The 72,089-nt window shown below is 45.6% G+C and overlaps 3 protein-coding genes across 5 annotated transcripts; all 3 read left to right on the top strand.

Moving 5' to 3' along the window:
• Positions 1–45,480: 45,480 nt before the first annotated feature.
• Positions 45,481–48,426, top strand: LOC123100123 (formin-like protein 18). The gene is made up of 5 exons (XM_044522101.1): positions 45,481–45,553; positions 45,651–45,866; positions 45,972–46,372; positions 46,475–46,696; positions 46,789–48,426. The coding sequence occupies exons 1-5, from the start codon at positions 45,481–45,483 to the stop codon at positions 48,424–48,426; spliced, it is 2,550 nt and encodes an 849-aa protein (XP_044378036.1).
• Positions 48,427–54,991: 6,565 nt separating this feature from the next.
• On the top strand, positions 54,992–58,713 carry LOC123098177 (heptahelical transmembrane protein ADIPOR3). Of its 3 annotated transcripts, none has more exons than XM_044520088.1 (3): positions 54,992–55,488; positions 56,597–56,918; positions 57,885–58,713. In XM_044520088.1, exons 2-3 carry the CDS (start codon positions 56,781–56,783, stop codon positions 58,536–58,538), a joined length of 792 nt encoding a protein of 263 aa, XP_044376023.1. In that variant the 5' UTR covers positions 54,992–55,488; positions 56,597–56,780; the 3' UTR covers positions 58,539–58,713. The 3 variants fall into 3 exon arrangements, with proteins under 3 accessions (XP_044376023.1, XP_044376024.1, XP_044376025.1); XM_044520089.1 differs by having other exon boundaries at positions 55,036–55,538; XM_044520090.1 differs by lacking the exon at positions 56,597–56,918 and having other exon boundaries at positions 55,259–55,538.
• Positions 58,714–58,932: 219 nt separating this feature from the next.
• On the top strand, positions 58,933–60,514 carry LOC123098178 (lecithin-cholesterol acyltransferase-like 1). The gene is made up of 2 exons (XM_044520091.1): positions 58,933–59,363; positions 59,459–60,514. The coding sequence occupies exons 1-2, from the start codon at positions 58,996–58,998 to the stop codon at positions 60,420–60,422; spliced, it is 1,332 nt and encodes a 443-aa protein (XP_044376026.1). The 5' UTR covers positions 58,933–58,995; the 3' UTR covers positions 60,423–60,514.
• Positions 60,515–72,089: the final 11,575 nt, after the last annotated feature.

Raw genomic sequence — 72,089 nt, 5'->3', positions numbered from 1 at the left:
GAAAATAAATGCAAAGGAAAAGTAGATCGCAACGGCAAATATATGAGAAAGAGACCCGGGGGCCGTAGGTTTCACTAGTGGCTTCTCTCGAGAAAAATAGAAAATGGTGGGTAAACAAATTACTGTTGGGCAATTGATAGAACTTCACATAATCATGATGATATCCAGGCAATGATCATTATATAGGCATCACGTCCAAGAATACTAGACCGACTCCTGCCTGCATCTATGCTACCTCTTGAGCACTGCGTTGGTTTTCCCTTGAAGAGGAAAGGGTGATGCAGTAAAGTAGCGTAAGTATTTCCCTCAGTTTTTGAGAACCAAGGTATCAATCCAGTAGGAGAACATGCATGAGTCCATCGTACCTACACAAAAAAATAAGAACCTTGCAACCAACGCGATAAAGGGGTTGTCAATCCCTCAACGGTCACTTACGAGAGTGAGATCTGATAGATATGATAAGATAATATTTTTGGTATTTTTATAATAAAGATGCAAAGTAAAATAAAAGGCAAAAGCAATGACTAAGTGTTGGAAGATTAATATGATGGAAAATAGACCCGGGGGCCATAGGTTTCACTAGTGGCTTCTCTCGAAAGCATAAGTATTACGGTGGTTGAACAAATTACTGTTGAGCAATTGGTAGAATTGAGCATAGTTATGAGAATATCTAGGTATGATCATGTATATAGGCATCACGTCCGCGACAAGTAGACCGACTCCTGCCTGCATCTACTACTATCACTCCACACATCGACCGCTATCCAGCATGCATCTAGAGTATTAAGTTCATAAGAACAGAGTAAAGCTTTAAGCAAGATGATGTAGAGGGATAAACTCATGCAATATGAAATAAACCCCATCTTGTTATCCTCGATGGCAACAATACAATACGTGCCTTGCTGCCCCTACTGTCACTGGGAAAGGACACGACAAGATTGAACCCAAAGCTAAGCACTTCTCCCATTGCAAGAAAGATCAATATAGTAGGCCAAACCAAACTGATAATTCGAAGAGACTTGCAAAGATAACCAATCATACATAAAAGAATTCAGAGAAGATTCAAATATTGTTCATAGATAAACTTGATCATAAACCCACAATTCATCGGTCTCAACAAACACACCGCAAAAGAAGATTACATCGAATAGATCTCCACAAGAATCATGGAGAACTTTGTATTGAGATCCAAAGAGAGAGAAGAAGCCATCTAGCTAATAACTATGGACCCGAAGGTCTGAAGTAAACTACTCACACATCATCGAATAGGCTATGGTGTTGATGTAGAAGCCCTCCGTGATCAATGCCCCCTCGGGCGAAGCGCCGGAAAAGGCCCCAAGATGGGATCTCACGGGTACAGAAGGTTGCGGCGGTGGAATTAGGTTTTTGGCTCCGTATCTGGTAGTTTGGGGGTACGTAGGTATATATAGGAGCAAGAAGTACGTCGGTGGAGCAACATGGGCCCCACGAGGGTGGAGGGCGCGCCCAGGGGGGTAGGCGTGCCCCCCTACCTCGTGCCCTCCTGGTTGCTTTCTTGACGTAGGGTCCAAGTCCTCTGGATCATGTTTGTTCCGAAAATCACGTTCCCGAAGGTTTCATTCCGTTTGGACTCCATTTGATACTCTTTTTCTGCGAAACACTAAAATAGGCAAAGAACAGCAATTCTGGGCTGGGCCTCCGGTTAATAAGTTAGTCCCAAAAATAATATAAAAGTGTATAATAAAGCCCATTAACATCCAAAACAGAATATAATATAGCATGGAACAATCAAAAATTATAGATACGTTGGAGACGTATCAAGCATCCCCAAGCTTAATTCCTGCTTGTCCTCGAGTAGGTAAATGATAAAAACAGAATTTTTCATGTGTTATGCTACTTAGCATAATTTTCAATGTAATTCTCTTAATTGTGGTATGAATATTCAGATCTGAAAGATTCAAGACAAAAGTTTCATATTGACATAAAAATAATAATACTTCAAGCATACTAACTAAGCAATCATGTCTTCTCAAAATAACATGGCCAAAGAAAGTTATCCCTACAAAATCATATAGTCTGGCTATGCTCTATCTTCACCACACAAAGTATTTAAATCATCCACAACCCCGATGACAAGCCAAGCAATTGTTTCATACTTTTGGTGTTCTCAAACTTTTTCAATCTTTACGCAATACATGAGCGTGAGCCATGGATATAGCACTATATGTGGAATAGAATGGTGGTTGTGGAGAAGACAAAAAAGGAGAAGATAGTCTCACATCAACTAGGCGTATCAACGGGCTATGGAGATGCCCATTAATAGATATCAATGTGAGTGAGTAGGGATTGCCATGCAACGGATGCACTAGAGCTATAAGTATATGAAAGCTCAACAAAAGAAACTAAGTGGGTGTGCATCCAACTCGCTTGCTCACGAAGACCTAGGGCATTTTGAGGAAGCCCATCATTGGAATATACAAGCCAAGTTCTATAATGAAAAATTCCCACTAGTATATGAAAGTGATATCATAGGAGACTCTCTATCATGAAGATCATGGTGCTACTTTGAAGCACAAGTGTGGTAAAAGGATAGTAACATTGTCCCTTCTCTCTTTTTCTCTCATTTTTTTATTTGGGCCTTTTCTCTTTTTTTATGGCCTCTTTTTTTTTATTTTTCGTCCGGAGTCTCATCCCGACTTGTGGGGGAATCATAGTCTCCATCATCCTTTCCTCACTTGGGACAATGCTCTAAAAATGATGATCATCACACTTTTATTTACTTACAACTCAACAATTACAACTTAGAACAAAATATGACTCTATGTGAATGCCTCCGGCGGTGTACCGGGATATGCAATGAATCAAGAGTGACATGTATGAAAGAATTATGAACGGTGGCTTTGCCACAAATACGATGTCAACTACATGATCATGCGAAGCAATATGACAATGATGGAGCGTGTCATAGTAACAGAACGGTGGTAAGTTGCATGGAAATATATCTCGGAATGGCTATGGAAATGCCATGATAGGTAGGTATGGTGGCTGTTTTGAGGAAGGTATATGGTGGGTGTATGATACCGGCGAAAAGTGCACGGTATTAGAGAGGCTAGCAATGGTGGAAGGAAGAGAGTGCGTATAATCCATGGACTCAACATTAGTCATAAAGAACTCATATATTTATTGCAAAAATCTACAAGTTATCAAAGCAAAGTATTACGCGCATGCTCCTAGGGGGATAGATTGGTAGGAAAAGACCATCGCTCGTCCCCGACCGCCACTCATAAGGAAGACAATAAATAAATAAATCATGCTCCGACTTCATCACATAACGGTTCACCATACGTGCATGCTACGGGAATCACAAACTTTAACACAAGTATTCCTCAAATCCACAACTACTCAACTAGCATGACTCTAATATAACCATCTTTATATCTCAAAACAATTATCAAGCATCAAACTTCTCATAGTATTTAACACACTCATAAGATAAATTTTACTAATCTTGGATGCCTATTACTTTAGGACTAATTTCTCAATTTAAGCAAATTACCATGCTGTTTTGTAGGACTCTCAAAATAATATAAGTGAAGCATGAGAGAACAATAGTTTCTATAAAACAAATCCACCACCGTGCTCTAAAAGATATAAGTGAAGCACTATAGCTCAAAAGATATAAGTGAAGCACATAGAGTATTCTAATAAATTCCGAATCATGTGTGTCTCTCTCAAAAGGTGTGTACAGAAAGGATGATTGTGGCAAACTAACAAATAAAGACTCAAATAATACAAGACGCTCCAAGCAAAACACATATCATGTGGTGAATAAAAATATAGCTCCAAGTAAAGTTACCGATGGAAGTAGACGAAAGAGGGGATGCCTTCCGGGGCATCCCCAAGCTTTGGATTTTTGGTGTCCTTAGATTATATTGGGGTGCCATGGGCATCCCCAAGCTTAGGCTCTTGCCACTCCTTCTCCATAATCCATCAAATCTTTTACCCAAAACTTGAAAACTTCACAACACAAAACTTGACGGAAAATCTCGTGAGCTCCGTTAGCGAAAGAAAAGAAAACACCACTTCAAGGTAATGTAATGAACTCATTCTTTATTTATATTGGTGTTAAACCTACTGTATTCCAACTTCTCTATGGTTTATAAACTATTTTACTAGCCATAGATTCATCAAAATAAGCAAACAACACACGAAAAACAGAATCTGTCAAAAATAGAACAGTCTGTAGTAATCTGTAACTAACGCAAACTTCTGGAACTCCAAAAATTCAGACAAAATAGGAAGACCTAGACAATGTGTTTATTGATCAGAAGCAATTGGAATCAATATTTTATCACGTTCTGGTGATTTTTAACAATTGTTTTCGTGACATAAAGTTTCTGGAAATTTCAGCAAGATCAAATAACTATCATCCAAGAAGATCCTATAGGTTTAACTTGGCACAAACACTAATTAAAACATAAAAACAAATCTAACCAGAGGCTAGATAAAATATTTATTCCTAAACATAAGCAAAAAGCAAAAAATTAAAAATAAAATTGGGTTGCCTCCCAACAAGCGCTATCGTTTAACGCCCCTAGCTAGGCATAAAAGCAAGGATAGATCTAGGTATTGCCATAATAATAGGATAGATCACGAAAACTCATTTCATATTCTCTATGTTCAGCAGCAAGTTTTCTTTGAGGCAAGCAAAAGTAATCAAAAGGGCTAAATTTAATGGGACAGAAGTCCCCAAGATCAACCTTTGTAGGTATAGGTTCCTCCTTCGGCCCTTCGTATTGCACAACCAATTCATCATTATAAGCATTCTTTTGACAGAATTTCATAAGCCTATACTCGAGAGAGTATCCTAGCTCATTGTTTCGAATAGCAAAATCATCATTAAGTTCAGAAATTCTATCAACTAGAACATTGGTAGGAACCCTTTTTCTAAGGTTTTCATTAAAAGCAACATAGTCTAGAGATTGAAAACGCATTATTTCCTCTTGATCAAAGAGGATAGCCTCTATGGGAAGACGGCCAGCGTCCACCCTATAGTGCGCAAAGATTTCTTTGGCCTCTTTTATTATATATCTAAATTCATGAGCCAAAAAGATAGTAGCGGCACGCTTAACAGAAGAATGCTCAATATTGGAAAATTCTAAGAAAATCCTTTGTATGCAAGGATGCATGTGCATAAATTGCCTTTCAAGTTCAACTACAAGCATGGTGATAGCGTCCGCAAGACTACTAGTTCTATGAAGAATAGAACTACCCATAGAAGGCAAAGCACCGGCACAAGTAAAGAAATCTTGGATAACTCCTTTTCCAATAATATTACCGCTACCAATTCGGAATTTTTTTTGTATGTAAGATAGGGGGTTCTTCAGCAAGAGCATCATAAATTTCCATGTTATTATTATTGTCTATATCGACAATAATTTCCCCAATTTCAGACATAATGGCAGAAAGTGCGAGGAGCAAAAAGAAAGAGGGAGGCGAACGGAAAAGAGAGGGCGAATAAAACGGCAAGGGTGAAGTGGGTGAGAGGAAAACGAGAGGCAAATGGCAAATAATGTAATGCGAGGGATAGGAGTTTGTGATGGGTACTTGGTATGTCTTGACTTGACTTGACTTGGCGCGAATCTCCCTGGCAACGGCGCCAGAAATCCTTCTTGCTACCTCTTGAGCACTGCGTTGGTTTTCCCTTGAAGAGGAAAGGGTGATGCAGTAAATTAGCGTAAGTATTTCCCTCAGTTTTTGAGAACCAAGGTATCAATCCAGTAGGAGATCATGCCCGAGTCCCTCGTACCTACACAAACAAATAAGAACCTCCCAACCAACGCGATAAAGGGGTTGTCAATCCCTCAACGGTCACTTACGAGAGTGAGATCTGATAGATATGATAAGATAATATTTTTGGTATTTTTATAATAAAGATACAAAGTAAAATAAAGGGCAAAAGCAATGACTAAGTGTTGGAAGATTAATATGAAGGAAAATAGACCCGGGGGCCATAGGTTTCACCAGTGGCTTCTCTCGAGAGCATAAGTATTACAACGGGTGAACAAATTACTGTTGAGCAATTGATAGAATTGAGCATAGTTATGAGAATATCTAGGTATGATCATGTATATAGGCATCACGTCCGCGACAAGTAGACCGACTCCTGCCTACATCTACTACTATTACTCCAGACATCAACCGCTATCCAGCATGCATCTAGAGTATTAAGTTCATAAGAACAGAGAAACGCTTTAAGCAAGATGACATGGTGTAGAGGGATAAACTCATGCAATATGAAATAAACCCCATCTTGTTATCCTCGATGGCAACAATACAATACGTGCCTTGCTGCCCCTACTGTCACTGGGAAAGGACACCGCAAGATTGAACCCAAAGCTAAGCACTTCTCCCATTGCAAGAAAGATCAATCTAGTAGGCCAAACCAAACTGATCATTCGAAGAGACTTGCAAAGATAACCAATCATACATAAAAGAATTCAGAGAAGATTCAAATATTTTTCATAGATAAACTTGATCATAAACCCACAATTCATCGGTCTCAACAAACACACCGCAAAAGAAGATTACATTGAATAGATCTCCACGAGAATCATGGAGAACTTTGTATTGAGATCCAAAGAGAGAGAAGAAGCCATCTAGCTAATAACTATGGACCCGAAGGTCTGAAGTAAACTACTCACACATCATCAGAGAGACTATGGTGTTGATGTAGAAGCCCTCCGTGATCAATGCCCCCTCCGGCGGAGCGCCGGAAAAGGCCCCAAGATGGGATCTCACGGGTACAGAAGGTTGCGACGGTGGAATTAGGTTTTTGGCTCCGTATTTGGTAGTTTGGGGGTACATAGGTATATATAGGAGCAAGAAGTATGTCGGTGGAGCAACGTGGGCCCCACGAGGGTGGAGGGCGCGCCCAGGGGGTAGGCGCACCCCCTACCTCGTGCCCTCCTGGTTGCTTTCTTGACGTAGGGTCCAAGTCCTCTGGATAACGTTTGTTCCGAAAATCACGTTCTCGAAAGTTTCATTCCGTTTGGACTCCGTTTGATCTTCTTTTTCTGCGAAACACTAAAATAGGCAAAAAAAACAGCAATTCTGGGCTGGGCCTCCGGTTAATAAGTTAGTCCCAAAAATAATATAAAAGTGTATAATAAAGCCCATTAACATCCAAAACAGAATATAATATAGCATGGAACAATCAAAAATTATAGATACGTTGGAGACGTATCAATCTACTACTATTACTCCACACCTCGACCGCTATCTAGCATGCATCTAGTGTATTAAGTTCATGGAAAAACGGAGTAATGCAATAAGAATGATGACATGATGTAGACAAGATCTATCTATGTAGAGATAGACCCCAGCGTTTTATCCTTAGTAGCAACGATACATACGTGTCGGTTCCCCTTCTGTCACTGGGATCAAGCACCGTAAGATTGAACCCACTACAAAGCACATCTTCCCATTGCAAGATAAATAGATCAAGTTGGCCAAACAAAACCCAAATATCGGAGAAGAAATACGAGGCTATAAGCAATCATGCATAAAAGAGATCAAAGAAACTCAAATACTTTCATGGATATAAAAATGTATAATTGATCATAAACTCAAAGTTCATCAGATCGCAACAAACACACCACAAAAGAGTTACATCATATGGATCTCCAAGAGACCATTGTATTGAGAATTCAGTGAGAGAGAGGATGTCATCTAGCTACTAACTACGGACCCGAAGGTCTACAAAGAACTACTCACGCATCATCGGAGAGGCACCAATGGAGGTGGTGAACCCCATCCGAGATGGTGTTTAGATTGGATCTGGTGGTTCTGGACTCTGCGGCAGCTGGATCAATATTTCGTCGACTCTCCTTGGGTTTCTGGAATATTGGGGTATTTATAGAGAAAAGAGGCAGTCCGGGGGGCACCCGAGGTGGACACAACCCACCAGGGCGCGCCTGGGCCTCCTGGCGCGCCCTGGTGGGTTGTGCTTGAAGGAAATATGCCCTAGAGGCCATAATAAAGTTGTTATTTATATTTCCTTATATCATGATAAATGTTTATTATTCATGCTAGAATTGTATTAACCGAAAACTTAGTACATGTGTGAATACATAGACAAACAAAGTGTCCCTAGTATGCCTCTACTTGACTAGCTCGTTAATCAAAGATGGTTAAGTTTCCTAACCATAGACATGTGTTGTCATTTGATGAACGGGATCACATCATTACTGAATGATGTGGTGGACAAGACCCATCCATTAGCTTAGCATAATGATCGTTTAGTTTTATTGCTATTGCTTTCTTCATGACTTATACATGTTCCTCTGACTATGAGATTATGCAACTCCCGAATACCGGAGGAACACCTTGTGTGCTATCAAACGTCACAACGTAACTGGGTGATTATAAAGATGCTCTACAGGTGTCTCCGAAGGTGTTTGTTGAGTTGGCATAGATCGAGATTAGGATTTGTCAGTCCGTGTATCGGAGAGGTGGGTATCTCTGGGCCCTCTCGGTAATGCACATCACTATAAGCCTTGCAAGCAATGTGACTAATGAGTTAGTTGCGGGATGATGCATTACAGAACGAGTAAAGAGACTTGCCGGTAACGAGATTGAACTAGGTGTGAGGATACCGACGATCGAATCTCGGGCAAGTAACATATCGATGACAAAGGGAACAACGTATGTTGTTATGCGGTTTGTCCGATAAAGATCTTCGTAGAATATGTAGGAGCCAATATGAGCATCTAGGTTCCGCTATTGGTTATTGACCGGAGATGTGTCTCGATCATGTCTACATAGTTCTCGAACCCGTAGGGTCCGCACGCTTAACGTTCGATGATGGTTTGTATTATGAGTTATGTGATTTGATGACCGAAGTTTGTTCGGAGTCCCGGATGAGATCATAGACATGATGAGGAGTCTCGAAATGGTCGAGAGGTAAAGATCGATATATTGGAAGTTTATATTCGGACACCGGAATGGTTCCGGAGTGATTCGAATATTTTTCGGAGTACCGGGAGGTTACCGGAACCCCCCGGGGAAGTATTGGGCCTTAATGGGCTTTAGTGGAAAGGAGAGAAGGGCCACAGGGGGAGGCCGCACGCCCCCCATGGCAAGTCCAAATTGGACTAGGGAGAGGGCGGCGCCCCCCTCTTTCCTTCTCCGTCTCTTCCTCCTTCCCTCTCTCCCCCTCTTGGAAAAGGAAGGGGACTGCAACTAGGATTGGGAATCCTAGTTGGACCCCCCCTATAGCGCGCGCCCCCCTTGGCCGGCCTCCTCCTCCCCCCTCCTTTATGTACGTGGGAGGGGGCACCCTAATGGCACAACAGACAATCTCTTAGCCGTGTGCGGTGCCCCCTCCACAGTTTAACACCTCGGTCATATCGTCATAGTGCTTAGGCAAAGCCCTGCGCCGGTAACTTCATCATCACCGTCGCCATGCCGTCGTGCTGAAGGAACTCTCCCTCGTCCTCAACTGTATCAAGAGCTCAAGGGACTTCATTGTGCTGAGCGTGTGCTGAACACGGAGGTGCCGTACGTTCGGTACTTGGATCGGTTGGATCGTGAATATGTTCGACTACATCAACCGCGTTACTAAACGCTTCCGCTTTCGGTTTATGAGGGTACGTGGACACACTCTCCCCGCTCGTAGCTATGCTTCTCCTAGATAGATCTTGCGTGATCGTAGGAATTTTTTTGAAATACTACGTTCCCCAACAGTGGCATCTGGGCCAGGTCTATGCGTAGATGTTATATGCACGAGTAGAACAGAATGAGTTGTGGGCGATAATATTCATACTGCTTACCACCAACGTCTTACTTTGATTCGGCGGTATTGTTGGATGAAGCGGCCTGGACCGACATTACATGACCGCGTTCATGAAACTGGTTCTACAGACGTGCTTCGCACGCAGGTGGCTAGCGGGTGTCAGTTTCTCCAACTTTTTTTGCATCGAGTTTGACTACGGCCGGTCCTTGTTGAAGATTAAAACAACACACTTGACGAAAAATCGTTGTGGTTTTTGATGCGTAGGCATGAACGGTTCTTGCTAGAAGGCCGTAGCAGCCACGTAAAACTTGCAAAAACAAAGTAGAGGACGTCTAACTTGTTTTTGCAGGGCATGTTGTGATGTGATATGGTCAAGACGTGATGAGATATAAATTGTTGTATGAGATGATCATGTTTTGTAACCGTTATCGGAAACTGGCAGGAGCCTTATGGTTGTCGCTTTATTATATGAAATGCAATCGCCATGTAATTTCTTTACTTTATCACTAAGCGGCAGCGATAGTCGTACAAGCAATAGTTGGCGAGACGACAACGATGCTACAATGGAGATCAAGGTGTCAAGCCGGTGACGATGGAGATCATGACGGTGCTTTGGAGATGGAGATCAAAGGCACAAGATGATGGTGGCCATATCATGTCACATATTCTGATTGCATGTGATGTTTATCCTTTATGCATCTTATTTTGCTTAGTACGGTGGTAGCATTATAAGATGATCTGTCACTAAATTTCAAGTTATAAGTGTTCTCCCTGAGTATGCACCGTTGCTACAGTTCATCGTGCCGAGACACCACGTGATGATCGGGTGTGATAAGCTCTACGTTCACATACAACGGGTGCAAGCCAGTTTTGCACACGCAGAATACTCGGGTTAAACTTGACGAGCCTAGCATATGCAGATATGGCCTCGGAACACTGAGACCGAAAGGTCAAGCGTGAATCATGTAGTAGATATGACCAACATAGTGATGTTCACCATTGAAAACTACTCCATCTCACGTGATGATCGGCCATGGTTTAGTTGATATGGATCACGTGATCATTTAGATGACTATAGGGATGTCTATCAAAGTGGGAGTTCTTAAGTAATATGATTAATTGAACTTTAATTTATCATAAACTTAGTACCTGATAGTTTTTTGCATGTCTATGTTGTTATAGATCAATGGCCAGTGCTACCGTTCCTTTGAATTTTAATGCGTTCCTACAGAAAGCTAAGTTGAAAGATGATGGTAGCAACTACACGGACTGGGTCCGTAACTTGAGGATTATCCTCATTCCTCCACAAAAGAATTACGTCCTAGAAGCACCGCTAGGTGCAAGACCCGCTGCAGGAGCAACACCGGACGTTGTGAACGTCTGGCAGAGCAAAGCTGATGACTACTCAATAGTTCAGTGTGCCATGCTTTACGGCTTAGAATCGGGACTTCAACGACGTTTTAAACGTCATGGAGCATATGAGATTCCGGGAGTTGAAGTTAATATTTCAAGCAAATGCCCGAATTGAGAGATATGAAGTCTCCAATAAGTTCTATAGCTGCAAGATGGAGGAGAATAGTTCTGTCAGTGAACATATACTCAGAATGTCTGGGTACCACAACCACTTGACTCAACTGGGATTTAATCTTCCTGATGATAGTGTCATTGACAGAGTTCTTCAATCACTGCCACCAAGCTACAAAAGTTTTGTGATGAACTATAATATGCAAGGGATGGATAAGACAATTCCCGAGCTCTTCGCTGTGCTAAAAGCTGCGGAGGTAGAAATCAAGAAGGAGCATCAAGTGTTGATGGTTAACAAGACCACTAGTTTCAAGAAAAAGGGCAAAGGGAAGAAGGGGAACTTCAAGAAGAACGGCAAGCAAGTTGCTGCTCAAGTGAAGAAGCCCAAGTCTGGACCTAAGCCTGAGACTGAGTGCTTCTACTGCAAAGGGACTGGTCACTGGAAGCGAAACTGCCCCAAGTATTTGGCGGATAAGAAGGATGGCAAAGTGAAAGGTATATTTGATATACATGTTATTGATGTGTACCTTACTAATGCTCATAGTAGCGCCTGGGTATTTGATACTAGTTTTGTTGCTCATATTTGCAACTCAAAACAGGGGCTACGGATTAAACGAAGATTGGCTAAGGACGAGGTGACGATGCGCGTGGGAAATGGTTCCAAAGTCGATGTGATCGCCATTGGCACGCTACCTCTACATCTACCGTCGGGATTAGTTTTAGACCTGAATAATTGTTATTTGGTGCCAGCGTTGAGCATGAACATTATATCTGGATCTTGTTTAATGTGAGACGGTTATTCATTTAAATCAGAGAATAATGGTTGTCTATTTATATGAGTAATATCTTTTATGGCCATGCTCCCTTGATGAGTGGTCTATTTTTGTTGAATCTTGATTGTAGTGATACACATATTCATAATATTGAAGCCAAAAGATGCAAGGTTAATAATGATAGTGCAACTTATTTGTGGCACTGCCGTTTAGGTCATATTGGTGTAAAGCGCATCAAGAAACTCCATGCTGATGGACTTTTGGAATCACTTGATACTTGCGAACCATGCCTCATGGGCAAGAAGACTAAAACTCCGTTCTCCGGAACAATGGAGCGAGCAACAGACTTGTTGGAAATTATACATACTGATGTATGCGGTCCGATGAGTGTTGAGTCTTGCGGCGGGTATCGTTAATTATTTTCTGACCTACACAGATGATTTGAGCAGATATGGGTATATCTATACTTGATAAAACATAAGTCTGAAACATTTGAAAAGTTTGAAGAATTTCATAGTGAAGTTGAAAATCGTCGTAACAAGAAAATAAAGTTTCTACGATCTGATCGTGGAGGTGAATATTTGAGTTATGAGTTTGGTCTTCATTTGAAACGATGTGGAATAGTTTCGCAACTCACGCCACCTGGAACACCACAGCGTAATGCTGTGTCCGAACGTCGTAACCGTACTTTATTAGATATGGTGCTATCTATGATGTCTCTTACTGATTTACCACTATCGTTTTGGGGTTATGCTTTAGAGACCGCTGCATTCACGTTAAATAGGGCACCATGTAAATCCGTTGAGACGACACCATATGAACTGTGGTTTGGCAAGAAACCTAAGCCGTCGTTTCTTAAAGTTTGGGGCTGCGATGCTTATGTGAAAAAGCTTCAACCTGATAAACTCGAACCCGAATCGGAGAAGTGCGTCTTCATAGGATACCCAAAGGAGAATGTTGGGTATACCTTCTATTGTTGGGGAACATAGTGATTTCAAAAAAATTCCTACGCACACATAGGATCATGGTGATGCATAGCAACGAGAGGGGAGAGTGTGTCCACGTACCCTCGTAGACCGAAAGCGGAAGCGTTAGCACAACGTGGTTGATGTAGTCGTACGTCTTCACGATCCGACCGATCAAGTACCGAACGCACGACACCTCTGAGTTCTGCACATGTTCAACTCGATGACGTCCCTCGAACTCCGATCCAGCCGAGCTTAAAGGGAGAGTTCCGTCAGCACGACGGTGTGGTGACGATGGTGATGTTCTACCGACGCAGGGCTTCGCCTAAGCACCGCTACAATATTATCGAGGTGGACTATGGTGGAGAGGGGCACCGCACACGGCTAAAAGATCCAAGAGATCAATTGTTGTGTCTATGGGGTGCCCCTCTCCTCCGTATATAAAGGGGGGAGCAGAGGGCCGGCCAAGGGGAGGAGGCGCGCCCAAGAGGGGAGTCCTACTCCCACCGGGAGTAGGACTCCTCCTTTTCCTATTTGGAGAGGGAGAGGGAAGGAAGACGAAGGAGGGAGGAAGGAAAGGGGGGCGGCCCCCTTCCCAATTCGGATTGGGCTTGGGGGGGCGTGCCCCCTCCCTTGCTCCTTTCCCCTCCTTTCCAATAAAGCCCATTAAGGCCCATATACCTCCCGGGGGGTCCCGATAACTTCCCGGTGCTCCGGTATTATCCCGATCTCACCCGGAACCATTCCGGTATCCAAATATAGTCGTCCAATATATCAATCTATACGTCTCGACCATTTTGAGACTCCTCGTCATGTCCGTGATCACATTCAGGACTCCGAACTACCTTCGGTACATCAAAACACATAAACTCATAATATAACCGTCATCGAACTTTAAGCGTGCGGACCCTACGGGTTCGAGAACTATGTAGACATGACTGAGACACGTCTCCGGTCAATAACCAATAGCGGAACCTGGATGCTCATATTGGCTCCTACATATTCTACAAAGATCTTTATTGGTCAAACCGCATAACAACATACGTTGTTCCCTTTGTCATCGGTATGTTACTTGCCCGAGATTTGATCGTCGGTATCTCAATACCTAGTTCAATCTCGTTACCGGCAAGTCTCTTTACTCGTTCCGTAATACATCATCTCGCAACTAACTCATTAGTCACAATGCTTGCAAGGCTTATAGTGATGTGCATTACCGAGAGGGCCCAGAGATACCTCTCCGACAATCGGAGTGACAAATCATAATCTCAAAATACGCCAATGTAACACCCCGGATGTGACTTTCCATATTTGTAACGCCAACTCTTGCCATTTTCGGCTATGTGTTATGATACTCCCTCCGTGGTTGGGTTTTGTCTTTCGTTTTGCATTTTGTTCATGTTATGCATTTCATCCCATGTCATTATGTGCATCGCATTTGCATACGTGTTCGTCTCATGCATCCGAGCATTTTCCCCGTTGTCCGTTTTGCAATCCGACACACCCACATGCACCGGCACACCCCTCTTGTCTCTTTTCGTGAGAGGGAGTTAAACATTCTCGGAATGGACCGAGGTCTGCCAAGTGGCCTTGGTACACCACCGGTAGACCACCTGTCAAGTTTCGTTCCATTTGGAGGCCGTTTGATGCTCCAACGGTTAACCGGGTAACCGCAAAGGCCTCTTGTGTGTTGCAGCCCAACACCCCTCCAAAACAGCCCAATAACACATCTAAACCCCCTGCATGCTCTCCGTCGTTGGATCACGATCGTGTGGGCGAAAATCACTCCTCAATTGGAGTCTCCTAGCTCCCTCTACCTATAAATATGTGCATCTCCCCCGAAATCTGGGCCCAAACCCTAGCCACCGCTCCCCTCGCGCCACCGGACACGTCCGGGCGACGCCGGACGCGTCCACCACCGCCTCCACACCACTCTCGCGCCGCCATGTGGCACCGCGCGGCCCGTCCGCCGCTGCGGCCCGTCCGAGCCCGGGTCGGGCCCCCGAGCCCATCCGCCGCCGCCCCGCGCCCTACCTCGTCCGCCGCCGACCTCCGCCCGGTCGCCCGCTCCGCCGACCGCCATGCCGGTGCGCCGCCGCCGCCGCCCGGCACCGTCGCCGCCTCCGCCGGCGCCGGATCCAGCGAGGTCCGGCCAGATCCGGCCCCTCCCTCACCCGGCAAGCCCCCTCCGGCGAGCCTCGACCTCTCCGGCCACCTCCTCTCCATCTCCGGCGACGACTCCGGCGAGATCCGCCACCGCCTCGTTTTGTGTGCCGGGTCAACCCCAGATCCGCGACGTGAAATTCCTCCAAGTCCCCGGATCTGTAGCTTTATGTGCTTATGTTCATCAGGTCATAACTCCGTGCCCGTAGCTCCGTTTCATGCGCACGATATATCAAAATGTTCAGCATGAGATGATCTTCATTTTGTTCCATTGTGCCATGCTTGTTTGAGTTCATCTTGATGCCTAAATCATCGTTGCAAGAGTGCTATATGATGTTTACTACTGTTACTTATCAGATTATGATGTTTTGTCATTTTTGTGGCTTTTGATGTGTGCATCTTATGAGCATGAGCCCTACATGTGTTTTGGTCTAGGTCATGCCATCTTTACAGGGTTGCTTGCCATGTATTTTTGTGATCCATGTGGTGACTAGCACAAGCATGCAAACTAGGCTTCATGATGTTGCTGTTTTCAGGGACTTGGGATTTTGCTGTCCTTTTCCTGCTGTTATTTTGATGCCATGTATCCCTGTTGCTACAGTGAGATCCATGCTTTTTTGAGTATGTTCATTAAGGATGTTTTGGACATATAGATGTGCGCTATCCATCCATGCCCCTGTTTGCAATTATGGAGTGCCCTAGCATGTCTCAATCTTGCTCTACTTTTGCTATAAAATGTTCCTGGCAGATTGTTTACATGTTAATCAATTTTGCCAAGGTTGTTGTAGTTGATCCTTGCATGCTATGAACTTGCTCTCGCCATGATTAGCTTCATAAACATGTCATCTTGCTGGTAGTATGCTTGTTTTGTCATGCAAGGCCTTGTGGTGAGTGAATCGAGCTCGCAAAGATGCCTTCATAATTCTGCTAATGCCATGATCTGTTTTCTACCAAGTCTGAATCTGGTAATAAAACTTGCTATGTTTATATGGGTGCCATCATATCTTCTATGCCTTTTTGGCTCATGATCATTAAGGGATTTTTGTTCTATTCATTGAGTAGATTCATGCCATGTCTTGATTTGCTATGATATGTTCCTGTAGCATGCTGTTTGATTGCTCTAAACATGGCTTCCTGATGTTATTTCTGGCATGTTAGTATTTTCACTAAGTCTGTGAAGCTGATATCTTTTGCACTTTTGCCATGCTTGTTTGAACCTGCTCTGGTGTGATTTAGCCGTAGCTCAGTGTTCATGTTTTGTCAAGCATCTTGAGTACATCACTTCCATATGCTTTGTTGTTACATTGGAGTGCATTAGCTTAGTTTCTTGTTGCATACTAAGTGGCATCATGCTGTTAATCGCAGATTTGTGCCATCCTTGTTTTGCTTGCAATTTGCAAACCGTGCATCCGATTCCGGTGATCCTTATATCGATTTCAACCGAAATCATCTCATCTTTCCAGCGGCATACTTGGTTTGCCAAGTTGATGCATTTTTCATCTTTTCCCTTCCGGAGCACGCATATGCCTTGCATATCACATCTCGCATATCATGCCATGTATTGCATCATGTTGCTGGTGCATTTCCCGTGATTGATTGTTGGTCCTTTGCTTGTGTTTTTGCTTTGGGTAGAGCCGGGAGACGAGAATGCCTACGAGGAACCTGTTGAGAACGCTTACGAGGATCAAGCTTTCGACAACTCTGAGAACCTTGCAGGCAAGATGATCATACCCTCGAAATCACTTCTATCTTTGCTTGCTAGTTGTTCGCTCTATTGCTATGCTGCGCTACCTACCACTTGCTATATCATGCCTCCCATGTTGCCATGTCAAGCCTCTAACCATCCTTTCCTAGCAAACCATTGTTTGGCTAAGTTACCGCTTTTGCTCAGCCCTTCTTATAGCGTTGCTAGCTGCAGGTGAAGTTGAAGTTGGTTCCATGTTGGAACATGGATATTTTGGCATATCACAATATCTCTTATTTAATTAATGCATCTATATATTTGGTAAAGGGTGGAAGGCTCGGCCTTATGCCTGGTGTTTTGTTCCACTCTTGCCGCCCTAGTTTCCGTCATACCGGTGTTATGTTCCTTGATTTTGCGTTCCTTACGCGGTTGGGTGATTTATGGGACCCCGTTGACAGTTCGCCTTGAATAAAACTCCTCCAGCAAGGCCCAACCTTGGTTTTACATTTGCCTACCTAAGCCTTTTTCCCTTGGGTTTTCGCGAGCCCGAGGGTCATCTTTATTTACCCCCCCCCCCCCAGGGCCAATGCTCCTCTGAGTGTTGGTCCGAACCGAGTAGACTGCGGGGCCACCTCGGGGAAACTTGAGGCCTGGTTTCACTCGTAGGATGTCTCATCCGGTGTGCCCTGAGAACGAGATATGTGCAGCTCCTATCGGGATTTGTCGGCACAGTCGGGTGGTCTTGCTGGTCTTGTTTTACCATTGTTGAAATGTCTTGTAAACCGGGATTCCGAGACTGATCGGGTCTTCCCGGGAGAAGGAATATCCTTCGTTGCCCGTGAGAGCTTGTGATGGGCTAAGTTGGGACACCCCTGCAGGGTATTATCTTTCGAAAGCCATGCCCGCGGTTATGTGGCAGATGGGAATTTGTTAATGTCCGGTTGTAGAGAACTTGACACTTGACTTAATTAAAATACATCAACCGCGTGTGTAGCCGTGATGGTCTCTTTTCGGCGGAGCCCGGCAAGTGAACACGGTTTGGGTTATGTATGAACGTAAGCAGTTTCAGGATCACTTCTTGATCACTTCTAGCTTCGCAACCGTTGCGTTGCTCCTCTTCTCGCTCTTATTTGCGTATGTTAGCCACCATATATGCTTAGTGCTTGCTGCAGCTCCACCTCATTACCTCATCCTTCCTATAAGCTTAAATAGTCTTGATCTCGCGGGTGTGAGATTGCTGAGTCCTCGTGACTCACAGATTCTATTAAAACAGTTGTAGGTGCCGACGATACCAGTGCAGGTGACGCAACCGAGCTCAAGTGGGAGTTTGACGAGGAACTTGGTCGTTACTATGTTTCGTTTCCTGATGATCAGTAGTGGAGCCCAGTTGGGACGATCTGGGATCTAGCATTTGGGGTTGTCTTCTTTTATTTCGGTTCCCTACTCGGACCTTGATTGTACTCTGAATGATGTATGTTTAATTTATGTATTGTGTGAAGTGGCGACTGTAAGCCAACTCTTTATCCCATTCTTGTTCATTACATGGGATTGTGTGAAGATGACCCTTCTTGCGACAAAACCACCATGCGGTTATGCCTCCAAGTCGTGCCTCGACACGTGGGAGATATACCCGCATCGTGGGCGTTACAGCCAACCCAACAAGTACCTTCGGAGACACCTGTAGAGCACCTTTATAATCACCCAGTTACGTTGTGACGTTTGGTAGCACACAAAGTGTTCCTCCGGTAAACGGGAGTTGCATAATCTCATAGTCATAGGAACATGTATAAGTCATGAAGAAAGCAATAGCAGAATACTAAACGATCAAGTGCTAAGCTAACGGAATGGGTCAAGTCAATCACATCATTTTCCTAATGATGTGATCCCGTTAATCAAATGACAACTCATGGCCATGGCCAGGAAACATAACCATCTTTGATTAACGAGCTAGTCAAGTAGAGGCATACTAGTGACACTCTGTTTGTCTATGTATTCACACAAGTATTATGTTTCCGGTTAATACAATTCTAGCATGAATAATAAACATTTATCATGATATAAGGAAATAAATAATAACTTTATTATTGCCTCTAGGGCATATTTCCTTCAGTCTCCCACTTGCACTAGAGTCAATAATCTAGATTACACAGTAATGATTCTAGCACCCATGGAGCCTTGGTGCTGATCATGTTTTGCTCGTGGAAGAGGCTTAGTCAACGGGTCTGCAACATTCAGATCCGTATGTATCTTGCAAATTTCTATGTCTCCCACCTGGACTTGATCCCGGATGGAGTTGAAGCGTCTCTTGATGTGCTTGGTTCTCTTGTGAAATCTGGATTCCTTTGCCAAGGCAATTGCACCAGTATTGTCACAAAAGATTTTCATTGGACCCGATGCACTAGGTATGACACCTAGATCGGATATGAACTCCTTCATCCAGACTCCTTCATTTGCTGCTTCCGAAGCAGCTATGTACTCCGCTTCACACGTAGATCCCGCCACAACGCTTTGTTTAGAACTGCACCAACTGACAGCTCCACCGTTCAATGTAAATACGTATCCGGTCTGCGATTTAGAATCGTCCGGATCAGTGTCAAAGCTTGCATCGACGTAACTTTTTACGACTAGCTCTTTGTCACCTCCATAAACGAGAAACATATCCTTAGTCCTTTTCAGGTATTTCAGGATGTTCTTGACCGCTGTCCAGTGATCCACTCCTGGATTACTTTGGTACCTTGTTGAGGATATAACCATTAGAGTCACCCGCCCAGGAGGGGCCGGGTTACGTCATAATGGTCATCACGCGAAGCCCAGTACCAAACTTGAAGACGGCGGGTCAATAATGGGCTTAAAGACCCGGAGATGGCTTAAGGCCCGTAGTGACAATCGTCGTTATGGTGAAACTTGTAGTGTAAAGCAAGAATAGATAAGAGTCCGAGCCGGATACTGTTATAAGCCGGCCGGGACTCTGAGAGCCGCGGGGCGTCAACCTCTCTATATAAAGGGACGACCCGGCGGCAGTTCAGGACAAGTAAGACAAAATCGATAACCAGGCAGGACGGTTTAGCTCCTGGCCGTCGAAACCCTAATCAATACCACCTCAACTGGACGTAGGCTTTTACCTTCACTGTAAGGGGCCGAACCAGTATAACCCTCGTGTTCCTTGTCCCGTTTAACCCCTTTAAGCTTCCTAGCTGCGATGGCTCCACGACTAAGTCCTTGCATGAGGACATCTGCCGTGACAATTCCACGACAGTTGGCGCCCACCGTGGGGCCAACGCACGGTGGATTTGAGCTCTTGAAGGGCAGCTTCGAAGGGCTCAAGGGATACGCTGTGGGCCGGATGACCAAGAGTCGTCGCGGCAAGCTCTACATCGACGATGCAAACTGGGGCCCCGACGCCGGCTCAATCGAGTACGGGTACCGGGTCCCCTTCGGCGGAATCCATGTCTTCATTGGAAAGATTGGTGAGCCGGGCCCTGAGCCGGACCACTGCGCCGATCTCATTGAGACGGCTCAGCGTGCACGACCCGCCCGGGCTCTACCTGCCTTGAAGCATGCTTTCGTGGGATGTGTCCATGGAGGACTCTCTGGAGGGTCTGGATCTGGTGATGAGACGGCCGCCGGCTCTGACGGCGAGTCGTCTACGGATGAGTCAAACTCGTTGTATCAACTTCAAGATGGCAGGCTCAGGGGTTGTTCCGATGGCGACAGCATTCCAGATCCCTTTGAGCCGCCGAGCCGGGTTGGAATCTTCATGGCTGCCGCACAACCTGTTCAAAACCCCGCTGTCGGGTCAGGAAGCCCTGTGCCCTCGCCGGCTCAGGTGCTGATGGATCTCACAGACAAGATGACGGTCCTGTTGACCGCTACGGTTGCCCCGGCGGATCAAGTTCAGCATGACGCGGAGGTGGCACAGTTAAAATTGGATCTAGAAAAAGCCAAGGAGGATCTAGCGGCGGAAGGGATCAGGATGGCTGCAGAGAGGGCGGCTCTCGACGCCTAGACTCAGCTGATTCAGGCACAGTCTTTCCGGCTCACGATGGATCAAAACGCGTCCAATGAGGTCATGAGAAGGAGGCGTCAAAAGGCCCAATCTCGACTCCCTCCGGTTTACGATCCTCGAAACCTCTTCAACACGCCTGGTGCAGGGCCTAGTAACCCGCCAGAGATCATGGCGCCCGGGGCTGGAACGCCAATTCAGCCCCAAGTGATGGGGCCTCCCCGGGTGAACGCTACCCCACCTCAGTACGTGCCAATACCACCGGGTCATTATGCCAACCCGTTGAAAACATGGTCGCCGCGGCGGCGTGACTGGAGGCTCTCCCAATTGAGGGCGACTCTCCGACGGCGGTTGAAACCCGCCGGGTCAGAGAGCTTCTTCAGACGGCTCTGGCGCAACAGGAGGCATACTCATATAGCCAGGACAGGATTCATTCAACCCCTCGTCCAGGCCGGAGCCCGAGTTATAGCAGGCATATGGTCTCAGCGACCGGCTCTAGCAATGTCCGACATCGTGATTTGCCTCCAGGCCATGGTCCGGCTCATAACGGAGCCTTTCACGCGGTAGACCAAGACAGAGCACGGCAAGAAGCGGAGCAGGTGCCTCAGTTGACGGCTTACCAGCCACCCCCGGCTTATCCGATGGCTTCCATTGACGTGGGTATACCTACGAGGACTGGAGGTGTTCCTTGTCTGGTGCCGTCTCTCCGTAACGAACGTCTGCCCAAGGATTTCAAAGGGCCAAGGAAAGTGCCTAATTACACAGCCGATTTGCAGCCCGGAGCATGGATCGAGAGTTATGAGATGGCTATGGAGTTGCTGGAGGTCAGTGAAGCGGCGATGGCCAAGTACTTCACCATGATGTTAGATGGGACTGCCCGCACTTGGTTGAAAGGGCTGCCACCGAATTCTATCGGGTCTTGGGCTGAGCTAAAAGCCCGGTTCATCCAAAACTTCAAAGATACCTGTAGGCGGTCTATGTCCATTGTGGATTTGACTAACTGTAAGCAGCAGGAGGGTGAGTCTACAACCCATTGGGTTCGCCGGGTCAAAGAGATAATACATTCATCTGATAAGATGGATGCCGGCTCTGCAGTCTTAATGTTGGAGCAGAATTGTCGTTTCATGCCCCTGAAGATGAAACTCGGGCGGCTCAAGCGCGATTGCAATGATATGGGTACGCTGATGGCGGCTCTCGTCAAGTACGCCGACTCTGATAGTACCAAGGACCCCGCATCGGATGATGAAAGGACAGGGAAGGGAAAGAAGAACGGCAATGGCAAGGGTCCTCGGCATAACCCGGTGAACCAAGGAGGAAGCAAGCGTAAGGCTAGTGGCAGCGTAGAGTTTGTGGCCAACGCTAGCTCACAGGGTAACAACCAGCGACGCAAGGGGAGGCCACCTCCCCGAGCCGGCGGGTCCGGCCCGACGCTTGAGCAGTTGTTGAATGAGCCTTGTCCAAGGCATGGCTCTAGGGAGAAGCCGGCTACTCATCTATGGAAAGATTGCACAATCATGAAGGCCTTTAAGAATTCCAATGCTTTTAATGGTGACAATGGCCCAGGCGGCGGCTCAGGCGCCGGCGGCTTTCATGGCCCGGGCGGCGGCTCAAGTTCCAATCCTCATAATGTTCAAGGGGGCTTTAATCAGCAGTCCGGCCAGGGTCATCAGCGGCAGCAGGAGGGATACCAGACCAATCCAAAGCAGCTCAATGGTGGACAGTATCATGTGTTTACCACCAGTCTGTGCAAGCGAGATCAGAAGCTTCATAAGAGGGCTGTGAATGCTGTTGAGCCGGCGGTTCCACGCTATTTAAGATGGTCTGAGCAGCCTATTGTGTGGAGCAGGGAAGATCACCCTCCCCGGGTTGATAATCCGGGTCACCTGGCCCTGGTGGTGGCTCCTCAGGTGGGGGGATATAAATTCACTAAAGTGCTCATGGACGGAGGCAGCAGCATCAACATCCCCTATTATGAGACTTTCCATCGTATGGGATTGATTGATAAGAATCTCAGCCAGTCCAATACTATTTTCCATGGTGTGGTGCCTGGTAAGTCGGCGTATCCAGTTGGAAAGATCGAGCTGGAAGTGGCTTTTGGAGATGACTACAACTACAGGGCGGAAAAATTAACCTTTGAGGTGGTTAAGATAAGAAGCCCGTATCATGCTTTATTTGGGCGGCTGGCTTACGCCAAGTTCATGGCACGTCCGTGTTATGTATATTTGCAGCTCAAGATGCCGGGTCACAATGGGACCATTACGGTTCATGGCAGCCGAAAGATAGCCTTGGAGTGTGAGGAAGGTGACGCGGCTTACGCTGAATCTGTTTGTGCAACAGAGGAGTTGAAGTTTTACAAGGACAATGTTGACCCAGTAGATATGATGTCTCTGAAGAAGCCAACCACGGAGCATGAGCCGGTAATGAAATTTAAGTCCGCTGATGAGACTAAACTTGTTGACTTTGTTCCAAGTGACTCATCTCAACAATTCAGCATCAGTGCCAATCTGGACCCGAAATAGGAAGGCGCGCTCATCGAGTTCATCCGTGAGAACAGGGACATCTTTGCATGGAGACCTTCTGACATGCCGGGTGTACCTAGAGAACCCGCTGAGCACACTCTCAATATTGATCCGAAGATTAAGCCGGTCAGGCAATTCCTCCGACGGTTTAACAAGGAGAGGCGGAAAGCCATTGGAGAGGAGGTAGCCAGGCTCTTGGCGGCCGGGTTTATCATTGAAGTTTTTCATCCAGAATGGTTAGCTAACCCGGTGCTCGTGCTTAAGAAGAACGGCACCTGGCGGATGTGTGTGGATTACACAGATTTAAACAAGGCTTGTCCGGCTGATCCTTTTGCTCTCCCCCGTATTGATCAGATTATTGATGCTACGGCGGGTTGTGAGCGCTTAAGTTTTTTTGGATGCTTATTCTGGATACCATCATCAGTTAAGGACCAGGAGAAGACAGCGTTCTTCACTCCTTTTGGAGCCTTCTGTTATGTATCTATGCCTTTTGGGCTCAAGAGTGCACAGGCGACTTACCAGCGTTGCGTGCAGAATTGTCTTCATAACCAGATTGGGCGCAATGTTCATGCTTATGTGGATGATATCGTGGTTAAATCCAGGGAGAAGGAGACCCTGATAGATAATCTGAGAGAAACCTTTGATAATCTCCGGGTCTACAAGATGATGCTTAACCCGGCCAAGTGTGTTTTTGGTGTTCCTGCAGGCAAGCTCTTGGGTTTTCTGGTTTCTCACAGAGGCATTGAAGCTAACCTGGAAAAGATCAAGGCAATCACCTCTCTGGCTAAGCCGGCGTGTGTAAACGACGTCCAGCGTCTGGCGGGTCGCATCGCTGCTTTAAGCCGGTTTATAAGCCGTTTGGGTGAAAAGGCCACGCCGTTGTACCAGTTGATGAAGAAAGCAGATAACTTTGTCTGGAATGATGCTGCCAATGCTGCTTTTGAGGATTTGAAGAGACAGCTGGCTGAGCCCCCGATTCTTGCTGCTCCTGTGGACAAGGAGCCCTTATTGCTGTATGTAGCCGCTAACACACGAGCCGTCAGTGTGGCTGTGGTGGTGGAGCGCAAGGAAGAGGGTAAGGAGTATCCGGTTCAGCGGCCGGTTTACTACGTCAGTGAAGTGCTCATTGAGTCCAAGCAACGGTATCCACATTGGCAGAAGCTTGTTTATGGGGTATTCATGGCAAGCCGGAAGCTTAAGCATTATTTCCGGGGTCACCCTATCACTGTGGTTAGTTCTGCTCCCCTAGGAGATATCATCCAAAACAGAGAAGCCACAGGGAGAGGGGCTAAGTGGGCTATAGAACTTGGGCATCATGGTCTGAAATACGTGCCACGCACTGCTGTCAAATCTCAAGCATTGGTGGATTTCATCAATGATTGGACAGAGCTGCAGATGCCTGAAGAGAAACCGGATAATACATACTGGACTATACACTTCGACGGGTCTAGGCAATTGGAGGGCTCGGGGGCTGGAGTTGTATTAGCTTCCCCTCGAGGTGACAAGTTTTGCTGTGGGCTACGATTGATGTTTCCCTGTACTAACAATGCAGCTGAGTACGAGGCCTTGCTCCATGGTCTTCGGATGGCTAAGGAGATGAGTTTGAGCCGGGTGAGGTGCTTTGGCGACTCAGATTTAGTGGCCCAAAAGTATCAGGCAAGTGGGATTCCAAGGACCCTCTCATGGCGGCTTATCATCGCGAAGTTGATGCCATTGCTGGACACTTTCAGGGTTACCAAGTAGAGCACATCGATCGCAGGAAGAACGAGGCGGCTGATGCATTAAGCCGGCTGGGTTCTCAGCGAGAGCCGGTGCCACCTAATACTTTCTTGGACATTTTACATAACCCTTTTGTCAAGTTGCCTACAGAGGAAGACTTGGTTGTTCCTGACCCGGAGGCACAGTTGGTGGCGGCTCTCCACATCATCCCAGACTTGGCTTACATGACCCGGGGAGATTTGCCTGAGGATGAAACTTTGGCCAGACAAATAACCCGGCGGTCTAAGTCAATGGTCATTATCAATGGCGAGCTGCATCATCGCAGTGTTACTGGAACTTTCCAGCGTTGTGTTTCCCCTGAGGAGGGTCAAGAAATCTTACGTGAGATTCACGAGGGGGATTGTGGCCATCATGCCGGCTCAAAATCCCTTGTGGCCAAGGCTTTTCGTCATGGTTTTTATTGGCTGACGGCTCATGCTGATGCGGAGGACTTGGTCAGTAAATGTGACGGTTGTCAGAGGTTCTCGCGACGGGCTCATGTGCCGGCTCAGGAGTTGAGGATGATTCCAATTACTTGGCCATTTGCGGTCTGGGGGCTTGATATGGTTGGGCCTTTTAAAAGGTCCAAGGATAAGAAGACCCACCTATTAGTGGCAGTTGACAAGTTCACAAAGTGGGTTGAGGCAGAGCCAGTTAGCAAGTGTGACGCGGCCACAACGGTTCAGTTCATGAAAAGGGTGATATTTCGCTTTGGTTTTCCACACAGCATTATAACTGACAATGGTACCAATCTGTCTAAGGGCGCCATGGAGGAGTTTTGTCAACGAGAGCATATTCGACTTGATGTTTCCTCAGTGGCTCACCCTCAATCCAACGGTCAAGCTGAGAGAGCTAATCAGGAGATTTTGAAGGGCATCAAGCCCCGGCTTTTCGTCCCTTTGCAACGGACGCCGGGTTGTTGGGTGGAGGAGTTACCCTCCGTGTTATGGAGCATCAATACTACTCCTAACAGATCTACGGGTTACACGCCTTTCTTCATGGTTTATGGAGCGAAGCAGTCCTCCCTAGCGACATCCGTCATGACTCGCCTCGAGTGGAGGCTTATGTTGAGGCGGATAATGAGTGGGCACGCCAAGATGCTCTTGACTTGTTGGACGAATAGCGTGATGTGGCAGCAGCTCGCTCGGCGATTTACCAACAAGACTTGCGCTGTTATCACAGCCGCCGGGTTAAATCCCGGGTCTTCCAGGAAGGTGATCTGGTTCTCCGGCTCATCCAAGATCAAACAGATGCACACAAGTTATCCCCGCCTTGGGAAGGGCCCTTTGTGGTCAGCAAGAACTTGCACAACGGGTCATACTACCTTATTGATGTTCGGGAGCACAAAGATTCACGCAAGTCGGAGGAAGAGACCCGTCGGCCGTGGAACATAGCTCAGCTTCGGCCTTATTACACTTGAGCCACCGGCTCTCATAATGTACATATTTCTATAGCCATGTATATATTATGATAAATAATAAAGCAGGACCTCTGTCCTTTTCCTCCTCCAAAGGTAAACGTGTTATTTCCATTACAACATCACATGGTCACTTGGAGGTGGATCCGGCTTATGACCGTATTCGAATCTAGCCGTAAACAATATAATCACCTGGGGGCTTCCTGTTCAAACATAGGTCGTATTCGAACCAAAGAGAACATAGTTGTCGATACCTACTTGATTGGCAAATCGCCAAGCTCATTGGGGAGTTTTTCTTGATCATATTTGAATCATAGTTCAACCCCCTTTGGGAACCGACCGACGTGGATCGTATTCGAATCAGCGTCGTTAAACAACTCTCAAGGTCATTTGGGGGCTTCCTGTTCAAACATAGGTCGTATTCGAACCAAAGAGAACATAGCTGTCGGTACCCTCTTGATCGGCAACGCCAAAGCCACTAGGGGCTATATGATCGCATTCGAATCTTAGCTTAACCCCTTTGGACGGTTCTCTGGTCGTATTCGAACTGGAAGCCCTTAAGTTTTGCTCTTTTGGTTTGCAAGTTGTTTTGATAATATCAACAGTGTGCAAGGGCGGTTCTTGCTCCGCCGGCTTAACTTTGATTAACAATGTTGATAGTACATAATAAGCATTATCGATGCTGGTGAACCGGAGTTGAATTCTCAACCTCGTTATTCGGGTTACATAAACCGGAAGTATGCTTGAAGGCTGGTAAGTACGCTATTATGGTTACATCGCGGATATAATTTAAGGGCCAGTCTTTGGTGACTTTAGTTCATATTCCGAGTTATATATAAAGTATATGACTCCCAGTGCGGTAAGCCGCCCAGAGACTTGTGATTTGTTTTCTATGCAGGAAGATTAAAGATAGCTCTTTAACTTAAGGAGAGTAGATGGTCGAACATAACCCGGAGGGATATAAAGAAGCAGCTTCAATGGAGTTAAGCATTCAACACGTGCATGATGGCATGACAAAATTAAGTATTTGTCCTACTGTATTACAAGACTCCCCGAGTCCAAAAGGTGAGGCATTGTTTTGAAGTGTACCCATGAGCCGCCTAAACAATCAAGGTGCTTGTTGGGTCGAAGCTTCCGGCTCATCCCTCTCCGCTCCTCCGGCTGTTCCCATGACCTGGAAGGTTGATGATTTCCAGTCAATGCCTCTCAAAGCTTCAAATTGAGCCTCATCATCAATTAACCCGGCCGGGTCAACTTCTGGGGCGAAGGTGTACCTACGAGTCGGCGGGATCAGGCTGACTGCTTCATAGCGTGGAGTTGGGATCCTCTGATTTTCCGCGTCGTAGCCCGGCTGATACTTGGTAAGATCTGTGTCGTTCCCGATCATGGTAGCCACCGGGCGCACGCTTTTCACACAAGCGGCGAAGTCTTTCTGATCGAAGGGGGTCCCGTCTTCCTTCAGACTGGGGTATCCAAGAGCGATGTCGGCCGGGTCTAGCTCCGGGAGGAAAGCCTTGGCCCGGCTCAGAGCAGCTATAGCTCCGGCTCTTGCAGAGGCCCGTCTTAGCTCTTGGAAGCGCTGAGGAAGAACGGCAAGCCGCCTGAGTACGTCCGCCAGGTGAGTCGGAACCTCATTGGACAGGGCCACAACGGCTAAAGCACGCTGTGACCCGGTGTAGAGTTGCTCCACCAAGGTGTACACGGCCTTCAACTTGGTCAGAACATTCTGATTAAGGTTGGAGCTTCTGGGACCTGTTTAACAAAGTCAGGTGAGCTGAATGGCAATGGTGGGACTTATAGGACATAAAGAATGTAAGCTTGTTAAAGGTTGGCAGAATGACTCACCGAAGATTGCGGAGACCATCTATGACACATGGCATTTTAAGCCGGAGAGTTCGGCGGTTCTCTCAGTCAGAGCAGCCTCTGCTTGTTCGGCCCGGCTGAGCAAGGCAGTTCTCTCCTCGGCCCAAGTCTTTCTTTCTGTTTCAAATTTCTTCTTCAGTTTTTCCTGTGCAGCAACACTGAACTCAAATTTGGCATTGGCCTTCCGGGTCTCAGTTTCCTGAGTCTTCAGGCGGTTCTTCAGCTCAGAGATTTCAGATTCAAATTTCTTGCAGGCAGCCTGTACAAATTCCGGGTTACAGTGTGAGTGATTATTATGCAACATTAAAGTCCCAAGCACTTTGCAAGCAAAGACACTTGGCACTTGGGGGCTAATGTATGCTGAAAGATTCTATTGGTAATTGCCGGTTCATGAAGGTAAGCCGGAAGTTAAGTCTACAACGTATTCTATCATAAGTAATAGACTTGGGGGCTAGCATGGTAAGGATGACTATGGAGTAAGCAAGAGAGTTGTACCTCAGATTTTTGTTGTATCTGCTTTACCATGTCAATCTCCAGGTCCCGGCTGTTGTGCACCTGATTAATATAGCCGGAGACGATATCTCCAATGCTCAAGTTAGCATGGTTGGTGATATCCAGCCTGGCCCTGCGGCGCTCTAGCAGCTCTTCCTTGGCAGAGCATTTAGCCAGCACAGTGGGTCTCCCCGGCTCGACAAACTCCGTCCGGGTCATCGACCGGTTGAGCTGGGCTGGGGATCTCCGGGTTATTAGAACCCTCTATGACTTGCTCGTCAGTTGGAGCGGTGGTTTCAGGGGCTGAGGCAGACGGCGGCTCATGAGCAGAAGCCTCCGGGTCAGTCAAGACCGGCTCTTCGACCGGGTGACTCTTCTTTGCCCTCTTGCTGAGCTTTGCTTGTGCGCTGAAAGTCAAAAGGTTAGTGCAAAAACATGAGTAAGATAAAGCACCAAATAAGATGATCGTCATTACCCGGGTGCAGTCTTGAAAGCCGGCAAGTTAGATTGCATGGAGTCACCGGAGGAAGGTGAAGTTTCCTGATAATTTGGATCAGAAGAGGTGAGTGGTTGACGTGTGATGCCCGCCAAAGGATGAAGAGGATATAAGTTGGAGATAACCTCGGTCCGGCGCTTCCTTGATGCTTCAGGTAAGCCGGAGGAGAGGTCTGCATCCTTATTGGCCCGGGTTTGTCTCCGGCTCTCATGAATCTGCTGCTTCAAAAGAAATTGAGGATCTTGATAAGCTAAAGGATGGGAAAATCTTACTTTCCGGGTTACTCTTCGGACTTTCAGCCTTGGCAAGGGCTCCGAGTCGGAGGAAAGTATAGTTACCTCTTCAATCACCGGGTTACTCGCTCCGGTGTCCTCCTGCTGATAATCAATGTCGATAAGGTGGTTAAAAACAACAAAATAACAAGAGAAGAGCATAAGAATGAAGGGTTACCTCTGACTCGGAGGTGTCCTCCAGATGAAGCAGGTCTGAAGCGCTAGGTTTACTCCCCTTCTTGCGGGGAGCGGCTCTCCTAGCGGCTTTCTTAGCCTTCCTGGCTTTTTTAGCCGCCTCATGATCATACTTGACCTTCCAGAACTTATCATTAGCCTGAAAAATACAACAAAGATTTCTTAAGGTTCAGATGAAAACTATTAAAAGGGAAAGCAAGGTGCTCAGGACAGTGGCTTACCGCCGGAGCCGGGTTAGCTTTGCAGAAGGGGTTTAAGCCTGTCCTCCCACAGTCTGCCAAGCTCTCGTTCAGGAGGGATTTGGTCATGTCGTCAACGACGTCCTCAGGTAAGTCATTGGGGCTGTGCCGCAGAGGGTCATCCTTCCGGCCCGTATAATCACACATTAAGCCGGGGCGGCGGCTCAAGGGAATCACCCGCCAAGAAATCCAGACCCGGACCAGATCAATGCCGTTGAGGCCATTTCCCAGGAGAGCCTTAATCTTGTTGATGGTGGGGATCAATGGTTGACGCTCAGCTTGAGATAGTTTGTCTGGCAGGGGGTGATTTGGCTCCAGACGCAGGGCGCGAAAGCCGGGCAGAGGGTTCTTATCAGCCGGAGAAGTATCCTGGCAGTAGAACCATGTCTGGTTCCAGTCCTTCGGGTGGCTTGGCGGTTCAGCGTAGGGAAAGAGGCAATCTCTCCGTCGTTGGATTGAAATTCCTCCAAGTTCCAAGCTAGGCCCGTTGGCACACTCGTTCTGGCGGTTCAGATAAAACAGCTCCCTAAAGAGCAGTAGGCTGGGTTCTTCCCCAAGGTATACTTTGCAGAACACTTGAAAGTTGCAAATGTTTGACACGGAATTGGGTCCTATGTCTTGTGGTCGCAGATCGAAGAAGTTCAGAACATCTCTAAAGAATTTTGAGCCGGGAGGTGCAAAGCCCCGGCTCATGTGATCAGCAAATATCACAACCTCTCCGTCTCTTGGTTGAGGCCTTTCTTCGGACGGGTCAGGGGCACGATAGGACATGACCTCCTTTTTTGGCAGGTAACCCGTCTTCACGAAATCAGCTAAGGTGTCATCAGTAACATTGGATCTCATCCAGTTGCACGTAATGGGTGCCTTGGGAGCCTTGGGCGGCATTGTGAAAGATGAAAGCCTATGACAAAAGGAAATGTCCGGTTCAAATATAAGCCGGAGGAAGTTTACAGTTCAGTATTTAAGATGGTGGCTTATGAGGGGGTCTAATGACATATGGCTAATTGTGTCGGGTTATCTAAGCCGCTGTGGGCATCATGAGTAATTCAAGTTGTTTAAAACTCTATCATAAATGAGCCGGAAATTTCACAGCGCATGGCCTCTTTTAAGCCGGAGGTATGAGCCGCCATAGCTAACAGATGCAATTTTTGACTAAGTATGGCACAAACAAGTTTCACAGATCGCAGTAATTATTTTGGATCAAACGATCGGCTAGAAAGAAAAAATTTCTAGACCTAGAAGTTGATACAGAGAAGTTCATGAGCTCTAAGGAGATCTCTTTGCAAGTAAAGGGGACATGCGACTGTTGAAAATGGGTGCGAAACCACAACCGCACGAGTTCTATATGGTTTCTGGATCCAAGGGGGCCGTGTAGGAAAAACTGTGAAGAAATGGCGATGAACTGCGAAGAACAGGGGAGAACGACAAGAACCCTAATGCGGATCTACTCTATGGAGTGGCAAGAACTTACTTGTGCGGAAAGAGATGCGGGGGTTGCCGCCGTTTCTCTGGACCGGTCAGGGTGATGCAGCGGTCGAGGTTGACGAAGACCAGCGGAGCGGCGGCGGCGGCGGAGCTCGAGCTTTCGGGTGTCAGAGGAGGAAGACGAGGGAGGAGATAAGTAAATGAAGGCTTATGGGCCGGGCCTATTTATAAGGTGCGGCTAATAAGTGGGCGCGAGAAACGAGGAGGCCAAGGCGTGATTATCTCACTACAGAAGCGCCTCGATTTTTGGGATGGCCATTAAAGATAAGATCCGTTGGGATATGACAGAATAAAAAAATGAACTTAATGGAAGATGACGTCATGGCGGGTCACCAGGAATCCAGAAGATGATGTCACGGCGGGTTATAACCTTCGCATAAAAATAAGCCGGAAGATTTTCTCTCAAAGGGATGGAAGATTGACATGAACCGGTTCAAATCAATCTGGGGCCTAATGTTGAGGATATAACCATTAGAGTCACCCGCCCAGGAGGGGCCGGGTTACGTCATAATGGTCATCACGCGAAGCCCAGTACCAAACTTGAAGACGGCGGGTCAATAATGGGCTTAAAGACCCGGAGATGGCTTAAGGCCCGTAGTGACAACCGCCATTATGGTGAAACTTGTAGTGTAAAGCAAGAATAGATAAGAGTCCGAGCCGGATACTGTTATAAGCCGGCCGGGACTCTGAGAGCCGCGGGGCGTCAACCTCTCTATATAAAGGGACGACCTAGCGGCGGTTCAGGACAAGTAAGACAAAATCGATAACCAGGCAGGACGGTTTAGCTCCTGGCCGTCGAAACCCTAATCAATACCACCTCAACTGGACATAGGCTTTTACCTTCACTGTAAGGGGCCGAACCAGTATAAACCTCGTGTTCCTTGTCCCGTTTAACCCCTTTAAGCTTCCTAGCTGCGATGGCTCCACGACTAAGTCCTTGCACGAGGACATCTGCCGTGACAATTCCACGACATACCTCCCTGCTAAACTTATAGCAAGGCACACATCAGGTCTGGTACACAGCATTGCATACATGATAGAGCCTATGGCTGAAGCATAGGGGACATCTTTTATTTTCTCTCTATCTTCTACAGTGGTCGGGCATTGAGTCTGACTCAATTTCACACCTTGTAACACAGGCAAGAACCCTTTCTTTGCTTGATCCATTTTGAACTTCTTCAAAACTTTGTCAAGGTATGTGCTTTGTGAAAGTCCAATTAAGCGTCTTGATCTATCTCTATAGATCTTGATGCCCAATATATAAGCAGCTTCACCGATGTCCTTCATTGAAAAACTCTTATTCAAATATCCTTTTATGCTATCCAGAAATTCTATATCATTTCCAATCAATAATATGCCATCCACATATAATATTAGAAATGCTATAGAGCTCCCACTCGCTTTCTTGTAAATACAAGCTTCTCCAAAAGTCTGTATAAAACCATATGCTTTGATCACACTATCAAAACGTTTATTCCAACTCCGAGAGGCTTGCACCAGTCCATAAATGGATCGCTGGAGCTTGCACACTTTGTTAGCTCCCTTTGGATCGACAAAACCTTCCGGTTGCATCATATACAACTCTTCTTCCAGAAATCCATTCAGGAATGCAGTTTTGACATCCATTTGCCAAATTTCATAATCATAAAATGCGGCAATTGCTAACATGATTCGGACAGACTTAAGCATCGCTACGGGTGAGAAAGTCTCATCGTAGTCAATCCCTTGAACTTGTCGAAAACCTTTTGCAACAAGTCGAGCTTTGTAGACAGTAACATTACCGTCAGTGTCAGTCTTCTTCTTGAAGATCCATTTATTCTCAATGGCTTGCCAATCATTGGGAAAGTGAACCAAAGTCCACACTTTGTTCTCATACATGGATCCCATCTCAGATTTCATGGCCTCAAGCCATTTCGCGGAATCTGGGCTCACCATCGCTTCTAAATAGTTCGTAGGTTCGTCATGGTCTAGCAACATAACCTCCAGAACAGGATTACTGTACCACTCTGGTGCTGATCTCACTCTGGTTGACCTACGAGGTTCGGTAGTAACTTGATCTGAAGCTTCATGATCAATATCATTAACTTCCTCACTAATTGGTGTAGGTGTCACAGGAACCAGTTTCTGTGATGAACTACTTTCCAACAAGGGAGCAGGTACAATTACCTCATCAAGTTCTACTTTCCTCCCACTCACTTCTTTCGAGGGAAACTCCTTCTCTAAAAAGGATCCAAATTTAGCAACAAAAGTCTTGCCTTCAGATCTGTGATAGAAGGTGTACCCAACAGTTTCTTTTGGGTATCCTATGAAGACACATTTCTCCGATTTGGGTTCGAGCTTATCAAGTTGAAGCTTTTTCACATAAGCATCGCAGCCCCAAACTTTAAGAAACGACAACTTTGGTTTCTTGCCAAACCACAGTTCATAAGGCGTCGTCTCAACGGATTTTGATGGTGCCCTATTTAACGTGAATGCAGCCGTCTCTAAAGCATAACCCCAAAATGATAGCGGTAGATCAGTAAGAGACATCATAGATCGCACCATATCTAGTAAAGTACGATTACGACGTTCGGACACACCATTACGCTGTGGTGTTCCGGGTGGCGTGAGTTGCGAAACTATTCCGCATTCTTTCAAAGGTAGACCAGACTCGTAACTCAAATATTCTCCTCCACGATCAGATCATAGAAACTTTATTTTCTTTTTACGATGATTTTCCACTTCACGCTGAAATTCTTTGAACTTTTCAAATGTTTCAGACTTATGTTTCATTAAGTAGATATACCCATATCTGCTTAAATCATCTGTGAAGGTGAGAAACTAACGATACCCGCCGTGAGCCTCAACATTCATCGGACCACATACATCTGTATGTATGATTTCCAAAAAATCCGTTGCTCGCTCCATAGTTCCGGAGAACGAAGTTTTAGTCATCTTGCCCATGAGGCACGGTTCGCAAGTACCAAGTGATTCATAATCAAGTCGTTCCAAAAGTCCATCGGTATGGAGTTTCTTCATGCGCTTTACACCAATATGACCTAAACGGCAGTGCCACAAATAAGTTGCACTATCATTATCAACTCTGCATCTTTTGGCTTCAATATTATGAATATGTGTATCACTACTATCAAGATTCAACAAAAATAGACCACTCTTCAAGGGTTCATGACCATAAAAGATATTACTCATATAAATAGAACAACCATTATTCTCTGATTTAAATGAATAACCGTCTCGCATCAAACAAGATCCAGATATAATGTTCATGCTCAATGCTGGCACCAAATAACAATTATTCAGGTCTAAGACTAATCCCGAAGGTAGATGTAGAGGTAGCATGCCGACCGCGATCACATCGACTTTGGAACCATTTCCCACACGCATCGTCACCTCGTCCTTAGCCAATCTTCGCTTAATCCGTAGTCCCTGTTTCGAGTTGCAAATATTAGCAACGGAACCAGTATCAAATACCCAGGTGCTACTGCGAGCATTAGTAAGGTGCACATCAATAACATGTATATCACATATACCTTTGTTCACCTTGCCATCCTTCTTATCCGCCAAATACTTGGGGCAGTTCCACTTCCAGTGACCAGTCTATTTGCAGTACAAGCACTCAGTCTCAGGCTTAGGTCCAGACTTGGGTTTCTTCTCCTGAGCAGCAACTTGCTTGCTGTTCTGCTTGAAGTTCCCCTTCTTCTTCCCTTTGCCCTTTTTCTTGAAACTGAGGGTCTTGTTGACCATCAACACTTGATGCTCCTTTTTGATTTCTACCTCCGCAGCCTTTAGCATTGCGAAGAGCTCGGGAATCGTCTTATCCATCCCTTGCATGTTATAGTTCATCACGAAGCTCTTGTAGCTTGGTGGCAGTGATTGAAGAATTCTGTCAATGACGCTATCATCCGGAAGATTAACTCCCAGTTGAATCAAGTGATTGTTATACCCAGACATTCTGAGTATATGCTCACTGACAGAACTATTCTCCTCCATCTTGCAGCTATAGAACTTATTGGAGACTTCATATCTCTCAATCCGGGCATTTGCTTCAAATATTAACTTCAACTCCTGGAACATCTCATATGCTCCATGACGTTCAAAACGTCGTTGAAGTCCCGGTTCTAAGCCGTAAAGCATGGCACACTGAACTATCGAGTAGTCATCAGTTTTGCTCTGCCAGACGTTCATAACATCTGGTGTTGCTCCTGCAGCAGGTCTGGCACCTAGCGGTGCTTCCAGGACGTAATTCTTCTGTGCAGCAATGAGGATAATCCTCAAGTTATGGACCCAGTCCGCGTAATTGCTACCATCATCTTTCAACTTTGCTTTCTCAAGGAACGCATTAAAATTCAACGGAACAACAGCACGGGCCATCTATCTACAATCAACATAGACAAGCAAAATACTATCAGGTACTAAGTTCATGATAAATTTAAGTTCAATTAATCATATTGCTTAAGAACTCCCACTTAGATAGACATCCCTCTAATCATCTAAGTGATCACGTGATCCAAATCAACTAAACCATGTCTGATCATCACGTGAGATGGAGTAGTTTCAATAGTGAACATCACTATGTTGATCATATCTACTATATGATTCACGCTCGACCTTTCGGTCTTAGTGTTCCGAGGCCATACCTGCATATGCTAGGCTCGTCAAGTTTAACCTGAGTATTCTGTGTGTGCAACTATTTTGCACCCGTTGTATTTGAACATAAAGCCTATCACACCCGATCATCACGTGGTGTCTCAGCACGAAGAACTTTCGCAACGGTGCATACTCAGGGAGAACACTTTTATCTTGAAATTTAGTGAGAGATCATCTTATAATGCTACCGTCAATCAAAGCAAGATAAGATGCATAAAAGATAAACATCACATGCAATCAATATAAGTGATATGATATGGCCATCATCATCTTGTGCTTGTGATCTCCATCTCCGAAGCACCGTCATGATCACCATCGTCACCGGCGCGACACCTTGATCTCCATCGTAGCATCGTTGTCATCTCGCCAACTTATGCTTCTACGACTATCGCTACTGCTTAGTGATAAAGTAAAGCATTACAGGGCGATTGCATTGCATACAATAAAGCGACAACCATATGGCTCCTGCCAGTTGCCGATAACTCGGTTACAAAACATGATCATCTCATACAATAAAATTTAGCATCATGCCTTGACCATATCACATCACAACATGCCCTGCAAAAACAAGTTAGACGTCCTCTACTTTGTTGTTGCAAGTTTTACGTGGCTGCTACGGGCTAAGCAAGAACCATTCTTACCTACGCATCAAAACCACAACGATAGTTCGTCAAGTTAGTGTTGTTTTAACCTTCTCAAGGACCGGGCGTAGCCACACTCGGTTCAACTAAAGTTGGAGAAACTGACACCCGCCAGCCACCTGTGTGCAAAGCACGTCGGTAGAACCAGTCTCGCGTAAGCGTACGCGTAATGTCGGTCCGGGCCGCTTCATCCAACAATACCGCCGAACCAAAGTATGACATGCTGGTAAGCAGTATGACTTGTATCGCCTACAACTCACTTGTGTTCTACTCGTGCATATAACATCTACGCATAAAACCAGGCTCGGATGCCACTGTTGGGGAACGTAGTAATTTCAAAAAAAATCCTACGAACACACAGGATCATGGTGATGCATAGCAACGAGAGGGGAGAGTGTGTCCACGTACCCTCGTAGACCGAAAGCGGAAGCGTTAGCACAACGCGGTTGATGTAGTCATACGTCTTCACGGTCCGACCGATCAAGTACCGAACGCACGGCACCTCTGAGTTCTGCACACATTCAACTCGCTGACGTCCCTCAAACTCCGATCCAGCCGAGCTTTGAGGGAGAGTTCCGTCAGCACAACGGTATGGTGACGATGATGATGTTCTACCGACGCAGGGCTTCGCCTAAGCACCGCTACGATATTATCGATGTGGACTATGGTGGAGAGGGGCACCGCACACGGCTAAAAGATCCAAGAGATCAATTGTTGTGTCTATGGGGTGCCCCTCTCCTCCGTATATAAAGGGGGGAGGAGAGGGCCGGCCAAGGGGAGGAGGCGCGCCCAAGGGGGGAGTCCTACTCCCACCGGGAGTAGGACTCCTCCTTTTCCTATTTGGAGAGGGAGAGGGAAGGAAGAGGAAGGAGGGAGGAAGGAAAGGGGGCCCGGCCCCCTTCCCAATTCGGATTGGGCTTGGGGGGCGCGCCCCCTCCCTTGCTCCTTTCCACTAAAGCCCATTAAGGCCCATATACCTCCCGGGGGGTTCCGATAACCTCCCGGTGCTCCGGTATTATCCCGATCTCACCCGGAACCATTCCGGTATCCAAATATAGTTGTCCAATATATCGATCTTTACGTCTCGACCATTTCGAGACTCCTCGTCATGTCTGTGAACACATCCAGGACTCCGAACTACCTTCGGTACATCAAAACACATAAACTCATAATATAACCGTCATCGAACTTTAAGCGTGCGGACCCTACGGGTTCGAGAACTATGTAGACATGACCGATACACGTCTCCGGTCAATAACCAATAGCGGAACCTGGATGCTCATATTGGCTCCTACCTATTCTACGAAGATCTTTATCGGTCAAACCGCATAACAACATACGTTGTTCCCTTTGTCATCGGTATGTTACTTGCCCGAGATTTGATCGTCGGTATCTCAATACCTAGTTCAATCTCATTACCGGCAAGTCTCTTTACTCGTTTCGTAATACATCATCTTGCAACTAACTCATTAGTCACAATGCTTGCAAGGCTTATAGTGATGTGCATTACCGAGAGGGCCCAGAGATACCTCTTCGACAATCGGAGTGACAAATCATAATCTCGAAATACGCCAACCCAACAAGTACCTTCGGAGACACCTGTAGAGCACCTTTATAATCACCCAGTTACGTTGTGACGTTTGGTAGCACACAAAGAGTTCCTCCGGTAAATGGGAGTTGCATAATCTCATAGTCATAGGAACATGTATAAGTCATGAAGAAAGCAATAGCAGAATACTAAACGATCAAGTGCTAAGCTAACGGAATGGGTCAAGTCAATCACATCATTCTCCTAATGATGTGATCCCGTTAATCAAATGACAACTCATGTCCATGGCCAGGAAACATAACCATCTTTGATTAACGAGCTAGTCAAGTAGAGGCATACTAGTGACACTCTGTTTGTCTATGTATTCACACAATTATTATGTTTCTGGTTAATACAATTCTAGCATGAATAATAAACATTTATCATGATATCAGGAAATAAATAATAACTTTATTATTGCCTCTAGGGCATATTTCCTTCATCTATCACAGATCCGAAGGCAAGATTTTTGTTGCTAAGAATGGATCCTTTCTAGAGAAGGAGTTTCTCTCGAAAAAAGTGAGTGGGAGGAAAGTAGAACTTGATGAGGTTATTTTACCTGCTCCTGAATTGGAAAGTAGTTCATCACAGAAATCAGTTCTAGTGATTCCTACGCCAATTAGTGAGGAAGCTAATGATGATGATCATGAAACTTTAGATCAAGTGACTACCGGACCTCGTAGGTCATACGGAGTACGATCTGCACTAGAGTGGTACGGTAATCCTGTTCTGGAGGTCATGTTACTTGACCATGATGAACCTGTGAACTATGAGTAAGCAATGATGAGCCCAGATTCCGCGAAATTGCTTGAGGCCATGAAATCTGAGATGGGATCCATGTATGAGAACAAAGTGTGGACTTTGGTTGACTTGCCCGATGATCGGCAAGCCATAGAGAATAAATGGATCTTCAAGAAGAAGACTGACGCTGATGGTAATGTTATTGTCTACAAAGCTTGACTTGTTGCGAAAGGTTTTCGACAAGTTCAAGGAGTTGACTACGATGAGACCTTCTCACCCGTAGCGATGCTTAAGCCTGTCCAAATCATGTTAGCAATTGCCGCATTTTATGATTATGAAATCTGGCAAATGGATGTCAAAACTGCATTCCTTAATGGATATCTTAAAGAAGAGTTGTATATGATGCAACCAGAAGGTTTTGTCGATCCAAAAGGTGCTAACAAAGTGTGCAAGCTCCAACGATCCATTTATGGACTGGTGCAAGCCTCTCGGAGTTGGAATATGCGTTTTGATAGTGTGATCAAAGCATATGGTTTTATATAGACTTTTGGAGAAGCCTGTATTTACAAGAAAGTGAGTGTGAGCTCTGTAGGATTTCTGATATTATATGTGGATGACATATTATTGATTGGAAATGATACGGAATTTCTGGATAGCATAAAAGGATACTTGAATAAGAATTTTTCAGTGAAAGACCTCGGTGAAGCTGCTTATATATTGGGCATCAAGATCTATAGAGATAGATCAAGATGCTTAATTCGACTTTCACAAAGCACATACCTTGATAAAGTTTTGAAGAAGTTCAAAATGGATCAGTCAAAGAAAGGGTTCGTGCGTGTGTTACAAGGTGTGAAGTTGAGTCAGGCTCAATGCTCGACCACTGCAGAAGATAGAGAGAAAATGAAAGTCATTCCCTATGCTTCAGCCATAGGTTCTATCATGTATGCAATGCTGTGTACCAGACCTGGTGTGTGCCTTGCTATTAGTTTAGCAGGGAGGTACCAAAGTAATCCAGGAGTGGATCACTGGACAGCGGTCAAGAACATCCTGAAATACCTGAAAAGGACTAAGGATGTGTTTCTCGTTTATGAAGGTGACAAAGAGCTCGTCGTAAATGGTTACGTTGATGCAAACTTTGACACTGATCCGGATGACTCTAAGTCACAAACCGGATACGTATTTATATAGAATGGTGGAGCTGTCAGTTGGTGCAGTTCCAAGCAAAGCGTCGTGGCGGGATCTACGTGTGAAGCGGAGTACATAGCTGCTTCGGAAGCAGCAAATGAAGGAGTCTGGATGAAGGAGTTCATATCTAATCTAGGTGTAATACCTAGTGCATCGGGTCCAATGAAAATCTTTTGTGACAATACTTGAGCAATAGCCTTGGCGAAGGAATCCAGATTTCATAAGAGAACCAAACACATCAAGAGACGCTTCAATTCCATCTGCGGTCAAGTCAAGGAGGGAGACATAGATATTTGCAAAATACATACCGATCTGAAAGTTGCAGACCCGTTGACTAAGCCTCTTCCACGAGCAAAACATGATCAACACCAAGACTCCATGGGTGTTAGAATCATTACTATGTAATCGAGATTATTGACTCTAGTGCAAGTGGGAGACTGAAGGAAATATGCCCTAGAGGCAATAATAAAGTTGTTATTTATATTTCCTTATATCATGATAAATGTTTATTATTCATGCTAGAATTGTATTAACTGGAAACTTAGTACATGTGTGAATACATAGACAAACAAAGTTCCCCTAGTATGCCTCTACTTGACTAACTCGTTAATCAAAGATGGTTAAGTTTCCTAACCATAGACATGTGTTGTCATTTATGAACGGGATCACATCATTAGAGAATGATGTGATGGACAAGACCCATCCGTTAGCTTAGCATAATGATCATTTAGTTTTATTGCAATTGCTTTCTTCATGACTTATACGTGTTCCTCTGACTATGATATTATGCAACTCCCGAATACTGGAGGAACACCTTGTGTGCTCTCAAACGTCACAACGTAACTGGGTGATTATAAAGATGCTCTACAGGTGTCTCCGAAGGTGTTTGTTGAGTTGGCATAGATCGAGATTAGGATTTGTCACTCCGTGTATCGGAGAGGTGGGTATCTCTGGGCCCTCTCGGTAATCCACATCACTATAAGCCTTGCAAGCAATGTGACTAATGAGTTAGTTGCAGGATGATGCATTACAGAACGAGTAAAGAGACTTGCCGGTAACGAGATTGAACTAGGTATAAGGATACCTACGATCGAATCTCGGGCAAGTAACATACCGATGACAAAGGGAACAACGTATGTTGTTATGCGGTTTGACCGGTAAAGATCTTCGTAGAATATGTAGGAGCCAATATGAGCATCCAGGTTCCGCTATTGGTTATTGACCGGAGATGTGTCTCGGTCATGTCTACATAGTTCTCGAACCCGTAGGGTCCGCACGCTTAACGTTCGATGACGATTTGTATTATGAGTTATGTGATTTGATGACCGAAGTTTGTTCAGAGTCCCGGATGAGATCACGGACATGACGAGGAGTCTTGAAATGGTTGAGAGGTAAAGACCGATATATTGGAAGGTTATATTCGGACACCGGAATGGTTCCGGAGTGATTCAGATATTTTTCGGAGTACCGGGAGATTACCGGAACCCCCCGAAGAAGTATTGGGCCTTAATGGGCTTTAGTGGAAAGGAGAGAAGGGCCACAAGGGGAGGCCGTGCCCCCCCCCCCCACGGCAAGTCCGAATTGGACTAGGGAGGGGGCCGCGCCCCCCTCTTTCCTTCTCCCTCTCTTCCTCCTTCCCTCTCTCCCCCTCTTGGAAAAGGAAGGGGACTCCAACTAGGATTGGGAATCCTAGTTGGACTCCCCTATGGCGCGCGCCCCCCTTGGTCAGCCTCCTCCCCCCTCCTTTATATACGTGGGAGGGGGGCATCCCAAAGGCACAACAGACAATCTCTTAGCCGTGTGCGGTGCTCCCCTCCACAGTTTAACACCTCGGTCATATCGTCGTAGTGCTTAGGCGAAGCCCTGCACCGATAACTTCATCACACCGTCGCCACACCGTCGTGCTGGCGGAACTCTCCCTCGTCCTCAACTGGACCAAGAGCTCGAGGGACGTCATCATGCTGAACGTGTGCTGAACACGGAGGTGCCGTACGTTCGGTACTTGGATCGGTTGGATCGTGAATACGTTCGACTACATCAACCGCGTTACTAAATGCTTCCGCTTTCGGTCTACGAGGGTACGTGGACACACTCTCCCCGCTCGTTGCTATGCTTCTCCTAGATAGATCTTGCGTGGTCGTAGGATTTTTTTTTGAAATACTACGTTCCCCAACAGTGCTCTCCTCGAAGCACCCCCCAGGCGCAGCCAGGGCCCATTATGTGTCTTCTGGTCCAAAAAAATCTCCGTGAAGTTTCGTTGCATTTGGACTCCGTCTGATATTGATTTCCTGCGATGTAAAAAACATGCAGAAAACAACAACTGACACTTGGCACTATGTCAATAGGTTAGTACCAAACAATGATATAAAATGACTATAAAATAATTATAAAACATCCAAGATTGATAATATAACAACATGGAACAAACAAAAATTATAGATACGTTGGAGACGTATCAGATCACAGTAACCGAATTTATTGCAGCTTTGGTGAATATTTTGAAACTCATATTGTTTGAGTAAACAAATTGAACGGAACTGCTGAATTCTGATAGCCTCTTCATTTCTAGGGAGCGGAGTGGTGATACCTAAAAAATATTTTTTTCGAAGGGCTTATTCACACTCTATAAGCTAGCAAGCATAGGCATAAAATTTCCTTTTATGATTGGCCACAATTTCTGCTAAAAATTAGCCGGGAACCGTCTGGTCCAAGCACTTTATTGTGTTCCATCCGAGACATTGCATCACATACTTATTTCTCAGTGAAAGAAGATGTTAGGATGGCCCTCTCCTCCCTCGACAACTCAGGGATATCACCTCTCATATCTTCATCCAATTGGATATACTCAGAGACTGGTGAGCTAAAAGGATTTTATAAAAAAAATTGTAATGTATTTTTGTAGTTGGCACGCAACACCAATTTTCCAGTCATCCTGCTTGAGCTTGAAATTTTCTTTTACATTGTTTATCACTCACAATGAGATAAAAATAAATAATATTACTATACCATTTCCGGACATGTCATACTTTCGCACATTGAAGCCGTTTTTATTTCCTCCTCACTCATAGTTTTTTTTCTTGAGAGAACCTCATTCATAACTTTCGCATGAGGCTCATCCGCCACTCTTTTTTTGTAGTGTATTCTGCTGGGGTGAGGTGATCGCTCTCTGTTTTAGTGTCCAAGGTGTTAATGAGAGCGCACATGTTTTGCCCAACCTTTGAGAAACTTTCGAAGGTGTCAGATCTTATTCTGCCACCTTTTGACATGTGTGCGCCCATCATTTTCCTTTGCCCATTCAATAGCCACAAATCAACGAAACTCTTCTGTTGAAACCAAGAAAGTTCAAAAGAGAAGACATTCTTATTCCCAACATGAGTCGCTGTCCCTGAATCCAACATGAGCGTCATGTGATCAGAGACTCCATGCTGGAGTGGACAAACTTTAACACCTGACATTTTTGCTCCCACTTAGCACCTATAAGAATTCTATTAGGCTTCTCATATGTGGGTGTGGGAAGATTATTTGCCCAAGTGTATTGTAGACTTGTGAGAACAATTTCTCTTAAGTTCAATTCTTGATAATAGCAATAAAATAAAAGGTCATCTATGATCAAAATTATCATTGTTTTTACCTCTTGACGCCCTATAATATTAAAGTGCCCTCCTACCAACACACGGAGAGTCTCAGCGAAACAAATACGTAGTAGTTCATCTAAGAAGGCTTGGTTTTGGCACTTCTTTGTAAGGTTTTTTAATCTGGTTATTAGTGTGGTTTTTATTTTTACCTTTTTTTTTTACTTTGTGTTTCCATGTTTCTTTTCTTTTCTTTTCTTTTTAATTACATCATAAATTTTTTTTAAATAGAATATCATTGTAATATGAGTTGAACACTTCTTAATTGTAGTTTCTTGTTTATTTCATTTGTCTTTATTTTCTCCTTTTGGTTGTTTTTCATAATTTATTAGAAACATGTGCATAGTGTTTAAAAAATTGTTGTATTTTTAATATGTTGATCATGTACTTGAAAAATGTTCGATATATTTTAAAATTTTCATCATGTTTTAAAAACATATCCATTGTATTTTCAAAAGATTCCTATTGTGTATTTCAATGTGTTCATCATGTTTACAAAAAAAACTTTATCTTTTTTTAGAGACAGTTCATCGTGCATTTGAAAATAATCACCCCGTAACAAAAAGTATGTTTGGTGTGCATCCGAAAGATGTTCGTTGTTTATTTAAAAGTTCATCTTGTATTTTGGAAATGTCTTAGTGCGGGGAACTTATATGTGATGCTTATTGCGCTTAGTGACCCCCGACTAGGCCGGCCCATTGACGCAGAACTCAAGGGACTCTGAATGAATTTTTTTTTCTGTAGCTAAATAAAGTCTGTTTTTTCTAGGGTTTTTAGCTTTCAAGTCGTTTTTTCGTTTAGTTTTCTAAAAACATGGGAACTAATTATTTTAAAAATTGAAAATATTATAGAACGCTCTATGAGAAAAGTGCTTTCTTTAAATTGTGAATATTTTTGGAAAAATATAATCTGTGCTAGTAATATGAAAAATATTAAACGCTAACTTTTTTAAAATGTTCGAAATTTTTTAGTATTTTATTATTTTCCAAATTCTGCGAATATCTTTAGAAATATTATGTTTTTCACATTTTTCTTTTTCCAAAACAATTTGAACATTTGTTTTTTTGCATTTTGCGTTTAAAAAAATGTAAACATTTCTTTGTTTCATTTTTTGAAAAATATTTAGCAGAAAAAAAAGGAAACGAAAAACCAACCGGTAAAGTAAACAACAGGAAAAGCTTTTTGTTTTCAAAACTCGCGCTTCGTGAGCCGGCCGGCCGGCCGCCAAGGTGAACGTCCAGGTCGTCTCCACGACCACTTCACGTGATACGCGGAGCGAACGCAGCTCATGAGAAGTTGTCGCCGCGCGCTCCAAGCATCCATCCCCGCACGTAGCTTTCCTTCCTCCCCCTTCAGATCCATGTCAACTCATCTCTCCCCTCTCCCTCTCTCTTTCCCTCAGGTACATTCATTCAGGCATTCGGCCATGGCGCTGCTGCGGAAGCTCTTCGCCCGGAAGGCCATGGATGGACTGTCGCACGTCTCCGAGCGGGTCTTCGGTACGTACCATGCATCATAATATGGCTTTTTTTTCTGAGACGAGGGATCACAACACGGCTGGCTGAACTAAAACTGATCCGGAGTTCCTTTGAACAGTGTTCAACTCCTGCCTGTCGATCGGGGCCCTCGACGAGGGTGCGCACAAGGACTACCTGACCAGCACCATCATCCAGCTCAAGGCCGGCAACCCGCACGCCTCGCTCATGGTCGTCAACTTCGCCGCGGCGCCGACCGGAGCCGACGCCGTCCACTCCCTCCTCGGGCACGGCGCCGCCGCCGTCGTCGCCGACTACCCGTCCCGGTACGGCGGCTGCCCGTCGCTGCCCCTCCCGAAGATCCGCGCGTTCCTCGGCTCGTGCGTGGACTGGCTGGTGTCCGGCCACCAGCGCAACATCCTGCTCATGCACTGCGACGGCGACGGCGCGGCGTGGCCTGCCCTCGCGTTCGCCATGGCCAGCTTGCTGGTGTACATCGAGGAGGCCGCGCCGGAGCGGACGACGCTGGACGCGGTGTATGGGAGGGCGCCGGTGGAGCTACTGAGTGCCTGCTCGGTGCTCGACCCGAGGCCGACTCATCTGAGGTACCTGCAGTATGTGACGAGGCTCAGGGACAAGGGGGCACTCATGGGCATGAAGCAGCAGTCCTTCGTCCTGGACTGCCTGATACTGAGAGCTGTCCCGGATTTCGACGGCAGCGGCGGATGTAGGCCGGTTGTTCGTGTCCACGGCGAGCCGCGTGAGCCATCGGCCGATGTTTCTTCGACGGAGGTTCTGTTTAGCACACCAAGGATCAAGCAACAGTTCAAGAACTATAAGCAGGTGATGAAACCTGTCAGCTCCGTGGATGCTCTCAAATAATGGTCTCATGAATGGTGATTTGGTAATGCTCTCTTCTACCTTGGATATTTGTCTTAATTACAGGCAGAAAGCACGGTGATCAAGGCTGACATTGGGTGTCAGATACAAGGCGATGTTGTTATCGAGTGCATCCATGTGGGTAATGAAGGCCACGAGCAGATCATGTTCAGCGTCATGTTCAGCACTTGCTTTCTACAGTCCAACATGACGTTTTTCACTCTCGAGGACATTGATCTGCCATGGAACTGCAACAAGGAGAAATTTCAGGAGGACTTCAAGATTGAGGTATACATTCTCTCCTCAACGCCTGTGGCTCCCTTGAACTGATACAGTTTACAAGTGTTCGCGTAATGAAAATTTGCGAATTCATGTACCAGGTGTTCTTCTCAGAAGTGGAGCTGTCAGACACAGATGAAAGCCATGACGAGAGTGAGCTTTCCTCCATAGGGAACGCAGATGAGTTCTATGACTTTGACGAGATACTGATCGAGGATTCAGATTTTGACCAAGATGATAGTGAATCGCACGGTGAAACTTCACGGCAAGATCACTGTCAGGAGCCAAGCACTAACACAGAGCACGGTGAAACTCGATCATCAGATAGCGCAAGTAACAGTTCAGCAGAAAAAGGAGAGGACGGTGAAACCGGGTCGGCAGACAACGCAAGTAACGGTTCAGATGACAAGGGAAACATTAGCACTGACGATGAGGCCGAGTTTATCCATGGAGATGGAGTTGATGTTACTGGGGAAACAAGCTATCTACTGGAAGCTGGAAGCAGCAGTTCTATGGCACCAATCGTTCCCACAACAAGACATGTAAATGAAGAGATGGCAACAGATATCCAAGAAAACAGAAGTGATAAAGGACTAATTCCAATGCAAGAAGGTGGCCAGAGGGTTACACCCCAGCCCATGCGGAAAACCAGGCAGAAACAAGCTGCAATTATCCCAGCAGTTCCCATCATCAGGAAGAAAACGAGGAGACCAGCAGACACCGGAGCAGATGACAAGAAGCCTGCAACATCAAAGACGCTGGTTAGAGTAGGCTCGCAGAAGGGAGCACTTGTTGCAGCTTATAATTCTTCCAATAACAGCACATCTCAATCAAAGACAGGTCCATCTCACAAACAACATGAGGTTCCGAGCAGGCTCAAGCAAGGATCAGCAGCTCAGGCAATAAGAGCTTCTTCAAACCTTTCCAAAGAACACCTGAAGCATAGCTCACAGCAACAAGCAAGTGGCAGTGCCACAAGGCCAGAGGTCAAACAAATAGTTTTGACCCGGCAAGCATCTCCATCCTTTGCACCAAGTCCTCTAGGCCGAGAGCGAAGCCAAGAAGCCGGCGAATCCAGCGGCGATCCCATGGAGAAAGCCAAGAAACCGGTCGTCCATTCCTCTGAAAAACTGAGGAGTAGTAGAGCGCCAAAACAAGAATCACCGGTTGTAGAGGCCCCTCGTCGAACAAGCACTCTGAAGAAATCCATGTCGTCGCCGGCAATCTCTGCAGCACCGGCCGTTCCTTCTTCCCCGGGAAAGATTAGGACTACGACTTCGCTCCCTGGGGTGAAGACATCTCGTCCTAGCTCAGGGTTTCACATAGCTTCTTCTTCCTCGCCTCGAGGGCAAAAACACAGCGTGACGCCGCCTTCATCTCCGGGAAGATCGCCGCTCGCCGGTCCCAGATTCAGCAGAGCAGTGCCAGCTTCTCAGCCTGATATGCAGCAGGGCGCATCAGCTCCGACTAGGTTGCCTCGCCGTGCATCATTCAGCGAGTTATCCCGATCTGTAGCGACCCCTAAAGCGGGCGATGTACAAGCTGTATCGCCAAGAGCATCTAGAGTCATGCAGAACCATCGAGAAGGCGTGACAGGCAGTGGCAGAAGCTTGTCCCCTTCATCACCGAGATTGACAACACAGCCATGGCCAAAGACCACAGCAGTAGTTTCCATGTCCAGCTCCAAAGACAGAAGAAGTGGAACCACACGGGCAAGGCCAACGAGATTAAGTTCCTAAGTTCTTCTCCAGAATGTATTTGTAAATTGTAATCTTGTTCGAATTGAACCTTTGGTAGAATGGAAATCAGTGGTCACTATACTACACTTGTGGGCCCGCAGACTGTTGAATGTTGAATTTGAAACAACTTACTCCTCTTGTTGTTCCATTTCTAAACTACTGCTTATGAATTGGCTTGTTTGTTAGCAAGATATACGAGACATGCAGCAGCGCCAGCCAGCCCTTGCAGCATTGTGCTTTCTTGCTTTCTTCCGACTTGCAACAGTGGCGGCCACCCTTCAGCGTCGCGTGTCCTGGCTTGCAACAGCGGTGACCTTCTCTTGCAGCAGCACTCAATCTGCTTAGCAAGAACAATAGCTGGCCCTTGCAGCGTCACACACCCCAGCTTGCAGCAACAATTGGATTTCACTATGAGGATTCCTTACAACTATGGTAGTCGGCGCCTAGTATCGTAGCAACAAAACCGCTAGGTTTGCCTAGCCCTTAGTTGCACGGCTGCGTGTTGCTGACTTTGACGTACTTTCGCAATATTATTTTGCACTGTTGCAACATATAATAAAAATGAAAAACAACTACGCAACAAGCATGCTATGAAATCACAACAAAAAATTAATTATGCATCATTTTTTTACTAGATTGTAACACAATATTCTCTTCATCTCAAAATACTCGGCGTATTAGGTTTCATTAGGACAAGCATTTGACGAACGTTTACTCTACAAATATATTTTTTACGTGACATAAAATTTGAAGCCATTAGCTTCTTCTTTCAAAAGTACCTATTCGTGGTTATGATGTTATATCATAGTAGTCACATATTGATAGTCTAATTGTTGGTCAAAGTGTTGCCCTAACAAAAAACAATATACTTTGTATTGTGAAACAGAGGGAGTATATACAATGCAAATTTTAGAAGCTTTCTTATTTTGCAAGACGACAACAAATATTTCAGGAGATTGCAATACAATTTTTTTGTACTACTGAATCACATTGTCTGAGGATACTTCGTCATAGTATTTCAAGAGAATTGCAAGTGTGCAGTTTGCAAAAATAGTCGACGATGGCTTGACAAAAAAAAGAACAACAAATTGTTAACCATGAAAATGTGATATGAATGAAACATAATTATTTTCATATACAATGGAAAAGACGATCCATCCACCAATTCTCCATCTTCATGTTGTTGTAGGCTTACCGTCATGTCGTTTCTCCATCTCCTTGGGAGGAAACTCAATGGAAGCTTTTTTTTAGCAATAACCAGTTCTAGAGAATAGCCACCATGTTGTTGCAGCTATGCTCGTCGACCAAGTGCTAGAGAGCCACGTCGGAGAGAGGCCAACGGGTCCAGCCACGACATACCTCATCGGTGTTGGTTACCTCATGGACACATCTGGCTCTAGGCTCCTGCGTAGCCATTGCGACCCTCATCGACTTTGTGCCGGGGATCTTCTTTGGAGGATAGCGAGAGCGTCCAAGGAAAAAAAATGGAGCAGATTAATTGAAACCAACAAGTATGATGGCATGGTCGATAGTGGAGCAATGGTCAACGGCAAGACGGTGACGTAGTGCCCTTGGAGAGAGAGAGAGAGAGAGAGAGAGAGAGACGATGTATAGCAGACGATCAAAATTTATTGAATAGATGTGGATCTGGTATCACTCGAGAATCTGACGCGGAGGAAAGCGACTAATTTCTCCACAAAATCAATTTGTTGTATACAATTGTTTGCCATTTGCAGTCGCGGCTCGGGTGTTTACTATTGTAATATGCCCTAGAGGCAAAAATAAATGTTATTATTATATTTCCAAGTTCAAACTTAAGTTCATATTTCTGTGCTATAATTGCAATGGTTCTTGAACCGGACATTTAGAGGAAAACTCAGTTGCATGTGTGGAAACACAAACGCCAAATAGATCTCTAGGCTCGCATCTAAGACTAGCTCATGTATTTATTCGTGATCCTTTTTTCCTGATCATGGGTATTGTTAAAGTAACAAGTATGCCAACAATAATGAGAACACCTTGTTAGTAGAAAACTGGTGTTGGATAGACCCAATACTTATGATATAATGCCAGATCACATGTCACTTAGTTGTCATTATTATCATATAAAGAGTTAACGTTTACATACGTCCGTAGACCAAGAGAATATTGTAGGCCTTCATACCGGATGGTTGCTTTGGGGTTGCCAGAAAAATTCCGTAATAGGGAGATCATAAAGATATCTTACAGGTACACTAGAAAAGTATGTCAAGGTTCTTCATTATTCAAGACTAGGATTTGCTCCTCTAGCGATGGAGAGATACTCTCCGAGGCCACTCGGTATTATAGTATCCATTACGGTCTGGCCAGACACTGTGATACTGATCAAAGGGATATCGGAATACAGAAACAAGAAAAGGAATAAAACCAGCAATGGATAACAAGTATAGTGATCAATGTGTCGATCACTGAAATACTATCTGTCCTCGGGTTTCATAAATATATCACAAAGCAAAGTGAAGTATATACGGAAACAAAGGGTTCACCGGATAAAGATCTTCGTGTTTGTGTGGGAGTTAACATGGGTGTCCACATCCCGCTGTTAATTATTGATCGGGAGGTGTTTCGGTCATGTGTGCATATTGACGACTAGTGATTTATTTCAGTACCAGGAGATATAGGAGAATTAGAGAATCGTCGCGAGAAGAGTTCTGGATGCTTCTGGATGGATTGGGGTGTGTCTTGGGAGTGTGTCCCAGAAGTGGCGCCCCAGAAGTATATAGAAGGCATCAAAAGATTCCAAAATGTTCCGGAAGCATTTTTTTTGAGACAATGTTCCGGAAGCATCTGAATATTCCCAAGGGTCGACCTAGTGGGTTATGCCCTTTGGCTGGACCAAGGGGTAGCACCGCATGGGCCCTAATGTTGGAAATATTCCCTAGAGGCAATAATAAAATGGTTATTATCATATTTCCTTGTTCATGATAAATGTTTATTATTCATGCTAGAATTATATTGACGGGAAACTTGAATACATGTGTAGATACATAAACAACACCGTGTCCCTATGAGCCTCTACTAGACTAGTTCGTTGATCAAAGATGGTTAAGGTCTCCTAACCATATACATGAGTTGTCATTTGACATGAGTTATCAGACCCAACCATAAGCTTAGCATCAGATCGTGGTGTAGGCGTTAAGTTGTTACCTCATGCAAATGTGTGCCGAGAATGCTCGTTCCTGGATATGAAGCGCGACCATCTGAAGCTACAAGTTAAAGAATTAGCGTGGTGACTGCATTTCTGGTTCTCCAAAATACCACCGCGATCCATGACTCAAGGAGTGGAATGTACGTTCTGAACACTCCCGCCTCAGTTGGATACTTTTTCTGCTTGTAGTTTAAGTCAATACGTCCCCCTTTTCCATTCTGAAAGCGCAGGTTTACTACCAGAGGGGGGTGAATGGGAGATTTTTAGAAATTCATCAAACTCTAATGAATTTGACGAAGATCGGAGTGAATAAATAGAAACGCAAGGCAACTAATTCATCACAGTAGCAAAAAGCATGCATACAAGATACATATAGGTGAAGAACAAGTAATCGTACAAGCATACAAGCATGAGGAAGATGAACTGAAGAAATGAGAAATGGCATGATGAAAGTCTTTGGTTCAAATTCTTCAGAAGGTAGATCACAAATTCTTCAGTAACGGAATAACGTAAAGGTAAAGGTGAGGAATTTGAAACCAGGTAGGCTCGGTGAAGACACATCGATTTGGTAGACTAGTTTTAGTGATGAATTAGACACATCAACTGTACGTCTGGTTGAGGCGGCTGAGACGTACAATTGATGTGTCTAATTCAGTTCGTCTCAGCCGCCTCAACCAGATGTATCAACTGTACGTCTAGTTGAGGCGGCTGAGACGAACTCAGAGGACACTTAGTCCTCACTGTATTCCTCTTGAGCGAAGGTCACTTAGACCTCGCCCAATCACTCGTGGAAAGTCGTCACTTCAAAACCTTCACAGACTTATTCACCGCCACGCCACAATTACTCTTGGGTGCTCAGAACTTGACGCCTAACCGTCTAGAAGAATGACAGTCTTCAAAGGTAACACGCATCGGATCACATAGATCATACTAAGGTTCTTTCCTCTGAAACAGAGGTGGTATGCAGATCTTCGTGAAGAACTACACCAAGCAACCTCTTCAAGAGAAGCCAAGGCTCTATGGTGGCATGCAGATCTTTGTTCAAAAGATGTCCATGGCCACCGAACGGGCCTGCCCAAATCCAGAAGGAAGCCTGATTGAAGCACCTAATAATGACTCTCGCCAACCAAGACCAGGGAACGACCTCGCCTGTCAACAACCTTCCTTAGTTGGCCTGCATTTAGCAGGCCTTCGACAGCAAGCTATTGCCTCACCCACGCGTGGAGCGGTTGTTCTACGCCTGCAGAGCCCTTGCGCCATGCGACAAGTGAATAGGCGTGCCGGGAGCTGGACAAGACGTACGGGGTGATTCAACCCCCTCATCTCACCGCATGGTGCACACCTATACAAAGATGTGTCACGCCCCGTGCAAAGTGGCGCCATGGTTGGTGGTGACAAGACAGGCGTCCATTCCCGGAATACAGAAGGCAATAACACTTCATACAAGCATTTAATGCACTCACCTACTCGGTCAGATGGCCGGACCACTTCCTTAGTAGAAAAGCCATTGTGGTACCCCTTGAGATATAAAAGGAGGACCTAGCTATTGAGGGCGGGGTGGGGGGGGGGGAAGGCACTTCTTAGCAAGACAGAAGAGACCTGTAAAAGGTTGGACATTTGGTAGAAGAAAAGTAGGAGTACACAACGCTTCCCGTTCCCGCGAAGGACTTGTAGCTCGCCATCCACCAACATAAACACACACAAAAGTAGGAGTAGGATATTACGCAACCATGCGGCCCGAACCCGGGTAAATCATCGTGTACATTTCGTGCATTTCGATAGTGTAGGTCCTCACCTTCGTGCCCCATTCACGAACCAGCAAAAGGACATCTCCCGTCCATGGTGTCTCGCGCGTATCTTGCACACGCCCGCCGACACTCAGTGGCCGCAGCAGTGGTAGCTCCTCAGCGTGGAGCATCATGTCAACAGAGGAGAGGGCGGCCAAGGAGGCGTCATGGAGGGAGTGGTGCAACGCGGAGCATCGAGCGATGTTCGCATAGTCTGACTGAAGAGGCGCCAACCTGGGTCCTCGTGGACCCCAACCTCGCGGAGGCCTGGGCCGATGACCGATCGATGACCAAGTCGGAGATATCTGCGTAGCGACTGCGCTGCCAAGACAAGGAGCTTGCCAAGGTCGAGGTGGAGTGGTCACTCAACGACACCTCTGTCGTCCTCAGCAGGGTCAAGGGTAGAGCTCCCCGGCCAGGGTCCGCGTTGGCCGAGGCGGCCCTCCGCATGGCGCAAGAGGAAGATGAGCGGCTCGAGCGCCAGGTGGCGGCCGGGCAGGGCTACCGCGCCTTGGCGCCCTTCACCGCTGGAAGGACCACTCCAGCTTCAACGATGATAACGTGAGCACGGAAGGCGACAGAGGTGCCGCCGGCCAGCCTGTCTGCTACAAATTAGTTTAGTTTTTTAAGTTTTAGTTGAACGGACGAAATATCTACGGCTTATGTAAATCATGTCTGAATTTATGCCCGTTTGTATGAATTTCGTCGTATATGCATGAGTTATGTCTAAATTTGTTTATATTGTGGCCGGAGATGTGGGCAAGCCTTGGATGGTCGGCTCTCGTATCACTGTCCACGAACGCGTGACGCATCCACAGAGAAATATGATGTCCGTTTGAGGATCGGTGTTGAATATGCCCTAACGAAATTGGCCACGGTTCAAGGATCGGCGTTGAATATGCTCTGACGAACATTGACATTGAATAGGCATATATAGCAATCAATGGCTCAACTCAAATATGACCTGACCTGTGAACATGTGGTTGGATGGTTAGAGGGACTGTGGTATCCCCAGCCCACCAGGGTTCAAGTCTCGGTGCTCGCATTTATTTCAGGATTTCCGGTGATGCACATTCAGTGGGAGGAGACGTCTCGTCGTAAATTTCAAAATGATATGCCGGCTCAGTCTTTAGAAGGTGCTCATAGGGGTAGGGTGTGCGTGTGTGTTCATAGGGGTGAGTGTATGCGTGTGTATATGAGCTCTTGCGTCTGTACTGTGTTAAAAAAAACTCAAACATGACCTCACGGGCTTTTGTCGCCCTTGCACTTGCACGATCGGCCTACGTCAAAATCGCGTAACCATTTTCCGTGAGCACGACGGGAGGTTGGGCATGCGATGACTCAAGAATCCCGCACGCTTCCTACTGCTTCCCTTTTCGGCCGGAAATCGATTGGGCACGTCGGATCCGTGAGACGGTACGTGCACGGTCCAGCCAAGCCACACCCTTCCTTCCGCGGGACGAGAGGGGAAAGCGAGAGGTAGTCGGCACGCACGGCCGTAGCTCCCCCTTCATTCACAACGCACCGGGTCGCACTCGCACTCGTACGCCCCATGGCACGCCACCGCGCCAACAAAACAGAAGCCCCAAAACGCCAAGGCGGACACGCCGACCCGGCGTGCGTCAGAGGCTGCTCTGCTAAATCTGGGGTGGAGGTATTTGAAAAAAGAAAATTCTGGGGTGGAGGGGACGCACCGAGGCGCGCCCGCCTCGCCGAGATCGACGGGCCGACGCAACCCAGGCCGAGCGAGCGAGGGAAGCGATACAACCCACCACAGGCAGCGGGCGCGTCGTCGCGTTCGCGTGCGGCGGATATTCGGACGGGGCGGCATAACACCCGGGCCGAACGGGTCGCGCTCTCTCTCCCGGCGGTCTTCTCCCCGGCCCTCTGGCGATGGCGACGGCGACGGCGGCGGCGGTGTGGGAGGAGGAGGCGGAGGTGGAGAGGCCGATGCTGGAGGAGGAGAGGAAGGGGAAGCAGGGCAAGGGGCGCCGCTACGGCCTGGTCGACTACCGGGCGCTGCCGGCCTACATGCGGGACAACGAGTACATCCTGCGCTACTACCGCTGCGAGTGGCCGCTCCCGCAGGTGCTCCTCTCCGTCTTCTCCATCCACAACGAGACCCTCAACGTCTGGACGTGCGTACTCTTGCTCATCCCCCCATCTTATTTTTCAATCCAATTGTTTTCCTTATGCCAATTTTATACTGTGCGCACATGTATGGAACAGCCAATTAATCCCCTGGACATATATAGTTCTGATAACATTGCGAGTTTCTAGTTTGAAAATTGGAACGATGTATGTATCTATCTGGTGCTTTACCTGCAGTTTTGTTCTCTCTTTCTGTGTTGTGGTTATCCAACATAGTACGGTTTCTTTAGCCATGTAATTATGGCTTCTTCAGCTATGTAATTATGGCATGAAAAGGGAAGCTGATTTACTCTTGAAAACAAGGATTCTCTGTCATGTTAATTTTACAATGCAACCATTTGATTTTTGATTCACTTAACCCTGGCTTGAAATTGCTCAGTTCCTCGTGTTCAGACTTGAAGTTTCAAACTAATTACCAAGTAAGAAATTCAGCACTGAGAATGCATTGTGGCACTCTGAATTTTGAAGCATTTGTCGTAGCCCTTGCTTGTTTGTTGCCAAGCAAGATGAGACAACAACCAACTTAATTTTTAAATTTTATCAAGACTACCGTCCACCAAACTAATTAAAGAAGTCCCTTTCAATTTCAACAGGTCATACATTTAATTGAACCATGGACTTCAAATGTGTCTTTTCTAGTCTTTGTTGCTTGCCTATCCTATCAAGTCGAAAGGAAACCAAGTGATTTGACTGCCATTATGTAACACTGAGTTTGGTTGACCACTAACCTCTTCTGCAAGCTATGTGCCATAAATGGTGAAGTATGAATACTAGGAAATTAGGACTACAAACTTCGGGGTGATATTACCTTTTGTTATTTTGCCGATGTGGAGAGGATTTGGTGGTGTGTCCTTGCCGACTAGGGCTCAATCCTGTCAGGGGTGAACATGGTACTCACGATCGTTTCTACCTTAATAAAATTTCACAGGGCTCCTCCCCTGTTCGTTTTATTTATTTATTTATTTTGCCGATATGATATAGCAGAATTATGAATTTGCTAGATTATCTCTGATCTAATAAAGCTATTTCTTTGTGTCCACTTCAGGCACTTGATAGGATTCTTCATCTTCCTTTCTTTGACCATATACACTGCAACAAAAGTTCCAAATGTGGATCTTCAGAGCCTGCAGAATTTACCTGATATACTTAGGAATGCTGATCTTCATAAGATTCAGGCAGAGCTTGCGGCATGCCTTCCCTCATTACCTCACTTTTCTGATCTACAAAAGATGAAGGATGAATTGAGAAGCTCATGGAATTCTATCGATGTGCTTCCATCATTATCTCGTTGGCGTCTCTTGGAATTACTCTCAAATTGCTTGCCGGACAGATTTACCCATTCCAATGAAACTAATCTTTCTGTTCTTGTAAGTAGTCAACAACTTATCTAGTGCTTTTTTACTCACTATCGCTGTGCTTTATTTAAGGGTTCAAAACTTCAGAAATGCAGTGCTAACCTGCTTACAACAGTTAATAGGAAAATCTTACGAGTTGGACTATCAAATTCAAGCTGTTTAGTTACCTAGTTTCTTCTTGCTATGCCCACTGTGAGTAATTATGTCTGACTTCTGACTAAATTAAGCCAGTTTGATGCTGGCCAAGATTTGACTTCTAGATAGTTATCAGTTAAAAAATAATCCTCAGAAGTCTACTCAACATAGCCGGTCCCAAGCCTGGGTAAAGGAGAAAGGTGTGATAGGCTTGGCGAGCCAACATCAAAACTCAGCCACTCTTATGGAGATGAAACCCAAAAGATTTTCGTTGGGGATCACCAAAGAATTAGCCATGGACAGGGGTGCGTGGAAGCTTGCTATCCATGTTCCAGAACCATGAGTTGGTCGCGAGAGCTTATGGGTTTCACCTCTAGCCTACCCCAACTTGTTTGGGACTAAAGGCTTTGTGTTGTTGTTGTCTAATAGTTCCTGGTAGGTTACCGGAAAAATCTGTAGCATCAAAACCAGCTTATGATATGCAGAACCTTTGTTTAGTATGTACTCACCTCAAAGTTTATTTTAGGCGTGCGTAAGGCTTTACTGTTGTTGGTACACACAGTCTATACAGAGTACATATAACAATAATATGGTTCAATTCGATATCTTTGCATTGTTTTGGGGTCTCTTTTAAGAAAAGGGGGCATTGCAAGGGTCCGACCACTGTAGGAGCATTGCAAGGGCCTTTTTATTTAAATTCCATTGAATTCCATACAATCCTCATTAACTTCTGTGCAGATCAACATTCGCATTGCATCGCTCATGTAAACCAGTCTTTTTAACCTGTGTGTTGACAACTGTCACATAACAAGGACATAACAAGGATTGTTTTCATCTGTGCAGGAAAGCATGAAGGAGGATATTGTAACCGTAATTGCACCACACTTTATTAGGCCGATCTCTAGGTGGCCATTCTTTGCCTTCTTGGGAGGAGCCATGTTTTGCCTTCTTGCCAGCAGCACATGCCACCTTCTGTCCTGCCACTCTCGCCGCCTTGCCTATATCATGCTTCGGCTTGACTATGCGGGCATTGCAGCTCTTATCGCCACTTCTTTCTACCCTCCAGTATACTACAGTTTCCTGTGCCATCCTTTCTTTTGCAACCTGTACCTCAGCTTCATAACTATTTTAGGATTAGCAACTATCGCGTTCTCTCTGCTCCCGGTCTTCCAGAACCCGGAATTCCGAACTATACGAGCGTGCCTCTTCTTTGGCATGGGAGCATCAGGTGTGATCCCTGTTTTTCACAAGTTGATCCTTTTTTGGCACCAACCAGAGGCACTGATCACTACCGGATATGAAATTTTGATGGGGCTGTTCTACGGTGTTGGAGCATTGGTGTACGCGACTCGGGTGCCTGAACGCTGGATGCCTGGGAAGTTTGACATTGCTGGGCACAGCCACCAGCTCTTCCATGTCTTGGTGGTTGCTGGAGCCTACACCCACTACCATGCAGGGCTGTTGTACCTCAAGTGGAGAGATCAGCAGGGCTGCTAAAAGTTGTTCTATTGTTACAGGGTGTGGATAGATTTATTTGGTTATATGGTTGTGTCTCAATGATCAATAGAGGACCTGTTGAATCTGGGTAAAGAATTTACTGATCTGTGTAAAGTGTATACTAGGTACAATAAACAAGGTGATTATAAAAAAATTGGCTGGCTTAAGGCGATCATATTCAGCAACCTTCATAAAAGGTTGATACTTATGTTATTGTCTTGGTGATGGAATCTGAGTAGCAATTGATTGCAGTTGCTGTTCACAGCCGTGCACGTCAACTACGAGACAAGTTTGTTGCAGAAGATGCATCGCCAAGCGTCTGAATTGATATAATTTGACAGGCTGAGGTCGATGGCACCGGCTGAATTGTTCTCCTTTTTTTGGTACCAATAATAATACAGCACCGCGGCTGTTGTTGGTAGCTCATGTCTCTGCTCGGTCGCAAAATATCGCTCACATGGATCTGTCTAGGCTCGTCGCCGTGGCCGTGCTCCTCGGCGCCTTGCGGCCGCTCCGGAGCCACTGCGCCGGCGACGTCAAGGGACCGCACCCGGTCGTGCTCGTGCCCGGGTACGGGTCCAACCTGCTCGAGGCGCAGCTGACGGCCGCGTACGCGCCGCCGGCGCCCGGCTGCGGCGCGCGTAAGGGGAATGGGTGGTTCCGGCTGTGGCCGATCAACCAGACGGCGATGCAGGACCCCCGCCAGGTCCCGTGCTTCGTGGACCAGATGAGCCTCGTCTACGACGCCGTCGCCGACGACTACGGCAACGTCGCCGGCGTCGTGACCCGGGTCCCGTTCTTCGGCTCCACGCACGGCTTAACTGGGCGAGTCTGACCTCCCAACCACTCGATCGTTTCCTCCTCGTCCACAAGCGTTTGATTCAGTATTCTGGTGGCAACCTGACTTGGTGGACTGACAGGTTGGACCCCCTGGTGCGGGAGCTGGAGGCCGCGGGCTACCGCGACGGCGAGAGCCTCTTCGCCGTGCCCTACGACTTCCGCTACTCCGTCGCGCCGCGCGGCCACCCGTCCGCGGCGGGCGCCTGCAACTTCGACGACTTCACGCGGCTCGTCGAAAGGGCGAGCTCGCTCAGCCAGGGACGGCCGGTCGTCGTCGTCGCGCACAGTTTCGGCTGCGCGCTCACGTACCAGTTCCTCCTCGGCCGCCCGCTCGCCTGGCGCCGGCGCTTCGTCAAGCGCGTCGTCCTCGTCGCCTCCGCGCTCGGCGGCTTCTCGGAGGGGATGAACGACCTGGCCGCCGGCACGGACTACGGCCTGCCGAACGTCGCGCGGCCGTCGAGGGTCCGGCTGGCGCGGAGCCAGCAGAGCGCGCTCTGGCGCCTGCCCACGCCGACGGTGTTCGGGGACCGGCCGCTGGTGGTGACCAGGAACACGACGTACACGGCACACAATATTGCGGAGTTCTTCGAGGCCGTCGGCTTCCCGGAAGGGGTCCGGCCGTACGTCACGCGGGTGCTGCCAGCATGGGAGGCGCTCCCGGCGCCGATGGTGCCGGTGACCAGCATCATCGGGGTCGGTGTCAGCACGCCGGAGACGTTCGTGTACGGGGAAGACGGGTTCGTGGGGACCCCGGAGGTGGTGTACGGCGACGGCGATGGCGACATAAACATGGTGAGCCTGGTGGCCATCGAGAAGGAGTGGTCTGGGGTGGAAGGCCAGGTTCTGAAGGTGGTCAGGTTGCCCGGCGTTCGTCACGATGGCTTCTTCAACGTTGGTTTCGCTCTGAAAAAAGTGGTTGCTGAAATACTCGAGGCTGGTGGAACTGTAGAACTCCATCCGAAGATTGGCCGAGTGCAGATCGATGCAGGTCCCGTCTGGAAGGAAGATAGATGTAGAGTGCACGAAGACGTTTGGTTTGAGTAATGCGTTTTTAGAGGTGCTCTGAGTTTGAGTAATGTTAATAGTGATGAAAAGTAAGAGATTTTGAAAAAGAACCAGGATCATAATTTCATAGACATCGGGTAAAAGTTCCCAAATGATAGGTGCCACATGGGTGGCATGAAGCAGTCCTGACCTTTTTTACAATTAAAATTGTCATCCGAAAAGACAAAACAAACTCAAATAAATTGAAGCACGAAAGTTGTCACGCTTGACAACTAAAGTTGCCATCCTCGCGTCATTAAACTTGTCATAAGAAATGTTCGGAGTTGCCATGTGCTCGTGCCACATGTGTGGCACTTATCAGGGTCCTAAAAGTTTAGGACGTGAATATCGTGCTGACATTCGATCTAGGAGAGAGGAGCCAACGAACGATTTAGTTCGCTACGAGACTCCCCCTGTTGTGGGCCCCAAAACTACTCCTGATTCTCCGAATAAATATAGAAAAGTAAAAAAAAAACATAAAAATGCATTGGACCAATAAAAACACTCCTAAAAAGAATACATACTACGCGACAAAAAGTGCTTTAGTGAATAAAACTACATACACTTATGAAAATTAATAGTTATATTGTAGAACTTTTTTCCAATGGCCCAAAAGAAAAAGTTCATATCAATTTACATATGTACATGGAGGCAAAAAATGTACATTAAATTTGTAAGGTATTTTAATTGTATACATGAAAACACACAAAAAATATGGATTAAATTTGCCATCATGTAAAACACAAAAAGTGTATCATATATTGTTTAGTAGTAATTGTCTCATTTCATATAAACTAAATTTACAATGGTCCCGTGACATGCAAAAATTCCAATGAACGATGAAAGCAAAAAAATTGCCATGGATGTATACTTTTTTGCCATGGCAATAACAGTAAATTTACATGGTCCATAATATAATTTTGCCACGGCAAAATAAAAAGTAAATTTGCCACGTATATTAAAGTAATTTTGACATGGCAATAAAGGTAAATTTGCCATGGCAATAAAACTAACTTTGTGTCATGGAAGACTCTCTCTGCCTGTTCAATTGTGTACTTGCATTCCAAAAGCAAAATTCTACATATGCACAATTGTAGATGGAGCTTGTACGCGTCTCATGTCTTTCAAAGCTTTAATATGTATTCCAAAATTATATCCTTTTATTTGAAGCTTTGATGTATGTTGTCATCAATTAATAAAAGGGGAAGTTTGTAAGCACATCCACTTCATTGGTGGTTTTGGTAATTCATGTCAAATATACAAGTTGTTGGATTAATGTTTTCCTTTAGTATATTTCAGGATAAGTTCAACTTAGGACCCCTCAAGATGCTAAGAACACGTGGTGGAAAAGCCTCAAGACTCTACATTTCCAATTAACTCATTCAAGATTATATTAAGTCCATAGGAAAGCCAATACTATTGAAAGAGGATGAAGTTTCCTAGCAATGGTTCCCTTTCTCTACCATGTTTCCTAACAACATAATCTCTTTTATTCTTAGAAGGTAGGTCATAAAGATCAACTTCAGGTTCTACTACTACCTCCTTTTCAGGTTCATTATCATTATAAGGTGAAGCATCATTATGATCATTACTAGCATTATCATGGTTAGATTCATGCTCTTAACCGTCTTAAGTTTCAGCATCAAAGTAGAAACATTATTAGGATTCTCAACAGGTTCTTTTTCTATAGCAGGCTCACTAGCAGCATGTAAAGTTTTAGTTTTACTCTTCTTTTTAGGTGAACTGGGTGTACTATATTATGAAAGCTAATCTACAAAGTGCGGAGGCTCTGAATCATCTCTAGATTCATATTGCGCAGCCTCGGGGCAATTGGTTAGTGTTGATAAATCCAACATGTTTTTTAGTCCTAATATAAAGGTGGGGGTCAAAGATCAAATATGTACTGATGACCCACGAGTATAGGGGATCGCAATAGTCTTCAAGGGTAGTATTTCACCCAAATTTATTGCTTTGACACAAGGGGAGCTAAATAATATTTATAAGCCTTAAAAGTTGAGTTGTCAATTCAACCGCACCTAAGAAGTCACATCCTTGCAGCAACTTATTAGTAGCACAGTAATATGACAGCAGTGTAAATAGTAGCAGCAGTAGTAACAGTAACAGTAGGAGTGTTGTAGCAAGTGTAGCAGCGGCAGTAATAGTACTTGAGCAAAAACAATATTATAAAAGCGTAGGCATGGAGTAGCGATGGATGTTTGGATGAAATTCATTATGTAACAGTTAAAACCTAGAGCGATACACAATATCTCCAATTCATCAATCATATGTAGGCATGTATTCCATATATAGTCATATGTGCTTGCGGTAAGAACTTGCATGACATCTTTTGTCCTACCATCTCGTGGCAGCGGGGTCCAAGTGGAAACTAAGGTAATTAAGGCGTTCCTTTTAATAGAGAACCGGAACAAAGAGTTAACACATTGTGAATACATGAACTACTCAAATTACACTCTTCTCGGGAGAGTATCATAATTATTGTCACTTTGGGGTCTACGGATCGAAACAATAATAGGTGCATATAACTTACAAGATAGGATCAAGAACTCAAATATGTTCATGAAAACATAATAGGTTCATATCTGAAATCATGGCACTCGGGCAAAGTGACAAGCATTAAGCATAACAAAGTCATCAATCTCATAACATAGTGAATACTATTGATCAAGCCCTAACAAATTTACTCGATTATATGACGAACCTCATCCATCTCCATCTTCCTCCAATATGCCTACAATGAAAGTACTCACTCCAGATGGTGAGTATCATGAGGTTGTTGATGACTACAACTAAGATTTCCCCTCTCCGGGGCCCCGAACGGACTCCAGATCAGGCCTCCCGACGAAGAACAGGAGGTGGAGGCAGCTCTGTATCGTAAAACATGATGAAATTTTCTATCTGATTTTTTTCTTAGGACGATGGTATATGTAGGTTTGGAATTATGTAAAATGGAGGCTCGTGGGGCCCATAAGCTCACATGGTGCGCCCAGGGGGAGGCCACGCCATCGGAGGGGGCCCCACCAAGGAGCCACAAGCTCCCTGGTAGGCCCCCTCCGATAGTTCTTTGCGCGAGTATTTTTTATATATTTCAGTCGTAAAGTTTCTTCCAATTCCGGCAACTTTTTATTTCTACACAAAAACAACATCAAGATAGTTCTGTTGAAAACAACGTTAGTCTAGGTTAGTTTCATTCAAATCATACAAATTAGAGTACAAAACAAGAGGAAAAGTGTTTGAAAAAGTAGATACATTGGAGATGTATCAACTCGCCCAAGCTTAACTCATTGCTTGTCCTCAAGTAATTCAGTTGACAACCTGAAAGAGACAAAGAAATACTTCTACAAACTCATGTGCTTCTCTTGCTATTGTTGAGGAACGTTGCATGGGAAACAAAAAATTTCCTACGCTCACCAAGATCAATCTAGGAGATGCACATCTACGAGAGGAGAGATTGGATCTACATACCCTTGTAGATCGCTAGCGGAAGCGTTAAGAAACGTGGTTGATGTAGTTGAACGCCTTCGCGGTCCAATCACGATCCGTCCAGGAACTCCCGATCAAGTCCCGAACGGACGACGCCCTCTCCTTCTTGATCCAACAAGTGAGAGAGAGGGGGTAGATGAGATTGGTACCAACATGACCGTATGGTGGTGGTGGCAGCGGAATTCCGGCAGGGCTTCGCCAAGTGCGTACCCGTGAAACGTGGGAGGAGTTGGGAGAGGTAACGGGCAAGGGTCGAAGGGTGGCTGCCCCCAACGCCTCCCCATCTTTATATAGGCGTGGAGGGGCTGGTGGCTTGCCCTCCAAGGCCCTGGGGTCGCTGTCCAAAGAGGGAGGAAGGAAATCCCACCTTTCCTCCCCCTCCGATCGCTATCCCCTTTTTAGTGACCCTGATCTTATCCCCTTGGGATATGATACTATTCCTTTTAAGTGAGGATCTTGGTGCGCCTAGACCAGGGTTGTGGGGACTTTCCCCACTACCCACGTTCATGTGGGTCCCCATGCAGGTGGGCCCCACTCCGGAACCTTCTAGAACCTTCCCGGTACAATACCGAAAAAACTCGAACTTTTTCCGAAACCCCGATAACAACTTTCCATATATGAATTTTTACCTCCACACTATTCCGGAGCTCCTCGTGATGTCCCGGATCCCATCCGGGACTCCGAGCAACCTTCAGATTTCCACTATTAATATCTCAATACTACCCTAGCGCTACCGAACGTTAAGAGTGCGACCCTACGGGTTCGAGAATCATGTAGACATGACCGAGACCCCTCTCCCGTCAATAAAAAATAGCGAAACCTGGATGCCCATATTGATTCCTACATATTCCACGAAGATGTTTATCGGTTGAACCACGATGTCAATGATTCAGTTAATCCCGTATACAATTCCCTTTGTCCGACGATATGTTACTTGCCCGAGATTCGATCGTCGGTATCTCCATACCTAGTTAAATCTCATTACCGACAAGTCTCTTTACTCGTTCCGTAATACAAGATCCCGTGACCAAACTCGTTAGTGACATGCTTGCAAGCTTCTTGTGATGTTGTATTACCGAGAGAGCCCCAAGATACCTCTCCGTCATATATAGTGACAAATCCCAGTCTTGAACCATGCCAACTCAACAGACACCCTCGGAGATACCTGTAGAGCATCTTTATAGTCACCCAGAAGGTACTCCTTCGGTGTTAATGAGTTGCATGATCTCATGGTTATAGGAACAAATACTTGACATGCAGAAAACGATAGCAATAAACTTGATACGATCATATGCTACATTTATAGTTTGGGTCTTGTCCATCACATCATTCTCCTAATGATGTGATCCCTTTATCAAATGACAACTCGTGTCTATGACTAGGAAACCATAGCCATCTTTGATCAATGACTAGCCCAGTAGAGGCTCGCTAGGGACATGTTGTTGTTTATGCATCCACACATGTATTTGAGTTTCCAATCAATACAATTATAGCATGGATAATAAACGATTATCATGAACAAGGAAATATAATAATAACTACTTTATTATTGCCTCCAGGGCATATTTCCAACAGTCTCCCACTTGCACTCAAGTCAATAATCTAGCATTACATGGTAATAAATTTAACACCCATAGAGTTCTGGTGTTGATCATGTTTTGCCCGTGGAAGAGGTTTAGTGAACAGATCTGCAACATTCAGATCCGTATGTTCTTTGCAAATATTTATGTCCTCCTCCTTGATTGCGTCGTGGATGGAATTGAAGCATCGCTTTATGTGTACGGTCCTCTTGTGAAACCTTGGTTCCTTGGCTAGAGCAATGGCACCAGTGTTGTCACATAACAGAGTCATCGGGTCCAGTGCAATGGGCACAACTCCAAGATCTGTCATGAACTGCTTCATCCAGACACCTTCCTTTGCTGCCTCCGAGGCAGCTATGTACCCCGCTTCGCATGTAGAATTAGCTACCACACTTTTCTTGGAACTGCATCAGCTTATCGCTCCCCCATTTAGAATATATACATATCCGGTTTGAGACATAGAGTCATCAGGATCAGTGTCAAAGCTTGCATCAACGTAAGCCTTCACGACGAGCTCTTCATCACCTCCATAAACGAGAAACATTTCCTTAGTCCTTTTCACGTACTTAAGAATATTTTTGACCGTTGTCCAGTGTTCCACTCCCGGATCACTTTGAAACCTTTCGGCCATACTTATGGCAAGGTTGACATCTGTCTTGTGCACAACATCGCATACATGATAGAGCCTATTGCAGAAGCATAGGGGATGACACTCATCTTTTCTCTATTCTCTGTAGTCGCTGGGCATTGAGTCTTACTCAACTTCACACCTTGCAAAATAGGCAAGAACCCCTTCTTGTACTGATCCATTTTGAACTTCTTCAAAATCTTATCAAGGTATGTGCTTTGTGAAAGTCCTATTAAGTGTCTCGGTCTATCTCCATAGATCTTGACGCCTAATATGAAAGCAGCTTCTCCTAGGTCCTTCATTGAAAAACTCTTGTTCAAATATTCCTTCGCATTTTCCAAAAGTTATATATTGTTTCCAATCAGCAATACGTCATCCACATATAATATTAGAAACGCTATAGAGCTCCCACTCACTTTCTTGTAACTACAAGCTTCTCCGTAAACTTGTATAAACCCGAACGCTTTGATCACCTCATCAAAGCGAAGATTCCAGCTCCGAGATGCTTGCACCAGTCCATAAATGGAACACTAGAGCTTGCACACTTTGTTAGCATTCTCTGGATCGAAAAAACCTTCCGGTTGCATCATATACAACTCTTCCTTAAGGAAGCCGTTAAGGAACGCTATTTTGACATCCATCTGCCAAATTTCATAATCGAAAAATGCAGCTATTGCCAACACGATTCTTACGGACTTAAGCATCGCTACGGGTGAGAAAGTCTCATCGTAGTCAACTCCTTGAACTTGTGAAAACCTCTTTGCCACAAGTCGAGCTTTATAGACGGTGACATTACCGTCCGCGTCCGTCTTTCTCTTGAAGATCCATTTATTCTGAATGGCCTTTCGCCCTTCAGGTAATACTTCCAAAGTCCATACTTTGTTTTCATACATGGATCCCATCTCGAATTTCATGGCCTCTAACCATTTGTTGGAATCTGGGTCCACCATCACTTCTTCATAGCTCGTAGGTTTATCATTGTCCAACAACATGACCTCTAAGACAGGGTTTACCGTACCACTCAGGAGTAGTATGTACCCTTGTCGACCTACGAGGTTCGATAGTAACTAGATCTGAAACTTCATGATCACTATCATTAGCTTCCTCTTCAACTGACGTAGGTGCCACAGAAACATGTTTCTGCGCTACGCTACTCTCTAGTTGAAGTAAAGGTTCAACAACCTCATCAAGTTCTATCTTCCTCCCACTCAATTCTTTTGAGAGAAACTCTTTCTCGTGAAAGGACCCGTTCTTAGCGACAAACACTTTGCTCTCGGATTTGAGATAGAAGGTATACCCAATCGTCTCCTTTGGGTATCCTATGAAGACGCATTTTTCCACTTTGGGTTCAAGCTTTTCTGGCTGGAAAGCCTTTTGACATAAGCATCGCAGCCCCAAACCTTAAGAAATGACAGCTTAGGTTTCTTGCCAAACCATAGTGTTGGGGAACGTAGTAATTCAAAAAAATTCCTACGATCACGCAAGATCTATCTAGGAGATGCATAGCAATGAGACGGGGAGAGTGTGTCCACGTACCCTCGTAGACCGAAAGCGGAAGCGTTATGTTAACGCGGTTGATGTAGTCGAACGTCTTCACGATCCAACCGATCCAAGTACCGAACGTACGGCACCTCTGTGTTCAGCACACGTTCAGCTCGATGACGTCCCTCGAGCTCTTGATCTAGTAGAGGGTTGAGGGAGAGTTCCATCAGCACGACGGCGTGGCGACGGTGTTGGTGATGTGATCTGCGCAAGGCTTCGCCTAAGCACTCTGACGCTATGACCGGAGGAGTAAACTGTGGAGGGCGGCACCACACATGGCTAAGACAAATCTTGGTGTACCTTTGGGGTGCCTCCCACCCCTGTATATAAAGGGGGGAGGAAGAGGCTGACGGCCTAGGAGGGGTGCGGCAAGGGGGGAGTCCTACTTGGACTCCCAGTCCAAGTAGGATTCGCCCCCCTCCTTCCTTCCAACGGAGAGGGAAAGGGGAAAGGGGGAGAGGGAGAAGAAAGAGGGGGGCCGCGCCCCCTCCCCTTGTCCAATTCAGATTGGTCAAGGGGGGAGGGGGGCGCCTCCTCCCGTGGCCTGCCTCCTCTCCTCCACCATGGCCCAATAGGCCAATTAACTTTCCCGGGGGGTTCTGGTAACCTCCCGGTACTCCGAAAAATCCCCGATCTTCTTTGGAACCATTCCGGTGTCCATTTATAACCTTCCAATATATGAATCTTTACCTCTCGACCATTTCGAGACTCCTCGTCATGTTTGTGATCTCATCCGAGACTCCTTCGGTCACCAAAACACCTAACTCATAATATAAATCGTCATCGAACGTTAAGCGTGCGGACCCTACGAGTTCGAGAACTATGTAAACATGACCGAGACACATCTCTGGTCAATAACCAATAGCGGAACCTGGATGCTCATATTGGCTCCTACATATTCTATGAAGATCTTTATCGGTCAAACCGCATAACAACATACGTCATTCCCTTTGTCATCGGTATGTTACTTGCCCGAGATTGGATCGTCGGTATTCTCATACCTAGTTCAATCTCGTTACCGGCAAGTCTCTTTACTCGTCCCGTAATGCATCATCCCATAACTAGCTCATTAGTCACATTGCTTGCAAGGCTTATAGTGATGTGCATTACCGAGAGGGCCCAGAGATACCTCTCCGATACTCGGAGTGACAAATCCTAATCTTGATCTATGCCAACCCAACAAACACCTTCGGATACACCATAGAGCATATTTATAATCACCCAGTTACGTTGTGACTTTTGATAGCACAGAAGGTGTTCCTCCGGTAATCGGGAGTTGCATAATCTCATAGTCAGAGGAATATGTACAAGTCATGAAGAAAGCAATAGCAATAAAACTTAACGATCATTATGCTAAGCTAATGGATGGGTCTTGTCCATCACATCATTCTCTAATGATGTGATCCCGTTCATCAAATGACAACACATGTGAAAGTGTAACTATCCCTGGGTGGTTTTGGTAATTCCTAACAACCTATAGCTCATTGAACTAATAGTCTTTCAAGATGATCATTTCATAAATTTCAATGATTGGCATGGCATGGACTATGAATGTGGACCCCTCAAAATGCTAAGGACACATATTGGCTCAATCTCAAGACTCTACATTTTCATTTTAGTGATCCAAGATCACATTGAGTCCATAGGAAAAGCCAATACTATTAAAAGGGGGTGAGGTGTTGCTTAATGGCTTGCTTGCTCAAAATGCTTAGTGATATGCTCCAAAAGCCCACAACCACTTTCTCATATCCACATATGTCCCAAACCAAAAGTCAAACTCGGCCCCACCGATTTGATCTATTCGGCGCCACCGAGTTCATTTGACATAGCCATAGCCAAAAACCCTAATCAGTTCGGTCTCACCCATAGGGATCTCGGTCTCACCGAGATGGGATTGCAAACTCTCTGTTTCCATTCGTAACGTTTTGGTCTAACCGAGATGAGCGATCGGTCCCACCGATTTCGCAATGCATACTCTTTGTTTCCTTTTCGTAATGTTTCGGTCTCACCGAAATGAGCGATCGGTCTCACCGAGTTTGCCTGACCAACTCTCTGTTTGCCTATTACAGAAATTGGTCTCACTGAGTTTATGTGATCGGTCACACCTAGATTACGTTATGCCCTAACCCTAATGAAATCGGTCCCACCGAGTTGACATGTCGGTCCCACCGAAAATCCTAACGTTCACATTTTGAACTAAATTGGTCTGACCGAGTTTGAGTATTCGGTCCCACCGAGTTTTGTAAATTGTGTGTAACGGTTAGACTTTGTGTGGAGCCTATATATACCCCTCCACCAAATCTTCATTCGTGGAGAGAGCCATCAGAACGTGCCTACACTTCTACCATTCATTTTCTGAGAGAGAACCACCTACTCATGTGTTGAGACCAAGATATTCCAATCCAACCACAAGAATTTTGATCTCTAGCCTTCCCCAAGTTGCTTTCCACTCAAATCATCTTTCCACCAAATACAAATATGTGAGAGATAGTTGAGTGTTGGGGAGACTATCATTTGAAGCACAAGAGCAAGGAGTTCATCATCAACACACCATCTATTACCTTTTGGAGAGTGGTGTCTCCTAGATTGGTTAGGTGTCACTTGGAAACCTCCGTCAAGATTGTGAAGTTGAACCAAGGAGTTTGTACGGGCAATGATCGCCTACTTCGTGAAGATCTACCCTAGTGAGGCAAGTCCTTCATGGGCGATGGCCATGGTGGGATAGACAAGGTTGCTTCTTCGTGGACCCTTCGTGGGTGGAGCCCTCCGTGGACTCGCGCAACCGTTACCCTTCGTGGGTTGAAGTCTCCATCAACGTGGTTATGATAGCTCCACCAATCGGAACCACGCCAAAAATCTCCGTGTCTACATTGCGTTTGCTCCCTCCAAACTCCCCCCCTTTACCTTCATATGCAATGATTTACATTCCGCTGCTATACTCTTAGAATTGCATGTGTAGGTTGATTGCTTGACTTCTGATAAGTTGCTAAAATCCGCCAAGACTTAAAATTGGGAAAAGGCTAGATTTTTATTTGGAAGTAGTCTAATCACCCCCCTCTAGACATACTTTTGATCCTACAACATGTCTATGGTTAGGAAACATAACCATCTTTGATTAACGAGCTAGTCAAGTAGAGACATACTAGGGACACTCTGTTTTGTCTGTGTATTCACACATGTACTAAGTTTCTGGCTAATACAATTCTAGCATGAATAATAAAAATTTATCATGATATAAGGAAATATAAATAACGACTTTATTATTGCCTCTAGGGCATATTTCCTTCAGTCTCCCACTTGCACTAGAGTCAATAATCTAGTTCACATCGCCATGTGATTCAACACCAATAGTTCATATCACCATGTGATTAACACCCATAGTTCACATCGCCATGTGACCAACAACCAAAGGGTTTACTAGAGTCAATAATCTAGTTCACATCGCCATGTGATTAACACCCAAAGTGTACTAAGGTGTGATCATGTTTTGCTTGTGAGAGAAGTTTAGTCAACGGGTCTGCTAAATTCAGATCCGTATGTATTTTGCAAATTTCTATGTCTACAATGCTCTGCATGGAGCTACTCTAGCTAATTGTTCCCACTTTCAAAATGTATCTAGACTGAGACTCAGAGTCATCCAGATCGGTGTTAAAGCTTGCATCGATGTAACTCTTTACGATGAACTCTTTATCACCTCCATAACCGAGAAATATTTCCTTAGTTCTCTAAGGATAATTTTGACCGCTGTCGAGTGATCTACTCCTGGATCACTATTGTACCCCTTTGCCAAACTCATGGCAAGGTACACAATAGATTTGGTATACAACATGGCATACTTTATAGAACCTATGGCTGAGGCATAGGGAATGACTTCCATTCTCTCTCTATCTTCTGCCGTGGTGGTGTTTTGAGTCTTACTCAACTTCATACCTTACAACTCAGTCAAGAACTCCTTCTTTGACTGATCCATTTTGAACTCCTTCAAAATCTTCTCAAGGTATGTACTCATCGAAAGTCTTATCAAGCGTCTTGATCTATCTTTATAGATCTTGATGCTCAATATGTAAGTAGCTTCACCGAGGTCTTTCTTTGAAAAACTCCTTTCAAACACTCCTTTATGCATTCTAGAAAATTCTACATCATTTCCGATCAACAACATGTCATTCACATATACTTATCAGAAAGGCTGTAGTGCTCCCACTCACTTTCTTGTAAATACAGGCTTCACCGCAAGTCTGTATAAAACTCTATGCTTTGATCAACTCATCAAAGCGTATATTCCAACTCTGAGATGCTTGCACCAGTCCATAAATGGATCGCTGGAGCTTGCACACTTTGTTAGCACCTTTAGGATCGACAAAACCTTCTGGTTGCATCATATACAACTCTTCTTTAATAAATCCATTAAGGAATGCA

This window comes from Triticum aestivum, chromosome 4D, assembly GCF_018294505.1.
Source record: "Triticum aestivum cultivar Chinese Spring chromosome 4D, IWGSC CS RefSeq v2.1, whole genome shotgun sequence".
Classification (NCBI taxonomy): Eukaryota; Viridiplantae; Streptophyta; class Magnoliopsida; order Poales; family Poaceae; genus Triticum; species Triticum aestivum.
The sequence above is the reverse complement of the archived record's forward strand: the minus strand, read 5'-3'. Positions and strand labels throughout refer to the sequence as shown.

Coding starts and splice junctions, on each gene's coding strand:
- LOC123100123 (XM_044522101.1), top strand. CDS start 45,481: ATGGCGCTGCTGCGGAAGCTCTTCGCCCGGAAGGCCATGGATGGACTG. Junction 45,554..45,650: donor CGTCTCCGAGCGGGTCTTCG/GTACGTACCATG, acceptor TCCTTTGAACAG/TGTTCAACTCCTGCCTGTCG. Junction 46,697..46,788: donor AGGAGGACTTCAAGATTGAG/GTATACATTCTC, acceptor TTCATGTACCAG/GTGTTCTTCTCAGAAGTGGA.
- LOC123098177 (XM_044520089.1), top strand. CDS start 55,294: ATGGCGACGGCGACGGCGGCGGCGGTGTGGGAGGAGGAGGCGGAGGTG. Junction 55,539..56,596: donor GAGACCCTCAACGTCTGGAC/GTGCGTACTCTT, acceptor TGTCCACTTCAG/GCACTTGATAGGATTCTTCA. Junction 56,919..57,884: donor AAACTAATCTTTCTGTTCTT/GTAAGTAGTCAA, acceptor TCATCTGTGCAG/GAAAGCATGAAGGAGGATAT.
- LOC123098178 (XM_044520091.1), top strand. CDS start 58,996: ATGGATCTGTCTAGGCTCGTCGCCGTGGCCGTGCTCCTCGGCGCCTTG. Junction 59,364..59,458: donor TCCACGCACGGCTTAACTGG/GCGAGTCTGACC, acceptor GTGGACTGACAG/GTTGGACCCCCTGGTGCGGG.